Raw genomic sequence first — 71,160 nt, 5'->3', positions numbered from 1 at the left:
AAAAGACTAATTTACTTCTGGGAGAAAAGTAGCATATCAGTAAATCACTGTGAATGATTGTTACAAGGATTTATTTAGGTCTGATGTATGGAAAGATGAGCAATGCACTCACTGAAGCAGAAATCCTCTAGAGATCCTCTATCCTTCTTTCCTTTCAGTTTTCAGCAGAGCTCAAGGTCCATGTTCATTCAACCACAGCTCAGCCTGAGACCCTCTCCCAGCTTCTGCTCACACAAAATACCTTCCCATGAGGCCTCTCTTTTAAAGTCAGCTTGGCAAGAGAACGTTAGGCTTAAATTAGTGTCAACATCAGTTTTGAAAAAGAAAGAGTGGTGGTTGTGTTCCAGGTGGCATCTTGGTTAAGTGAAAAGAGACATGTTCCAGGGGATCGGCCTGGATATCGTGCCAGCTGTCACATCCAGGAATGCAGTGAAACTCCAGAACAATCTTCCAGGGCAGACTGGCTGCTCCATCCTAGGCCACATGGAATCAGAAAGCACACAGCACAACTCCAGCTGCCCCTTTCCTCAGAGGCCCACCAGGACTGACAAATTAGGAATGTTTTCTGTTTGGATCCTTTTTTTAAAGCTACAGAGAAACACTTTCAAAGAGCAGTAACAATATAACATGGTTGGCATTTTCCAAAAGTCAATTAAAGATTTTCTTGAATAAGAATGCTTAGATAACAGTTTTGAATATTATCTTTATGCAGGAATATAATTAACCCTGTTTTGTAATTCAAGCTATGTCACAGTAAAGAGAACTTGTGAAGAACATGGCTCAAAGAATGTCTTATAAGTGAAGAATTTGGCCAAGTTTTTCAATTAGTTGAATTAACTCAATAACAAGTTGGTTTTTTTAGTGTAGTGTTGGAATAAAACTCTTCTTATTGTATTGCAACAGTCCTACAAGACCAAGATTCCTGCTGCAAAGTGATTAAAGGGGAACTACAACGCTAATTTTATACTTCTGGGTTAGAAAGAATCAGCATTGATGAGTGCATTTCAAACTACAATGTAAGCAAAATGTACACAGTAATGTGTAAAACCTAAATAAGAGGAAAACAATTCCAGGTATACATGGTGCCATATTCTTCAATTGAGAAAAGGGCAACAAAACTTCCTGACATGAAGCACCCTTACATGTGTAAACAAATTGTAAATTGTAAACAAGCAAGCTTGTGAATACATCTCTTTTAATCCAACAGAAATGTTGCTCTTGACTTCAAGATACTTTTTCAGACAAATACAACTTACTTGTTAGCTCTGCATGCAGATCACATTGAAACATTTCAACAGTGAAATGTCTGCTGTACAACCTGTATGTATTCGCTCGTACATTGAATTACATTACAGTGACTAGTGACCAGGAAGGGCAGCTTTATTTCACAATTCATGCAAATGCTCACTCTTGCCCGTGGTGAGACCAGGGGTTTTTGACGATGTGATTGCCATACAGTACTTTCACAAATTTCATGATTTTGAGGTTAATTCAGAATTTGTAAAATTTCGCCATAGCGTCAATTAATTTATTTTGTCACCAGAGATTTAGTAACATGTTTGAGAAATTGGGACTGCAGTTGCCTTTAAATATCAGTTTGCTCCAACATCAGAGTGGGATACTAGTTTGCATTTTCTTGTCTAAAGAGAATTGTTGTGCCAGCTACAGGTCTGTCAACCATGTCCATCAACAAGCTGATATACCTCAAACTCAGAACAAACTAAATGAAAAATTAAATGTTAACATTGCCTAAAAACAGCTTTGACTGAGACTTGGTGAGTCTTTTGCCCTTGCTGGAATTATTCTGGACATCCAACAAAAAGGATCTTGGACAAATTCTGACAGCCAACATTAATAAAATACAAAAAAAGATGTATTCCTGTTTTACAGGAAACCAGGTATAAACCAGATTAAATTATCTAATTTATCTGAATAAATGATCTAACTTCAACTCAGTAATGGCACTTTAGTTCTATAACAAAAGTTTAATTCAAAGATCAGTAGTCGTGCAGGTGAAAGGTCACTGTATCCAATCAATATGTAACAATGTTGTTAGGTAAGAATTAGAGCTGAATAGTGTCTCCCAGATTATTGGGCTTTATGGAAATGTGCTCTGTCCTTCAGCCTGCATGATCACACATCAGAGAGAAGTGGCTCTGTCAGGAGTGTCAGCCCAGATGAAAGCGCAGACCCATGGCAGGTCGCTGTCACTTTGCATTTTAGCCAATATCATGCCTGAGGCACTGCAGTTCGTGTGAATTTGGGATGGAACAATAGCCCTATTTCACCACAAGTGAGAAAATGGCCGGAGAAAAGTTAGTAATGTGACTGAACACTCAGAAGACTTTCATAATTATTTTTTCTGAAAAAGCTGGCACCGCCACCTGCTCTCTTTCCTTCTGCCTCCAAGTGCCTTAAAGCTGCCTCTTCTACAGACCTGAGCTTGGAGGCCTAATGTTAGAAATGCTTAGAAGCTCAAACCCAGCAAGAGCGCATCAGACTGGGATGGCGGACTGGCACCTCAAATTTGCCTGTAGGTATATACAGGGGCTTTCTCACATATAAGCATTGCAAAGCTCTGACAGACCAAGGTGTCTGCAGAAGACTTGTGACAGACTGGGACAGGTCATTCTGTCATCCCAAACTTCACCTTAAAATATATAAAAAAGGTTACAAATGTAAAGAGGCCATTCGCTTCATTTTGTGTGTTAGGTGGCTAGTAGGATATTGAATCAGGAACCAAACTCCATCTGCTTTTACTCTGTAAGGTGCTTTTAACAAAGATTCCAGGGGAACTAATCTTCAGCAGAGCAACCCCAGGAAAAGGATGTGAAAGTTATGATTGGTTGTATTTTTTATCTCTTCCATTACTTCCATCTACATGTGAATGAGTTACTTCAGATCTCAGCTTTCCACAATGGTCAAAAATGGAGCAAACAAAATTGATTTTGAAAAACTATTGACAGCTTTCTCTCTCATTTGAATTAAGAAAATGTTTACAATGCCACACACCCTGTTTAGCAACAGGTAGATACAGGAAAATGAAATTAGAAATTAGAAATGAAATTAGAAAGTGCAGCCCTTGTTGGGAATCAGCACAGAAAGTCAAGCCTTTCATCACACCAGTTATTTTGCAATTGCACAATATTTGAATATGCCAAAGTGAAACCAATATTTGTTCAGACAAAGTAATGTTTGACTTACTCTAAAACATGCAAGGTCAGGCCATCTCCATTTTTTCAAACTGCAAACACCAAAGTGACTACAGGAGAGCTTGTATCGGCCGGAGGAGTGATGTTGCTCTCACGACACCGCAAGCTCACAGATGCCAAGCAGGATTGCACAATGAATCAAGGCCACAGTCAGTTAATGACATAACCCAGGCTCAAACCATCATTGACCAAGCTCTTTTAGTACTCAGGCCATTCAAGAAGCCCTTAGTGAACTTTATTTACTGTCCATTGCCACCTCTATTGCCTTCTGTCACATTACAAAGGGGCATAGTAATATAGCAGAAGTAACAAAGAAAGCTAAGTCATGAGGTAAATTAATAATGTACAATAATGTCAGGCCAGAAGGTGTTCTAGACCCAAGAGCAAGAGTGTCACAGTCCAGTGGTCGAGTGGTCGGCGTACGAAGCTAAGGGCAGGAAGGGAAACCAGGGCCAGAGCAGGGCAGGATGGTCTACACCTGGACCCAGCCAGTTCAGGGTGCTAACCTTGGGGTGGTCCACCAGGCAGAGCACCAGGTTCTGGGCTGAGAGGGGGGGCTCTCCTCCAGAGACCAGGCTTACAGCTGTCAGGGTGGACTTTGGCAGGAGTGCCAAGGACCAGGCCAATCGATGTGCCCACTGAGGCCCAGATGTGCCACAGAGTCAATGGGGCCGGAATGTGCTGCAATGGGGCTGGTGTTCAGGAAGGAGGGGACCACCAGAGTTGGCGAATGTGCAGAGCTCATGGGTGCGGAACTGAGCTGCCTCGACCCTCGCCGGCCACAGCGCCCCCATGAGGAATGTGAGCCCAGCATAGCAGTTGCTATGTTTTGTTGTTTTGCTGTTTTATTATCTTGATTCTCCTGAACCACAGAGCAAGCATACCGTGATGGAACTGCACATGGAGCATACTGGAGACAGCACTACCACAGGATTTTATTTTTCACTGACATTTAAATTAACTTCCTTGACTCTCCACCAACACCAAAAGGAATGTTAAAAATGTAATGTGTTGGAACTAGATACTCTGAACCACCAAATCTGCACCTTTTTCAGCATATTTGCATTTATGTTGCATTGTACAGTATATCACTGTGATGTCTATGTATTGTTTTATTTACTGTAGATTTAGCTTATTGGGTAAAGTTGAAACTTCAAAAGATGAGCTCCAATCAACGTCGATTCACAACCTTTCGGTCACTGAGGGACTGATCACTTACTCTTCCAATCTGCTGTAACACTCGAAAACAAGAGCTCAGCAGCTTTAAGTGCATCAGATGATAAATATTTCTGACTGGAGAGCATTTGGAAGGAATCTTCGGGTCTTCATTAGTCATGTTTAGTAGCTTATAGTCATAAACCCCAGCCATGAACAGCTGATTAATTTAATTTGATTAGGTAACAAATAAGAAATTGTCAAATCCAAATTAAACATAAAACCTGTTCTGCCCCAGATATTGTGGAATGAAGGTAGGGGTGCTGACTTCAGCCTCTGTTATGTAAGCCTAGCCCAGATTATTATGAATTCATGCACAATGTTACAGATGAGTTAATAGATTCAAACTTTCTGAACTATCTGCTGAACAATGTATTTTTTTTCCAAAAAATAAATACAAAATAGGAATTAACATGTGCACTACTGCCAGATCCAGGAGAATCAAGAGAACTGTTGTTCACAACACCAAATAAATACTGCAAATGATTTCTTTTCAGACTTCAAGGAGTCATCCGTGTAGGCATTGCAAGTCAGCATATTTCGCTAAGAAATGCTCCCACACCTCGGATCAGTAATGGGGTAGGGGGAGGTTAGAGGGTCAATAAATGCCCCTGGAAGTAGGCTGGAGCCTTTATTGCAGCACTGTTTCCAGCCTACATGAATGATAGCAAAGTTTTCTTTAAATAGTGGACTAAGCTGAATGATGTCTAATGAGGGTGTGCTGTCCTTAGGGGTTGCAATAGCTATGTGTGGGGGAGGCTGTCAGGAGTGATTGAAGGTCTTCCCACAATCCTTCAGTGCAGGCTGTATTAACTGCGACAAAGTACCTTTTCTCTATCTGATCAACTATTTTTTTCCTGCCGAAATGTGCTGAAGAGAGTTTTGCTCCAAGGTTAACCCACTCCAATAATGATATGTCATCCTGATCTGCAAATACTGGTCCGAGACACAACATGGATATATAAACTCTTCGCTCTTCTTATAAATTAGGTAGAGTTTCTTGCTATTGCATTCTGTTCTTTAGATTGCTAAGACTTAAGGATATATTTTTCCTAAATGGTCCAGGTCTTGATTAATACTGTAGGTCTTGTAACTCCATACACTCTGCCATTTGGATGTGATGTCAAAGTCTCAGCCTCCTTCAATTGTCTAGTGGTAGTTTACACCACAAAGAGCTTATGGGGTTTCCAAAGGGGTTTGGATAGGAAAGGCACATTAGAACAGAAGCATAGTATTTCACCAATACATTTACATCTGTGTGACAGAATGCATTAAAATAAAGGTTGCAAACAATGCTTAGCAGGTGTGGCCCAGGTGAGATGCAGCATTTATCAAAAATTCTTTGCCTTCCTCCTTTTTTCATTGATGGTTCCACCTGCCTCAGGGGTTGTAATCAAAATGTGTCAAAGAAGAAGACAGCAACACCAATTTCTTTTTTCACCTGCTGTACCACTGACACAATTGACCTCAAAAGACATCGTGCTTATCTTCTTTATCTCTCGTCTGAGCACAGAAGTGCAGTAAAGCAAGGCATTGTAATTCTACTCTGGGAGATTCAATTTAAAAACTAAGAATGCTGAATCTTTCCATGACTTCGGCTTTCAAAAGAGTAAAAGGTGAGTAGTTAGGAAGTGCTGAGGAGAAGGGCTTTATAGGAGGACTCAGATCGCTTCCACCTCACTAAAGACTTTTTGAACCTCCCCTCTTTTTCTCTCTTTCCTTTCTAGCCAATTGCTGATTAATTTTCTGACATGGACAGTAAAGGCAGAGCAAGCTGGATGAAATGATTACCCTTTGCACCAGCATTGCTTCATAATTATAGCTTCCATTTATATTGTACTTTTCAGCCCAAAAGCGAACACTAAACTTCACGGATGGGAGGGTATTCACCTGAAGAACAGCACCACTCTGGATGACACTCGGCGGCCTTTTCACACCAGCCGTTCAACTGTACAGTAGATTGAAGTCGAGAGATTAAAATCAGAAACAGAAAGAAGTCAAGGCTTCAGTTATCAACTCATAAGCATAACAGCAGCAGCAGCACCAGCACCACACTGGTTTAAAACATCTGGTCCAGAGTCCATCACTGAAATTCCTTGAATGTTTTCCACCTGAGTTCGATCCATGTTACTTTCTAAAATCCAATAAGAGCAGGACAGTTGTATGCTTAAGACTGACCTAAACTCATTCTCTTTCCAGTAGTGTAAGAAACACAGCAGTGAGCTACCCCAGAGGATATAGGGACCCTGAATTGTTTGGTACTTAGTTACACAAGTACGTAACTAAGTACCACGTGGGCATGTACAAATCCAGTTTATTGTGTTAAATTGTGCAATTTCATTCTTTTTCTGTGGTTATAACCTGTTTGTTTATTTTGCTTTTCTACAGCATTGCCATTCACACATTGTGCAGAACTGTACCAATACCAAGTACTGCATAGTCTTTACAAGAATTTACTATTGTAAATTATGGTGTTGCTGTGGTTCAGTGAAACATAGTATAAAAATGGCGAAACCTTGAGAATGTACAGGCAGAGTATGTGTAGAAAAATATAGGAAAATGTAAAAAGAGCATAGGTTATGGAGCCTTAAGCCTGCCTTTATTTAAGGTTACACTTTTTAGCTAATTGATTTAATGAATTGTTCATTAAAAATAATATTATCTGAGATGTATCTTTTGACAGCAAAGTCAGAGATTCCCACATGCCCTCCATATGTGGTGAAATGTTTGATGTAGCACTATAACAATGTTTTAAAGAGGCACTAGGTAATTAATAACCACTTCACAGCTTTACAAAATCAGCAAAACTATAACAATAAAGGCAAAGTTTTTTTTCTGATGAGATTCCTGTGTATAAATTGTTTATAGTTAAAGAATATGGAACAAGGTAGTAAAGAGCATTAAAGTAAAGAGGTAAGGAGAGTTTGGTCACTAACATTGTGTAGTTATTGTCATTAGAGAAAATGATGGCCAGCTGAATACTTCCCCGGGTTCATCAAATTCAGGTGTTTTCAATTATAAATTGTTTTCAGGGTATATAAGGTTTTGGAAATGGGGGCTTTAGGGCTTTTTTTTTTTTAATCCTGAAGGCATAGTTGTGAAATATTGGCCTAAATAGTACAGATGCAAATAAAGTTAGTAATGTATCTGCATCTGACTGACTAGGAAAATTCTCCATTAGAAAGCCTAAAAGGTATAGATAACCTAATAGCACTATCATTTGTTACAACAAAGGTTCTTTTTTAACACGAGATTTTCTTCTGGCACCAGAATGTCATAGTTAACAGGATATTTTCTGCCTAAACGGGATATGATGGAGTCTCTGGTGAAATTAAATAAAATCAACAGACAAAGCATAAGGTTACTGAGGTTTAGAGTTTTTTAATTGGCACTGATAGTAAGATCAAGGAGGAGAAATCAGCATATCAGCAATTGAAGTGGTTGTCTTGTATCTGTGCCTTATAATCTTCAGAAAAGAGCTCTTAAGCAGTTTTCTCTTGTGACTCATTAAAAAACAGTGTCAGCTCAAAATGAATGAGGCAGATAGAATAATCAACGCTAAGAAAACACTCCGGGAATAGGCTGCCAATTAATATTCCTGTGGTGCTTTCGTTGCAGCACAACATCAAAACGTTTCACATTTCCTGTGCTGATCCCAAAGTTACACAGTATCTTCTTCTGAATGGTTTCTTTATTATGTCAATTTGATATTTTATACAGCACCCTATTAAACTAATACTCCCTAATCACAAATTAGAAATATGTTTGTCATTAACTAAAGATATGTTATGCATTCAAACATGCAAAAATATATATAAGAACTTTGTGCAAGTTGCATATTGTCTTTAACAATGATAAGTGGCCAACAACTTTGTCCAGATTTCACCTGTCGGTGATAAATGCAGTATGTGTTCTATAGAGTTTCATTTGCAGAATGTGGTGCCCAAGAAAAATGTTGGATGTTTTCAAGAAAGTGATGTTGGTATTTTGCATGTCAGGTATCACCATTCTAATACCCCATGTTACTTCTGCCACATGTAAAAGCATGCTCATTGTGGAGTGCATACCATATTCCTTCCTTTTACGCAAATACTTCTCTAACAACTGCACAAAGTTTTAGGGCCTATATTATCTGATGTCACTAAGCATTCAGTGTTGCGATAAATTAATTTTTTTGCTTGCCTTTTCTTAACCGGTGTGGTATGCAATTTTGCTTCAACCAATAAACAATAATTAACAATAATTGGTCTAAAGTTCTCACATTGTATGCCAGATGATTGTTCCTTCATGCCCAGACCCATGCCATGAGCATAAAGCAGTCAGCTGCAAAGCACGATATAACTGCAACTTCAGAGAAGTGGATAGATGAATTGTTTCTCCATCTCTCATGAGTTCTAACAAGAGCCAAAGCAGGGTCTTCTTGTGTGGTTTGTGTTTTTCAATTGCAAATATGGAGCTATGCACATATCATAAACTAAGCTCCCTACAAACTTAGAAACCTAGAAACTTCAAAGGGGACCTTTTCTGTAAATTTTCAACTAGTGTGTGAGGCTGACAACTGCATCATAAACGTGTCTGTGAATTATCCCAGCTCTGCCAGTGATGTGTTTTTTCTTTCCTTTCAGTTTTGAAATTTCTTCCATTTTCTTTATCAAATGTATCACTTTGTTAATTTGTGATTGATTAAGCTCCTGAATATCCTTCAGGATATTTAAAATACTGCAAATAAAACTCACACTGATTCCCCCACAATCTTTATTACTATACAGCATGAAAATTTTGTCACTGCAGCAAGAGACTTGTCTTCTCAGGTCTTCAATTGAAATCAAGCTTGTCTTAGCTTTCAGGCCTGGTCCTGAGCTCTTCTTTTGCTAATCAAGACTATGAAAGTACTGGTCTTTGTACCAAATTCCTGTAGGATCATGAATTATTCTAATCTCTCTTCTGGGATCACTCATCTTGGTAATAATATCATTCTTGTAACATTTTGACAAAAACTGAGCACAAGATACCAAATCAAGTCTTTTTTTTCTGATGTAGGCACACAGACCCAAAACGCTGCAAATGTACTGTATAAAAAGTACAGACCCCAGGGGTACCTTTTGCAAAGCTGTGTTAACTGTGTTCTGCAGAACTTGTGCTGACTGGAGAGCAGGTGGCGCTGAGCGTAACAATGTACCAAGGCTAAGCAGGCCTGAGGGTCTACACACACTGATCCAACTGCCTTAAGAGATTCAGGCTCTTGCTGCCTTCAAACAACAGGAAGGGCACAATTCTCCAAGACTGAGATGCTGTCATCTGGTGCTGACAAGAGAAACAATGCTTAACGCTGACACACGCTCGAGGCTTTTCTGAACAAGAGATGTGAATTCAGTACAGACATCCATTGTTTCCGATTTGCAGTGTTTGACCTGATTTGGTCATATGAGCTCTGTAAAAAAATTAAACTTGAAATGAATATAAAAAGCGGTGGATTGCCAGTGAAGGGAAAGCACTTAAAAGGCAAATATGTTTCTGTTTAAAAAAATGAAAAAAATGCAATGTTATTAAAAAGCAGATAGCAGGGTTCTGGAAACTGTGCTGTAGTACTGTATTTCACATGTGTATCCCGCATGTTTCTATAGTTATTTCAATAATCTTCCTAGATTATTTGAAGTTTGAAATCCTTCTTATTCTGTTTCCCAGATTCACTCTCGGAGGCTCATTTCAGTAGGGAGATGTACAGTATCCTACACTTCTTCAGTGTCTTCCAGAAAAAAGGGTAGAAAACACACAGTTGTAGGTGAGAAGTTGAGAACAAGTTCTCATTTGGCTCTGCAAAGCCATTTCTACAGCAGGTCATTTAGTGGAGTGATTGGATTCCTTCCTTGAGGGGGCTGCAACTGAATCCCAAATTGAGCCCAAACCCCTTCTCCAGCTGCAGCCTTAAAATGTAATGACTTAATGACTGTGTCAAATGGAGAAACTTCCCCCCATCCCAAACAAAGTCATCCAGGATCATGGTATCAAAGAGCACAGAAGCAGAGGAGTGAAAACAAGGGTACAGTATATCTGTCAGTAAAATGAGTATTTGAATCAGGCAGCTGTACATTTTAAGAGTAATACTGTATATCAAAAGTAATTATATTTAAAAAAGACAACGCAAATATGCTTGTATATTTACTATACATACACTGTACTGTACTTACTGTACTTACTATTTTTCTGTTTAGCTCTTGATTAGTCCTAGTGTGCATTAGTGCACATGCACAGCCTGGGCTAATTTGAGTTGACATGGTCTTTATAAGGAGCAATAATTATGCTAGGTGTGTGACAATGCAGTTATGTTAGAGTTTAAATGAATGTGTGTGCTTACTTCTGAAATGCATATTTATATGTACCCAGTGATATACTATAAATCACTCCTCTTTAATCATACTTTGAAATTAAACAAAAAATTGAATAAGACAGAAAATGACCACGCTATTCCTAATGGGCACATAAAGATTAATAATGAAACTAATGCAAAGACACACCTGGCTCTGGAAAATTGCAGTCCTGCAGGGCTTACATGTAACTAAAAATCATCAAGACCTCAAAACAGTGCTAGATTACAGTGAAATGCATTAAACTCCATTGTGATAAAACCAGAACATTTTTTGGAACAGTACTAGTTGTTACTGTTTTAGAAGGACTATGGGCCTGACATACTAGCAGTAACTAGAATTAATGGTTTCACTTATTACTGAACATTAATTTAAGCCTGATTACTGTAATTGAAATTTTAATTGTAATTCGTTTTAACAAAAACAAAGGAATAAGAGATCCTGAAGATCAGGACTGAGTTACCTTGAAACTAGGACCCAGTCTTAAAACCTCAACCCACCTGTCAATCCCAACCCCAGGATTGGATGACAATATTCCACAGGGAACATGCAAAAAGCAAACTGGACCTTGGTGCAGGACTAGTGTGGGTGCATTCACAAACTGGCCTTCAGAAATGGTGGACAAAGAATACCAGAACAAAAAATAAACACTGCACAGGTGGTCAAGAGAGCTCCAGAACTTGATATTTCTGAGGGTGAGTTCATAATTTCCTTCAACAAGGTGGTCATGTCTGCTGTAACAGCCAGTGAGAAAGCAGTAAACAGAAATAATACACTACAGTTGCATAAAGTCACATGACAGTGATGACAGTGGATATTAATGCATATAGAGGTTTAGGTCAGTCTAATTGACTCAGCAATCATCACTTCTCCACTTTCTGTGCTCCGTAGTTGAAGTGTATCTACTGCCACGTCACCACAAGTCATTGGAATCCTTCAGAATGAGGGGTGCATAAAAGCTCAATGTTTAAATATTTCTTAAACTACATTGTAAGAGTGTCCTGGGACAGAGATGCTTGGGGCTAACAGCTCAGCAGTTTTCATTGTACTTCACCTTGTAATAAGGAGAGCACCTCTATTGTTCTGATAAGAGGCAATAGATACAAATGATCTGCTGGCTGCAATGCCCTCTTTTCTATAGGGGTGAGTGCAGGTGCATTCGAAACCCATTGATCGTGGGAGGCGCAGGTATTTGTCTTAATTCTCACTAATTAAGGAACCTGCTTAGAAGACAAAAGAGGAAGAACTGAGGACCCGTAAGCGAAGTGAACGGCCATGCTCTGTCTGAATAAATAAGTAAAGATCTGTTGAAGGAAATCACATTAAAAATAAATATATTTATATTTAAGTTGAAAAAATCAAACAATAAAATGTTTTTTCTGTACAAATAATGCTGAAGGCCACATTGGCAGGCTTCATGGTTTGGTGACTCCCTAAATGATTTTTTATATATTTAAAGAAGTGCAGAAATCACAATATAGAGGGCCTAGAAAGATTTTGTGTGCCCAAAATTATTTCCTTTTTAACAATGGAAAAATTATTTTTTAGAATAAAGGTAAAGAGCTAAGCGTGCGCGGTAAGCCTGCATCATCAGATACAAAAACCACCTGAACATGAACTCAGAAAGACTGAGGTACCACTTCCTTCTGTAGATCAAGGGGTAGAATGTTTTCTACACATTTGTTTTTACCAAAATATGAAGACAAATACATTCATGCCATGTAAAGAGTTAAAAGGGAGAGCAGCCTGGATTTTTCTACATATGGAAGTTATTAACTGGAGGGATAAGAACAACAAGTTAATCTCACACAGCTGCTCCTAATCACCATCATTACAAAAATTAGCTCTATATATATTGAACACAAACAGTTCCCTTTCCATTCATCTCAAGCATCCCTCCTCCACTCCATCTCAACCTCGGAGCTACGGTACATCCTGGTTCACTCCACTGTGAATGGAGTTCAAGCCCCGTCCTATAGCCAGGGGGCTGCCCATTAACCCAGTGAGTTAAGCCAAACCTACTCTACCTACAAAATGAAACATTCACACAGCATCTCCCACATGAGATGTATTGTAGTCCCTCATGAACTAAAAGGTATATCATAAACAGTCAGGCCAAAGGAAATAAATCTCTTCAGAGGAGTTAATGAGTGGAGTTAATGCAAGTATTCATCCCAGTGAATTACTTCAGGAACTTTTTCATATAGCTAGTGATAGAGCAAAACTGCACAGCCAGATTGTTGAAACCCTTTCATTAATCTCCGGCGAGAGCTGACTTGATGAGATGCTGGGATAAATTATCACGCAATTGACCCCTCTCATTGCTAAACCTTATTTTTTATTAATAGAAAAATATTACTTTCTCAGGGCTTTCTGGATTTCTGAGTCTGATTTCAACAATGACTTGATGTTCAAGTCCTCTGACACAAGGAAGTAGCTGGCAATTTTCTAACACAGTGGCTCCTTCAAACATCTGCAAACATTATGACACTGGAGTCAGTAAGATTCCTACTACTGTATAACACCACTGTCCCTAGAGTGGTCTCACACCCTTATTTTACGCTGGACTGTCAAAGGAATTAGTGTAAATTAAGTGGCACCCACAAATAACAGTGCTACACCACAAAAAGCAAATGTACCACAAAAAGCAAATGTACAGAAGTAAAAGAAATTAACTTTTAAATTTTACAGCATTACAGAACTTCAGAGCTAGAATATAATTGGTTTAGTATAGTTCTAGTTTCAGGGCTGGTCACAAAAATACCTCTGTTGAAACACTAGCTTCTTTACATGAACAATTAGACACATGTAGTTTTCGTATACTTTTAGAAAAATGAATGTCTTTACTATGTTTTTTACCTTACTGTTGTATGGTTAGTGTAAACATTCTGTGGCACACTGTCGTTGCTTATTAAAGAATATTTTATGGTGATGTTTTCCCTTAAAAAATAACTTCAGCTGAGAATAGGCTTGTTTCTTCAAGAGGGTGCGTGCTGAGAGCTGAGTGTCGATCCCTATCTCTTACTCTCTCTCGACATCTCCAGTATGGTAAGAAGGCTGGGGTTAGTACAGAATAGAGAATGATACCCTGTACTGGAGATAACATTCACTTGCAGATTTGTATCACACACCTCTGCACTGTAAAGAGAATTTTGTTCTGAGCACAAAATAAAAGAAAAACATTAGAATAAAATGAAAATAATGAATGCTCTGTCAATGGCCCATTGTTCCATTGTAAACAAACACAGACAATGAAGCTGGAGGCCTTTGAAAATGTTCTCTCCAACAACAAGAACAAAGCCACCTGTCACAGTAGATAAGGGAAGGGGCTGTTAAATGATACATCCATTATTTAATTGTAACCTTTTCATTTTGCATGAGAGAAAATCACTGGATACATTGTTAGACCTCCTACTTAATATAGGATAAAATCAGGGGTTCACAACTCTGGGTTTTGGGGTCCTGTTATTTACATTCCAGATACCTGAGTGAGTCCCAGAAACTAATTTAACTAATACTAATTACCAGCCTTAACCAACTTCTTCGAGGTCAATCAGTCTTAGTGATTAAAAGCTGGAAATGAAGAGTTAGAGCAAACAGCAGGTCATAGTTCTGCATGTCAAAAACATGCATGTCCCAAAACCTTTACTTCTAGCTGTCCAGAGATTTTCAAGTAGATTTAAATAGCAAGATTGGGTAGGACACTGAAGGATAACCTGGTTTCTTAACAACTATAGCTTGGTAGCTATGACACATACCTGTAGCACTTTCTTGTCAGAACTGAACTTCAGAATGTATTTAATTAAAAAAAAGATTAATACCTGGCTTCAGGATATTGTTATTTGATCCTCTCACCAGAAAGGTTTGCCAGGGACCACTGTGAGAGGGAAATCACAATGAAACTGGGATGATTTTGCTCCCAAGCACTTCTCCTTAGAAACAGCATCATAAGCTCCTAAAAATGTTCAAAAGAAACAGGTTTAACAATGGAAAGGCCTGTGATGCAACAGCCTTTTAAAGCATTTGTGGGATTAATGCCATTACTTTTCTTATGTAGATTATGTTTACCAGGTCCATGATTGATTTAATCTGATCAAGCATTTATGCAGTCCTGTTTTATTTCTCTTTGTAAAAAATAATTTGCCTCTAATTCACCATTATTTTATCATTGACTCTCATGGTTCACAGAGAAGGATTCTGTTCTGTTAATCAACCCTGACCATAAAGAACACAGAAACATGCAACATTATTGCTGGAAAATGCTAACTAGACTATCTTTTCCTCTGCAAATCACCAGTAGATTACAGAGAGTAGGTGACTTTTAATGCGTCCCTTCTTAAACATTTGGAAAGGGATAGAAACTACACATGCACCAAGTGTTTGACTTCTTCCCTGTTACCAGTACGCAGGTGATAGGAATCTGGTAATGCTTATTGTTGTAGTTAATTGTACAGTGAAATCCAGTATTTGTAGATCATTAATGTATAATCTTCGAGAGCCTTTATGGGAGCTACAGGGGAGCAACATGTTAAGATCAGAAAATTGTTTTTTAAGTGCAATATATGTTTCTGAAATTAAGAACAAACTTTAAAGAAACATCCTAAACAGGAAAATTGTTTGTTTCTGATTTCAGTAACTTTAGTAACTAAAGTAACTTTTAAAACTTCAGCAGGAATGAAAACTACACAATCATGCACCAGGGTACAGAAACTCTTTACTGGTATGTTGAAGGCTTCAATACACAAATCTGCATATGACTTTAATATATATAGTTAATGTATATGTGTTATATGTCCTTGTTCTCAGCTCTAATAGTTTTTATGGAGCTACAGTATTCGTAGTAGGACTGAATATTAGCTTGGGGAAAATTCAGAACATGGAAAATAAATGATCATGTGTACAAGTGCGTTTATCAAGCAAGCAATGAATAATGGGTAAATGATGCTAATAAGTTAATTGAAATTTATTTTACTACTCTCAGGGATAAAAATCAGACTTGGTGGCCATCGATATTTGTGTAAAACATACCAAAAGTCCTCTGGGAGTGACATAATGAGTTTTCACTGAAATGCCAGCAATCAATGCATGCTCTGAGAGAGTTTGAAAAGAGCTCTTGGTTGATTTAATGACTTTAACAGACACTCGGCAATTAGCATGCTCCCTGGCACGCTACACAGTTTACAGGCGAGGAAAAAAAATAGGTCGATAAATCTGATTGCCTTTTGTAATTTGTTCGTTAACACAGCTAATGACCGGGGTGTTAGAGGAATTAGCATCAGCCTTCAACAGAAGCATTTCATCTGTTGGCTCTGTCACAGGCTGGGAGTGGGAGAGTGTCCAGAAAAAAGAAACTTTCCCAGCTTTGCACAGGGGTTATTCTGAATTGGCTGCCATGCTTCCTGGGCTATATTGTCTATCTATCCATCCATTTCCTGGCTGCGTGTTGGAGCTGTCCTGGGCATGAGGAGAATTACATCCTCAATAGAACGCCAGTCCATCACAGAGCACAAACACACACACTCACACCAGGGCCAATTTTCCCAGTAGCCAATTAATTTGCCAGTATGTGTTTGGTTTGTGGGTGGAATCTGAAGCACACAGCACAAAAAGAACGTACAAACTCCATGCAGATAGCAGCCCAGGTCCAGAATTGACCAGAACCCAAGCACTGCAAGATAGCACTGGTCATCACGGAGTCACTGTGCCGCCTGCTAGGTTGCCTGAGAATACTAAAGCTGAGGAATTCCTGCTCAGAGAGAGCTCTGCTGCTTTTGAAGCAGTGACAGTGGTGATGCTAATCTGCCTTGGCAAGGCATGACTGCTGGGTCCATGAATCTCTCATCTCCCCCTTTCAGACTTCTCCGATGGAGATCATAATGTGGAGTTGGTCTAGGGCAGCTCTCCCTGTTCACTTCAGCGCCCGACGGGCAATCAGAGATGGCATGTGCTCGCCACCGCTGCTGCATCAGTCTGACAGGTCATCTGCGTCGCCATCGGGGAGCATTAGAGTCAGGCGACAAGTTTCTTTTCTCATCTTTCTTATTAGCAGGCAAAGCCTATTATCTTGTGTGAATGGGGCAAGGCAAGGTTGTGCAATTTGGATGTTTTACAACAGAATCAGAACGAGAACAGTTGGGGACCTAGATAAAGGAAAACATTGTGCTTCATCTTTTTGTTTTCCTGCTTATTTTTCCCTGACATTGAAGAAAATAAAGCAAACCCTGTTTTGTTTGCAATTATGGGAGGCTGTATTGTGCCACATTGGATATTTGGCTCTACAGTAAAGGAATGTCATGCACAGGCTCAGTTTAAAGAAACATGGTCTCTTTACTCTTGAAAAGGCTCTGATTGTGTGAGATTTGCTTGAGGTATTCAAAAGCTTCTATACTTTGACAGTTAAGCCAGGCAACTACTTCAGGTTCAATAATAAAACAAAAGCCAGGATTGCCAGAGGAAGTGAAGTCCAATCAATAACAAGCATCAAACGAGCAATTAAAAACAAGTACTGGTTGGTTTTGATCAAGGTATAAAGATGAGGTTTTAATTTAGTTCCTTAATGCAATGATACAGCACACTCTTTGGAGGACAGAAAACTGTCACTCATGGTACACTGTCCTGCCTGTCTTGGAACACATTTAGCCACCATCAGCCAAGCACAACTTGTATCCAGGAATATAAAGAGACTGAGAGTAGATCTTTATTGTGCAACACAGAAAAACTGTGGTGCCTTAAATGTAAGTATTTGAACCATCAAAGTGATTCTAAAAAAAACAGGTCAACGTAAAGTGGAGTCTAGACTGAAGGTATTTGCGTGAGACCTACTCGCCTTTTGAGTTTGAGTTGAGGCTATAACAGAAGCCAAAAGCAAAAAACCTCAACATGCCTTTCCATACAGAGAGCAGCAGAGAATGTTTTTTTTCAAACAATATGAAATAATGAAGGGCAAAGAAACAAAACTATTTTGCAATTTGAAATTCAAGTTACAGATTAAATCAAAGCCTTAAACCACCCCATACACAAATTCCAAACCCACTGATGAGCTTTTTCCTTTAAGAGAAGTCAAAAGGCACAGTATGCAAAGGCCTAGTTAGCTAGCCTTATATGCCTTTATGAATATTGGAAGCACAGAGAAGGTCTGTTAAAGTCAAAGGCACCAGAAGCATAGCTATGGTAAATCCATGGCAAGTGTGCAGTTAGACTATGCAGCCCACTGAAGCTCAGCAAGTGTGAGCCTGGTCAGTACCTGGATAGGAGACCTCCTATAAGAGGTATAAGAGGGAGCAGTAGGGGGCACTCACCCTGCGGTCTGTGTGGACCCTAATGCCTCAGTATAGTGATGGGGACATCATACTGCAAAAAAGGTGCCATTCCTTGGATAAGTTTAAAATGGCAGTCCTGAAAATCTGTGGTCATTATAAATCCCTGGGCATTTCTTGAACAAAGTGTGAAGGTATGCAAACTCCACAACTGAAAAGCTTTTTTTCTTTTCCTTTCAGCATTGAAGTAACCTTTACCTGCATATTATTTATTTATTGTACAAGAGCACATCACCGTGTGTCGCTACAATCTTTGCAAAATTGCAGGGGTATTATGTTGGATGGCTCTCTTGTCTGGTGTGTGCATGCAATTCTGGTTCTGGGAGATTCAAACAACCTATTGCAGAGGAAAAGGGTCCTAGCATCCTTATAATTGCAAAATGGCACATTTTTTAAAAGCTTTTCCAGGATTTGTGGTTCACCTCCATGATACACACTGCCTTTTTGTTTGCATTCTGCACTAGGACACCTTTTTATGTTCACCAGGTTCTTCATTTCATAATTGTTGTCACAGGCTAAACTATATAAAAACACCCCATTTTCAGCTTCTTCATGGAAAAGCCAGCAGTTCTCAGACTTTTCTGGCAATTTCTTTAGCAGTGAAAGCAGTGTGTCAGGGAGACGTACCTTTGCCCCAAATGTCAATTAACATCTGGAAAGTGGGAACCATTGGCTTAGAGTCATGGACATAAGTTTTACAAAAAAACATGTCAGAACGCGAACCCCTCACAAGAGAAGGCTTGTTAGTGCTGGATACCAGAATGTCACTGCTTACTCATAAAGGCAACCATGTGGGGAACTCTGGCAACTCCTAAAGTTTGAAACTGTCAATACCAAGCTAATGACAGGCCCTGAACTTTGCAGCTGCCAGTGCTGAAAAGTTGGCAAATATTTGGAGCCCCCCCATGTAAACACCTTGGGTCTAAGCCTAGTTTCTTGCCTGCCACTGTTGCTTGCACAGAAGGCAGTGTGACTGAATAGAGCTGTTATTTCAGGCCCTGTCATCTTCAGTGTTTTATCTGCTGCCTGCTTACCTTCCCTTAAAGCTTTAATTGGCCATTCCTAAGCTAGCAACTTTTCTTTTCTAATGCAGTAATGTGTTTTAAAGCGATCGTGCTTCACTTGTCATCACTAACACGACAGTTACTTTTTTGTTATTGAAGATTCCGTTTTTCGGTCTGCCCACACATTTTGAGGATTTATAAATGTACCATAGCTATAACAGTCCCTAGGTGTAACTCAAGTAATGCTGGCTACTACTAAAAAAAACTCTCCCTCAATAGTAATGCTATAATGCTTGTATATCGACAGGTTGGTTAGTGTTACACTGCAGAATTCCATTTAGAGATGAAGCGACTTCACACTTTAAAGTTTCTGGCAGCAAGCATGTCAGAGCACATTCTCACCTTCACTCATTCAATGTCTCATTGAATTGTTGCTGTGGTGAACCTGTGTGCAGACATCACCTCTGCAGATGAAGGCTCAGTCATCCACATTTCTTGTCACACATGTATGGTCACACATTTTGTCATTTCTATCTCAGGATACATGACTGAAATGCTCTTTGTTTTATAATACAGTATACACAAGAAGCTATCTGAAAATGTTTCTTGGATAAGTAGTAACAATTCCTCCAACAGCAAAGTGTTTCAGTGACATACAGTGCCCTTCATGAGTACTGGGACACAGAATTTAAAATTGCTTGTTATGTAATGAATGTCTAAGAAACATGCAGTATATGATCATTAACTCTAAAGACCAGTAATCTATTACTATATCTATTGTTATAATGAATTTGGTCATATGTTTACACATATTATTATTAATAAACTTTATTTACAGAATGACAACAAAAACAAAAAATATACACAAGATATACATGTTGAGAATACATAGTGAGAGGTGACAGTAGATGGGGGTACTGAATACAGTAGGAGCAGAGAGGTTAAGAACAGAACCAGTTAAGTAAAGGCTCTTCTAAAGAAGAAGGTTTTGAGTCTAGATTTGAAGTTTAGAGATATCCTTAGGCATAGAGTTCCAGAGCTTTGGGGCATAACAGGAGAAGGCCCTGTCACCCATAGTGTAGATGAGCTTGGAATACAGATAGGAGACCAGAATTAGAAGATACAGTACATAGTCTCTGTGAGGCAGCACTAGTGGTTAGCACCGGGTTCTGTCTCATGAAGTTTGCATGTTCTCCCTGCTTTTGAGCGGGTTTTCTTTTGGTGCTCCGGTTTCTTCTCACAGTCCACAAACATGCTGGACTTGTTAATTGGCTTCCAGAAAAACTGGCCCTAGATGTGAGCATGTGTGTGTTAGCGTCTGTGTGCTCCCTGCGATGGACTAGTGTCCGATCCAATGTGGATTCTGGCCTGCGTCCGATCCTTAACCTTAATCCTGGCTCCCTGGTATTTGGAATTGACAAAGCAGTTAGAAAATGGAATGGATAGTCTCAGTGTACCTGCAAAGGCATACAATACACCATGTGTTTATTTCCTTTATAGTTCTTAGTGAATCCCTATTGTAGACATGCAATGATATCTTGGGTGTTACCGTTTGCACCGTTTGCTTCACAGCTGTAGGGATTCCAGATCAGAGTAACTTCTATGTTGAGTCTGCATGGTCTCTTGTGTTTCCATGCATTTCTGCTGGTGGCTCCAGTTTCTTCCCACCTTCCAAAGACATGCTGTATAATCTAATGGATACTTTCAAACTATGTACTTGCGTGTGTGTATGATCTGTGTTGGTGTAGCATCTTATCCAGAGTACTCCTGCCTTGCAGTCAGTGCATCAGACATGGGCTCCTAGTTGCTATGACCCTTGCCAACAATAAATAGCTTTCTGATAATGGATGGATGAATCTCAATTGCTTGGAAATCCATTGAGAGCACAGTACATATTGATACCTGTGTGACACTAATATTTTTCCACTTGCCTACTTCACATAACAACCTCAAGGAATTTTTTAGCAACCGGTTTTGATGGGACTCATCACTTAGCTGGTCACACAGGGCCTTGATGCATCCACATTGAGTGTGATTATTCACAGTTCATCTCACATTAGACTTTAATGCTCCCACTAGATCACGGCCGTTAGCTGGCGCAAGCAATTTATCAACTGGGCAGCCCAAGAAAGGAGAGGAAAGACATCGCAGAGATACTATTCTCATAGAGGGAGGGAAATGAAGGTACACCATATGTTCTAGATTTATGTCAGAAAATGAAATTCAACATTTTTTCCATTTGACCTTTTAAAGCTGAGGCTGAGGTAAGGAAGGGGTAAATGATTAATGCATGGGGCAACATTTCATTCCTCTCTGGTTTGTCAAAATTCATCAGCCACCACCACCTCCCTTTTAGTCCCTGCCTCCCCCCCCCCCCCCCCCCCCCCGCTAACCTGGCCTGTGTTTTAATCTCCCCTCTCAGGCCTGCTTGAAATATTATCCCTGAAATGAGATTCGTGACCCTGAATACAAAGTGCAAGAAATCAGTTGCTGAAGGGCCAGCAATGGAGGTGATTCACTCTTGGAAGGCACGTCTGTGGGTGGGAAACAGAGCCACATGAATCTTTCCCTCAGTGACAAGGCTAAATATTTGCCCTGCCTGCCCGAATGTCTAGACTGCTGGAGGCGGTGCAGGTAGCATTGAGCCGAGGTGGTCACAGGTTAGACGGTGGGATGATTCTGATGCCAGAAAAGTTTTGCTTTGGTGTGCAGAGGGCAGGCTGTGATGGTGCAACAGATAAGATAGAGCAAGACGTTGCAGGATGACAAGCAAGGAGTTCCCTTAACCAAAATGAGGAATACAAGGAGCATCACAATCACACACCATCCTGCAAAAAAGAAAAAACATTAAAATTTACGGCTCTTTTAAGTCTTGTACTGTCCTTGTATTGTTACCCATTGTTTTGCATTTGTCTTGTAAAGCATGATGAGGTGCATGCTTAAAGGAATCTTGCTGTATAACAAATAATGATTTAACTGAAAAAAACAGAGAACTGATCTCTATATTGCAGATAAAGAGATGCCCCCTCCACCACCTCTAAAGACCCTTGAAGGACTGTGGCACTCCAGGAGTCTTATTGCCAAACAGCTGTTTAACACAAGAAGATAATGTTACAGATGCACCCCAGGAGTGTGTGTCTGTCAGTGAGACAAACATTGTCAAAGCAATACCTGAAGTGCTTTGAAAGGCCAAAGAGGCTTATCTCTGGTATTAGAGAGCTGTCATCTTGGAGGTTTTACAGAATTGAAAAGCCTTCCAATTAAGTCAATAACAGATTTAATATACTATAAATCATGACGGGTTTTTTCACTCCAGTAGAAAAGATGCTATGGATCTCCAAGACCAGGAGTGAGGATTACTGCCTCTCCTGGGGTAGTGTTTTCCAGCTGAAGAGCGACTTATCAGGTTTAACCTTTCTGACAAGGACCGTTTCAGAAGGAAAACTCCTCTAAATAAGGGGACCTTTCCCTTTAACAACTCAAATTGACTGCTGTTAAAGCTTTCCTATGGCTCGCTCAAGCTCCTGTCACTTTGAAGGAGCTACTGAGGGACTGGCGGCAAAGAGGATGCTGCAGATATGAGCCCAAGGCTTTCTGTGTCGAGATGAGGAGGGGTGGTGGTGAGTGTACCGGGGGGGATGGGGGGCCAACAGACTCAGCTAGTCAATGCCCACCCCCTCACAGCCTCCTGGCCTCAGTCACTTCTCATCAATCTGCAGCCTTTGATAAAAATAGGATTTTAAACTCACAGCTATGGCACTTTAAGGGGATTGGATCTGAGGGGCTGGTCCAAGCCCCTTGTCCCTGAGAGAACAAGGAGACGGTACTAGTGTGCCCCTCTCTCACACACACACACACAATTCAAATGGACTAAAGTAATTCCAAGACATTAAAGAATAACAAGATGAACTCAAAATCTTACAAACTTTATCTTGTTCTCATAGCTGAAAACCTAATATAAGAAAGATCCCCAAATCAAGGCTTCTTTTGCAACTGTCAAAATAATATGAACGTCTTGAAGTTCTAGACCCCAGACTGTCAATGTTGTATTTTCCATTCTCCTAGAATTAAGGTGTGGTCCTTTTTTTACTGAAGTCATTTGTGGAATTGATGTACAGTAGTTTACCAAGCAAAATGAAGCCCCTCACTTAAAAAGTAATTCTTATCTACGGTTAGTTACCCTGCCCCTGGTCAGTGAGATAGGACATAGTTGTCATATTAACCTTAACCACATGACAGGCCATAAAGCTAATAATTCCACAGACCACATGGCTCTTAAAATGCCATTGAATGTTACACTGAGTCTCTAAATAACCATCTTAAATGTGTCCCAAGAAAGGGGAGAAAAGAAGATGATTCTTCTAGCAATATAGCACTCTGCGTATTTTATTGCTATCACTAGCACACTTATGACTAAAAGGATAGAACTAAAGCCTAAATTTCAGCAGATGATTGCTGGTATTTTTGTGTTAAATTGCGAGACCTGGTTATCAATTTCGCCCTGTTCATTGTGCAACTGGGATGTGTACAGTACTGCCATTGATCACTTTATACTTAATTGTTGAGAGTGAATGACCTTGAAACCAGATGCTTCTTTCGTTGCTTTAAGCCTTTGTGAATATCCAGCACAAATTAAAATAAACATACCCTATAAAAAAGCAAGGAGGTGAGATTACATTTATTACCAAAATCATTAAGGCACATTTACAGAATTTAATATTCCTTTGTTAAAACAAATGCATTGGAAGTTTTGTTTCATTAAATTTTTAATAAAATATTATTGTTAAAAATGTATAAACCCCCCCGTTCACACTAATTCCATGTGCTCCTAATATAAAGTTGTGTGCTGAGAATCTCGAGGTGAGCTTTATTTTTTCCATTTTCTCAATGATGGTACTATGTATTCTATTTACCTGTCACTGTGACAGATAGAGGTTAGAAACATTACATTGCCATACATTAGAAGTTAGTCCTGTAAAACCTACAACACCTGCTGTGTACATAAATAGTTTTTAAGCCTTGCTGGAGCTGATTGTGTGGAAGTGACAAAGGTTATTGCAAAAGAAAATGGAAATGTTACAAAGGGCTTACAATGTAATTCTGAAAAATTGCATCATTGTCACACATGGAGATCATTCAGCCCAATAAAACCTAACAGCATTTTGTTGCTTTAGTTATCTTGTACAGCTGAAGTCTCTTGTAAATAAATGATGCACCATCTTTGAAGCCCCATACCTTATCCCACCCTCTGGAAGTCTGACAAATCGCACATTTTGTACAGGTATCACAATCAGTATATAACATGTACTTCTCCAGGGATAAGAACACAAATTAACAGCTAAATAACTCAACACAAAAATAACCATTCTCCTCTCTGGATGTGACAGCCAATTTGAATAATTGCATTTGGTGCAGAATTTGGAGAAGAAATGGTGAGACAGTTTTTCTTTTTAAAAAAGGGAAAAAATCCTGTATTGCTTTGTCCTGATTTCAGAACATTTTAAAACCACTTCTTCCAATCCCGGCAAGTAATGGATGAGACTGACCCTATCAATCCATCACAATGCACACACAAATACAGGTAAACACCACTCACACTATGTTCAATTTTCCTTCCAGTTTGTCTTTGCACTGTGGTAAGAAAGCACCCCGAAGAAACCCAAACAAACTTCATACAGATAGTCCAGCAGGTCCAGAATCGAACCCAGGGCCTCAGCACTGTGCGGCAACAATGCTAAATACTGGATGTCCTGTGCTGCCCATAAAGCATACATCTCTGAGCTTCATATTTATATTTTATGAATCACCTGGTTTGTTTCCTTTTAAAAAGTTTACAAGAAGGATAATCAATTACATATTTATTCTGAAGAGCTGATGTTTCCTATCTCACAAGGAACAGCAATGACATTTTGAATTCTGGACCTCAACTCAGACTGCTGTACCAGAAGGCAGCTATACCTCCCAGAGATAACTCTGACTGGAGCTCTGCACCATGTCCTGCAGCTAAAGCACAACTTCACACTTCATTACTGTGCTAACTCTATCTCTAACACGCCTACACAAGTGTGAAACAGTATTCCACCAGAATGAAGGAGCTCCTTTACAAATTAGTCAAGTAAGGCACTCAGCACAACTATTCAAGTAAGAGCTGACCAATGTGCATATTTCCTAATGTGTACTGGCAGCTCCTGACTCCAGGAAAAAGGACACACTTCTGACACCAAAGACTTAAAGCAAAGATACTGCATAAGTAGTGTTTTATTTAATTCATTGGTTCCTTGTATATAAGGGTTGGTTCTTATAGCTCTTAGGTTTGCTTCTGGACAGGGGTGCTCTGGTTTTCTCCCACTTTCCAAAGACTTGGTATCTAGGTTAATTGGCCTGGTTTCTAAATCATCCATGTGTGCTTCAGTGCGTGTGTACAGTGCAATGAACTACTGTCCTGCCCAAGGTGAAGTCTGTATTTTTCTCTGTGTGCTTCTGGGGTAGGCTGCAGGTTACCATGACCCTTTACAAGAATAAGCGGCTTTTTATAACGGATGGAAGGATGGTCTTCTGGGTGCAGGATCCAGGCTGTTGGCTTTTTAGCTACTCAGCGGCCACAGAGGTCATGAGGGGGTCATGCAGGGATCGTGTTCAATGTTGAGCTTCACCTCTGGCCCTCTGGGAATCCATTTCATGTACTGTGCATGTCTGCGCTCAAGGACACCTGGAGATGAAAAATACTGTTTGCCAGCATTTTTTCTTGTTTTTTTGCAAGTTCATCATTAGTGTCTGTTTTGACACTTTTGTTTGCTTGTCATTATTCCAAATGCCCCCTCAGAAGCACAAATGCCAGATTCTATCATGTTTCATCCAGTTTAATGTGCAGAAAGGGGATTTCTCATTGTATAATTGCTCATCTGGAACTTCAGACACGCAATTTGATAACAAAACATGCTTGTCTTCCTCCAGGAGACAGGAGAACTCACTTATAAAAGCAATATACCACGGTATGCAAACTTTGATTGGGGAAAAACAAAACGTGTAAGCTTTCATCAGGCATTTCCAATTGATTACTTGTTAATTAGCAGAAAAAATATCACATAAATCATAAATATGCTGTACATACTGTATATTTTTACACCTCTTATTAACCCTATTGACTCTATTTGATTTCCTGGACATTGAGGAGTTAAATGGACAAAGCATGATTAAGACAACAGTTCAAATACATTAAATAAATTACCAAACGTTTTCCTGAACTTAAATGAAAATCTTTAGGATCATACGTGATCCGACCAGTGATGGCCACTGGAAGGCAGGTTGTTAATGCTGTTTGCTGTTAATTCTGCTCTAAGGCATGCAGATATTTTATTTACATATCAAACGACAAGTTACAAACAGGTAGGCATGTCACAGAAGTGCACACACACTTCCCTTACAGTGCACGGCTTGTAGCAATTTAATAAAAATAATGTGGGGATTCCAAGTAAGGTTATAAAACAAAAAAACATCCAGATAATATTTACAATTAATTACATTAATATGATTCAGATTAAGACACTGACAGATCTGGGTACAAGTGACCTAACAATACAACTTAATCAAATACTTTTTTTCACATTTGTACAAAGATAATGGTGTTTTTTTACCTTCTTAACATTGAAAACAAGTCAGTTCAAGGCTGAAATGTTGGCACTAGGTAATTATTTGTCTATTGCTAGTAAAGGACAATATATGTTTGCAATGTTGGAGGGCTGATCCTTGGATTTTGTCTACAATACAGTTCTGTCTCAGTGTCTCCACCTGAGTGCATTATTGCAACTCCTGAACTTGTTTGAGGGTAACTACATAATTACTCTTCCCCACACTGAGACTTCTGATGCCTTAGTCATAAGTACAATTTTTAGTACATTCATTTTAATTGGAAAATATCTTATAACACATCTTCTAAGATACTGTTAACTGTGTTATCAAGAATGACAGGAAACTATTTCATATAAATCAATTTAAATATCATATGTATTACATTATGTGGTAAAGGTTTAAATTTCAGAATTCTTGAATACTTCTGATAAATAATTCAGTCATTTCTCTGATTGCTTGCCTTGTGAGAAAATGACTTTAACCCAGAGATGAGATATTGCCAAAACAAGGTGTGCTGGACTGGTATCCTAGTGTTGAAAAATGGATTATTGTTTTCAGATTTTTATTCTAACCCTACAAGAAAGTACCAGCGATGGACAATGATCCGTGCCGATGGTAATCCCCGTTTTCTTAACCTTGCTTGCTGGTGAAAGAAACAGACCACATTAGAGGCTCCAGCCTAGTGCGCACTCACTGTCGGGCACTAGAGCGCTTAGATGTGAAAACAAGTAGAATTCAGTAGCTCCAAATAATTACACAATTCTTGTCTTTCTCTAATTCCATAACGTTCAATTGCTTTGTGCTCTGCTCTTGTCTGTGTAAAATATGCTTTCAGACTTTTACATTTTTATGCCTCCAATGACAGCATCCAGCTTGAAACACTCTGGTATAAGGGGTCCTCATGCAGTACAAAGTCCCTGATTCCTTTCCCTGCTTTGCAAACATAGCACTCACTCAGTTGCACCTGCCCATTTTATAGTGAATGCTACCCATTGAACAGGAAGAAATACACAAGGGTCGGAGATTATAAAGGGCACTAAACACGTCAAACTCAAGTATCCACTCGCACACTGTACACCTCGTCTGTCCTGGTGCCTGATAAGGTTTTTCATCTTCTTACGCCTTTCTCATGTGTTGGTGGTGAATGTGTTAGGCTATAAAGTGGTTCTGTACAACAGTGTGTGAAAGACTTTTATCTACATCGGTCATAGTCCCAAAAGTTAGGAATGACCCACTCTGGATTGCACAAACGAAATAACAAAGCAGCTCAAATTAAAAACAGCCAGCTGCGACAAGGACAGCTCAGCACAAGTTTTTAATGTTGTCTTTAAGTGGAATTAAAAGTCTGTTTCTAAGAAGAAAAATAATCCTTTTCTTTATTCTGCTTTTTGTTGATTTCTCTCGAAGCTGAATTAAAATACAAGTCTCGCACATCATTATACAGCTCTATACAATATATGATATATAGTTTAAAGTATACAGCTGAGACCAAATGAAGTTATAATTCTTCACTGTAAGTAATTAGTAAGACCTTATTCAAGAATAGAAACGCTCAAAGGCAGGACAAAGCCAACTGTGTACAATAAAACACAGGATAGTAGAGGCAAGTGGAAACTCAAAACAGAATTTAACTTAAGATTGTGAACAAGTAGTGTGTCTTTATACAATACAAAAGATTAGTGGGTCTGGAAAGTTATCCAGTTGACTGTATTCTGAGATGATTAAAAAATATTTTAAGTGTTTATAATTACCAGTGTTTTAAAATCACTTTCATTTCCTGATTGGTACTAACATTCTCCCAGAAATAAGATAACCTTTCATATATTTGCAGAGCTTAATTGAGAGAAGGAAACCTAACAGCCTTTGACTCTCATTAACTGAACAAACCAAATTGGTTAATGCAGTCTGGGACAGTAATGAACATATTTATGAGTTCTCTTGTAAAAATATAGGTTTAAAACAGATATTTTTAAGTCTATTTAAGCTGCGCTTTAAATAATCCAGCTGCTATTTGATCTTCACTTCCAAAAACCAGGCTTTGAGGTGAATTCACTGTGCTATCCAACTAACAGACACAAAAAGCCTCTCCGTTTTTCCTTGTTTTTTTACAGATATGGAATATGTACAGCCAGTATCAAGTATGATATGTTTTAAGAAAATTACATCACATCAAACAAACGGTATTAGTTTAGAAAAAATAAATAAGCCTCCTTTGAGGCAATGTTTCCAAACATGTCCTGTCTCGAAGTGTCCGGTTTGTAGTCCCTTTCCCAGACTGAAAGGTATTGTGGTGCTTTGAGAAACCACCAAACTGGCGCTTTGGAATATCATGATACTGCTTAGAAATATACTGCCAACACTGACCAGACAGAGACATTAAAAAAGAAATTGAGAATTCCAAAATATTTATTCATATAAAGAAGGAAAGTGTTAAAAATAGAATAGTCCAATTTCCAAAACATTTGTGACAGTAAAGAGCAACATAAAACATCAACCCAAATGGCAATGCTGACCTCTAATGGAGATTTTAAATCACTACAGATAAAACAACATGTAGGATAAAACACAATGTCCAACTGAACCACTTTACCACAGGTGTACCACTTCAGTACAGGAGGGCTGGAATCCAGCAGGTATTTATCTTCTAAAGAAAAGATCTTAAATTGAACACGTTAAGCCAATAATTAAATAACTGGACTGAGACTGGTTTGTAAAGATACCAACCAGATCAGTCTGTGCAACATCCTTTGACATCATTTTCTGCTGCGTATCTTTTTAGCTAGAACCTGACAGTGCATTTAAAAAGTGCCCCTGTGCATTAAAGAAAAACTTCAGCTTTTTTAGAGTATTAGTCTAACTTTTCTCATAGCATGCAAAAACCTAAAATCCCTTTTCCCCATGGCTGAAGTTGGAAATGATTCACAGTTTAATCAAATTCAGACCGGTCCCACAAAACTTCTGCATTGCTTTGAAGCTCTGACAGACATAAAAGACATCAACTGAATTATATGGAGGTTTTTCCAATACGTTGGCCAGTCCTTTCATCCTGGTGTCCTTAAAAGAGTATCTACTGTATACTTCACAGAAACGTTTGAAATTTAGCCTTTGTAGAATTCTATACAAAACTGTCCAGTACAGATTAAAAAAAGCAGATCAAGAACTGAAATCTGCAAACTGTCATTAAAATATTAAAACTATAATAAGAGATTAAAAAAATGACAGTACTGTAGGTGCAATTAAATTTGCAGTGTTTCTTTCCCACTACAGTTCATAACCCGTGTTGACACAGAACTGTGATGAAAAGCCTTTTACCCACAATCCCATCCAGCTCCTTTGTTAAGAGAGGAGCTGCTTCAGGCTGAACAAGAGGAGGCCTCCAATACCGGTCGCTGTGGCAATCGCAAGGGCCCTGACCAACAAGAAGTCCATGGAGTCCTCCAGCTGAGCGTGAAGCCGCAGAACCTGCCTGTGGGTATCCTCCCGGCTACCTGAGTTATCCACCACGTGACTGGCCAGTCCCCGCTTCTCGTTCAGAGGCATCTGGGAGGCGATGCGCATCTGGGCCTGCTCCTGCGTGAGCCTGTCCCTCTGCATCAGGCGAGACAACTGGGTGGCCGGGTCACTGTGGAAGGAAAGATGTCATAGATGGACTATTAACTGTGTGTCAGCTCATACGTGCCTGAAAAGGTCAAGCCTGAGAAGCTGCAAGATTACGAAATATGGGACTCGTCACTTTAACTACCTGAAAAAATACAGCATTCACAGTATTATGGTTAAAAAGTAATTCATGTAAGCAGCAGAAAACGTCTATTAAATTATATAGTATTGATATTAATAATATGTGTAGTAGTATTATTCTACTACTACTAATAATAATAATAATACTATTCTACTATAGCTTTATGTAGCTATTGTGCTGCAGTAGCTCTAAGACATTCTAAAAACTTCAGGTTTGGAGGAGTTTGCTGGGTAGCCATCACTCCAAGTGAAGCTTAAAAGGGTGAAAGTTGCAGTGAATAAAACTGAAGACCTTCTCTACTCCTGTGTCCTGTCCTGTGTCATCGCATCAGTATGTCACCATAACATAATGATAATGCTTTTACTAAATAAATATTGGGAAAGATATCCAACCATTCCTAAATCTCAGTATCCACATTCGTACATGGAAGCCAGGCAGAAGGACAGATCAGCAGACCGGGGGTTTGTGAAGAAACACATGAGGATCACAACTCAAATGCAGACAGACTTGCTGCTACACCAGCTCTGCCCAGTGCCTGGCGAGAGCTGCGGGCTACCCACCAGTACACCACCACCGTGTGCTTCAGGAAGCGGGTGAGCCGGCGCATCTCGAAGAGCAGGGGCACATCCAGGATGACATAGCGGTACCCTGGCGGAGAGGAAGAGGAGTCAGGCGGTGGGATACACTGCCACGCTCTGCATGCCTTTGGGAACGTGCAAGGCTGGTGCCTACTCAAGAACCGACAGCTCCCTTATTGTGGCCAATTAAACTCTGGCAATACGTATATAATTACTGTAAGAGAATCAGGGGTATTCTCTGTTTGGTACAGCATTCATTACATGTCAAAACATTCAACTCAAACACCAATATACACCAAATAAAAGAACACTTAAAACACAAAAGGCGACCTCGTAAAGAAGCAAGGGGGCAACTACAACTTGAATTCTACAGATCAGCTTTTTTTTCCATAATGCAGGCTCCTCATCTCAAGTTGCTTCTTTGTTCTTCAGTTAAAAAGGAGCACAAAAAATCTCATTTTGTGCCAAGGATGAAAATACTCAATGTTGTGTAGCAGACTCTTCGGTGGCACCAGATATTCGTATTTATCAGGTATAAAAGGTGGCCATTAGCCCATATAGATTGTTTGGTAGTTATTAAGTGATTATTTTGATAACATCATCCACCTGTTTCTTGAAAGTTATTGGCTTCAACAACATGACTTTCCCTTGGAGGAAAGACGTACCTCCTGTTCTTGGTTTTAAGTGAACGTCCATGCATAAGCTCACATTATGGCAAAAAAGCCAACAGCTGAATGACAGTTGTCGACACCATGTTAAATAAAACGAAAAATAAATCACAAAATAAAAACTTATTTTTCAGTACCTTTACAAACTAAAAGCACATTTAGAACAGATTAGGTTTCATCCCTACCTCACATCGAGCATTGTGATCTGCATATGCTCAATGCTAAATTGTTTTTTCATGACTGCAATCCCTGAGTACATGTGTGTTCTAAATACTGATTTTCTGTCTACAAACACTGTTTCCTGCACCGTGAAAGGAAATACACCATACATGACACACCATGCTGCTAAATTTGTGAAACTTTCATTTTATTCTTGTATATGCAATGAACAACATTGAGCAACAAGCAACTGCTACCTTTCACGTTGTATAACGGTGACTGCAAAGACAATCAATAATGAACAGTACAGTCGTAAACTATGCACACAAAAAAAGCTGTGCGTGTGGGTGCAAAGTAACTGAATTGATGTCTCAGGGGCATCTCCAACAAGTACTGAGCTTGAAGTATAAGAATTGACAATGTGGATCAAATTCGGATTTAATTCTGGTCATTGTAATTTTAAGCATTTGGGCAAATTCCAGACTCGATGTCCCTGCATTTGATGCTTTAACATAAACACACAAAAAAAGTTTTAAATGAGAGAAGACAATTCCTCAAATCTTGGTTGCTTGGTTACAAGAAATGAATGGACCAAAGTAGCTCATTCAGTCATTTTTTGAAAGATCCAATGAATTGATCTACCACAGCATCACTGGGCAGACTCCCACCATTCTTCATGTAAGGACATGTTTCCTACTTTCAGGAACTGGAGCCGAGTTGTGTTTGCTAAAAGCACTTTCACTTTTCTGAAATTATGGACTGAATGCAGAAAACATTTTAAAATAAACAAGAAAATATCCTATTACATCTTAAGAAAAAGTCTTAATAGACTAGTAGATTTTATTATTAGACTAATAAAGTTTCAAGAAAATAGTGAAGTGCTCCTCTGGACAGAGTCCAGCCAGAGGAGTGTGAATCCTCTCGCTGAGCTCAGAGGGATGGGGAGTGCGCACAGGGCTGGTAAAGCTAGTGCAATCCAATATCATAGTTAGGAATGCGTAAACCCAGTAATTCACCAAACAACAGTGCTGAAGGAAGTCCTAAAGAGCAGCTTGTCCAAGCTGTGTTCAGAGCACATAAGGCAACAATCGGGTCAAAAGCACCAGGAGAAAAATATCCGAAAACAGAACATTCAGAGCTGGGAGATCCAACACTCTGGAATACAAACCCTGAGACTCGAGAGGAATGAACTCGATGAGTGAGCGTCTAATAGGGCCGAGGTAGCATGATGATTAAATTGGTAGCGGGTGGTTTTGATAATCTACCACTTTTTGTCCATATGGCTTCAGTTTCAGACCATGTTCTGACGTGGCCAGTGACCGCAGAGATGAGGGCTGGAGAGCAGGCATTCTCAAAGGGTATTACACCAGGAATGTGAGGACTTGATTTCAAGCCAGGTGGAGGCAGTAATGTTTTCAGATGTTAAAACAGCAGGAAGAGCTCTCACCTCTCAAGAAATACCCCACAATCTGTTTCAGCATGACCTTCTGGATCTCAGGGTGGGTGAGGGAGTTGAGCAGCCTGCGTTTCTCTGGGTGGGAGAAGATTATGTGGCCCAGTTTTTCACGGTCGATCTCCCCATTCTCCAGCAGGATCTCAGAGCCAAAGTGCTGCACTATCCTCCGGTAGGCTGGGCTGTGGAGCTGCACCACTAGTGCCGACAGGACACCAGTAAGACGATGGCACAACATCTCACAAGACACACTGCACATTACACACTGCCCCTTATCCAAGAGAGTACAGTAGGGTCCTGACAGCTGAACATTCAACATTGACTTGGGTCAGACTTGGTTATATGAGAATTTGTCTCTTTGTAACGGATCTCTGTTTCGAACCCTCAAAAATGTCGAGACCCTGCTGTAATTCACATTATCAGGAAAAAACTGATGGTGCATGCTGATTTAGTGGCACTAAAAGAATGCCTGCTGTGTTCCACTCTAGAAAATAGTGAACTTCAGCATTCAGTGTTTAGTAGGGACAGGATATTACCCTGAAACTTTTTAGGAGCCTTGGTAAAATAAGCAATAAAAATTGGACAGCATGAAAAGTCTGGAGTTAAAATATCTGCACATTATGAGCAATTAGTTCCCACTAGTGTCTTCTATTATTTATAACAACTTTGAGACTTATTTAATGTTATACCTCAGTTAACAATACAGCTGTTTTCAGTACACTGTTAATAACACTAAAAATACTGCAAGAGTAAGCCTTAGTGACTTATTTGAGAAGTAAAGCAACAGACTGTGAAACAGGTCCGCTGGCACTGACAGTCCACTGACCTCAGCCTTGTGAACTGCTGTGTCATAAAATTGTCAGGAGAGAAAAACATTGAAAATTACCACAGTGGGTCTTTGGTGTGGGGTAGAACTTGTTAACATGTGCTCACTGGTCCACTTGACTAACCTCTGTGGCTTGATTTAAGAAGACAGTGGAAAGCTAAACTAAATAAAATTGTATCTGTGATTTGATAGAATGTACTAAAGCAATAAGATGATCTGTGGTTTAAGACTATGCTTTTTATGCTAATGTAAGTATGAAATAGGTTGGTTTGCTTGAAAACCAACTAAGTGTAAATGAGACACACCTGGCTTAATTAGATAGTTGGCATTCAGCATGAGTGAGATTCCACATGAGGAAAAGAGCAAATCGGATGGGCTCTGTGTGTAACTGGCCACGCCCACGGATTAGATTAGCTGATGTACAACAGCAGGCAGGAGTGAAAGTGGAACTAGTCTGTCTAAACTCCTGTAGGAAAGAAAGAGAGTGAGTGCTCAGAAGTGAATACAGAGTCTAGCGAGCACAGGGGAGGTCCTATGGGCTCCAGTGCTTTAATACCAACAGACAGGCCTGCAGTCTCTGTGGTAGAGAGGGGTTGGATACGTAAGGGAGCAAAGGAGTTGAAAAGAATCCAATTAGGGAAAGATGATTAGTGAAAGAAAGATACACGGTGATTTGTAGCTCAAATAGCATCACCAAATATGAAGTTTTTGTGAGTAAGCATGTCCTGTGACTCAGATCACTGAAACCAAAGTTACATCCCCAGTGAGGGCTGTGTTTCCAGAGTACCTTGTCTGGCCACCACATCAGCGTCAATGACTGGGCAGCCGAGCTCCTTTAGGGCAGAGGACACAGTGCTCTTCCCCGAGGCGATCCCTCCGGTCAGCCCCACCAGGAACATCCTGCACAGACAGACGGGGTACAGACACAAGCCAGACAACGGCAGGAAACACATCCACTTTAGGCACTTGATTCGGGTGTGTAATATCCTGAAAGGCACCGAGCAAGCATTCTCGGCAGACTCCTTCAAGCTCAGCCACGACACAAGACCCAAGGTCACACGTAGGAAATACATTTAGGGCCATTGAAGCCTGAAAACCTTTTGATTAATTTATTGCGATTTCACTTTGAGCTGCATGAGTACCAAGAACACACAGAAGTGGAAGGAAATTAAATTTTGAGTACATTTTTAATGAATGCACTGGAAAAAAAATACCTATTTTATAAAAACAATTAACAAATGAGCTCCTGCAGGATCTTTGATGAGCCAGAAATGCAGCATTTCAAGCTGTTGTATAGATAGTCTTTTAGACATAAGAATATAAAACAGGAAATCTTCTATTACACAGGATCAGAACTGGGAATTTTGGTATTAAAAACATACTTGTGTGCAGCCTTACAAAACCAGATAAAAGGAAACATATGCAGAGTCCATGAGTCCATAAAATATTAAATACACACTAAAATGTAAGACTTTTTCCGCTGTTTATTTTTTCTAATTAACACTCAATGAGCTGAAGGTCTTGGGATCACTTCACAGTTCCATAGTGTTCACAGTTACATCTGTATGTTCATATTTACATCCCATTTTAAGATTCATTTCAGAATAAAGGCAAATGGGCAACTGCAATACTACCACAAAGCAATATATATACTTATCTATGAAGATAATATCTATATTAAAATATTATTTCATTGAATCGAGATGTAAATAACTGTCTCAGAGACAGGAAGTCCACACTTGTATCTGTAACTCTATGTACCCTATTTTCTCAAATACGTATTTTCTCAAAGCTCATTTCCAGGCTGAATCAGTTGGCTCTGGCTGATATATTTGTGAAATACGAAATTTTAAAGGACAATAAAGATACAAAGAGATGTCAGATATAATTACTTTAAGGGTCCCTCAGACGCTTTTGGTAAAATACTGTACGTATGTTACAGTATATGAAAAAAGTTTTCTTGAAGTGCTTCAGAAGCAGTATTGTCTCCAAATGTTCACGTTACTGTCCCGCATCTTTTATTTTTACGTTAATATCTGTTATTTTATTTTAATTTCAATTTAATTTTATTTTGAAATACACACATATATGTTCTGTATTTTTAATGCAGTGACGTAGTATTTCCTCTAGGAGGCGCGCATACAGACCAACTCTAAACTCCTGCGCAGTGCAGGATAAAGAGGGTTTATTGAAAGTGCTTTCATTTAAAACTGCATTGTTGTTTTAGTGGGGCAAAATACTTTTTTTTATTTAGTTCTGTTGTTAATACATCTGAACGGCGCTACCTTCCTACCAAAGCATTTTGCTCACAGCCGTGATCCGATTATGTAAAGGCGAAAGTCTCGAACCACGTCGCTAATCCACACGACATGTGATAGTATCCCTGATACACAACACACTTTTCGGCACATATATGCAATTAAGGTACTAATGTGTGGATATCGATTATGCGACTGTGGACAGAGAGAAGATTTCTGTTTGCAGCAATCAAATAAACAGTACCGGTTTTTCACCTGTGAGAACGGCAAGGTGAACTACTGTACCCCTTGTTCATTTTAACACAACAGCTCCGAGCCACAAGAGTGTTGTGTAACTTGTAGCTTCGCTGTCACGTACTCCACCAGATGACAGGACACGAGGACGAAAATAAACAAGTATTTTAGAAGGGACACTTCAACGAGTTCGTTACAAATCACAACGATACAGAAGAAACTTTCGGGAAAGTCTGTACCAGTACTGTACTCGGAACCCACAGGATTTCTAGTACTTTCAACAAATCCCATGTAAATCTGCAAGGGAAAGATGTTAATATTTGTCCTTGGTAATGCATTACTCCTCCCCACATAGGATGCAACATGAAACAGAAGTGATTCATGTCCAAAAGAATGTATTTGGAAAATCTGTAAATCAGAACACATTTTAATGAAAGCCCAGCAAGGTTAGCTCAGTCTGGAGAGCTGCAAATGAGTTGACGACGGAAGCTTTAACAAACAGTTCGCTGTTTTTTTTCCCCCTATTTCCATGGCAGCGGATGGGGAGCAATAAGACGGGTCTGCACGTAAAACGTGTATGGTACTTACTTTCGGGCTTGGGGAAGGTTTCTTCTAGAGCGGTCCTCTGGTTGTGCTCTTCCCCGGAAATTATTCAGGCAATGCGTAAGGGCTGCCCGAGCAGTGTCCCAGGACCCCGCAGAGCCAAGATGGCTGCGCCCCAAAGAGCTGCCGGGGAGTTCGAGAGCTGGCTGGGGAGTCGGTTGGACACGTTAGAAGTGGATCGCGATGTTTATGGCGTGTACATCCTCGGGGTGCTGCAGGAAGAAGAGAGCGAAGAGGAGAAGATGGATGCTCTCCGGGGCATTCTCTCCGCGTTTCTGGTGAGCTCTTGCCCGGGTGTCTCGACTTGGTCGCGGCATGGGTCGCATTCCTTAGCTCCTCTGCTGCCAGACACTCTCGGTGAGGGTTAGGGTTTTATCTTTTATGTGGCAAGTAGTTCATCTTTTTTTTTAATTTAAATAAGATCTTGCCCAAGATAAATGAGGTCATTTGTACTAAATCTAGGGTTTGATTTTTTTTTCAACCATACTATCGCAACTTCTGCTCCGAGAGCCGCTGAAGAAATTGCCATGCTTCTTTTATTGCTTCGTGGTTGCGCACGTTAAACGGAATTCACATTTGGCATAATCAAATTTGCCTTCAGTTGAGCTGTGCAGAGCTGATATCGCACGAACGCACGCTTCAGTTTATGCTGACTGCATTCCCTGTTGAGTGAAATAGAACTACAATAGAATATCATCTCTTGTTTTCACAAACGGAACTGTATGCTCCACCTGTGGTAGCAGCAACCCGTTGACGTGGTGAACAAGATGGTTTATGAATATTCCAGAGTATATTTGTTATTGTCGTGTCATCAGACAAGTTTTGGACGAGACGTGTTTGTTTTCACGGCCTGAAACAGTCCAGTGTTGGTGTTAAACAGTTCAGGTCATTAAAGGTCTTGGCTCAGTCACATTTCGTTCGATGCTATCATTGATTTATGTGTTAGGCCTTGCTATCTATATTTAGATAAAAACAAGCTGCCTTCCTCCTCTGCCTATTACCCTCGCCTTTCCGGCGCTGGTGAGTCAGTTCTGCGATCTGTGCTATAGTTAGACTATCTGAACACCCATACCTATGGAGTGATGTTAGTGTACAAACTAGCAGCGTCCGTTATGTAGGATCTTTCTGATACAAAACTAGTCTTTGGGGGTCACGTTTTTATTTTGCTTTGGGTATGTCCACAAACTAGGTGTGAGTCTATGTTGCTAATGAACTAGAAAAGGTTAATTACAAGTTGAAAGGTAAAAAAAAAGAACTAGTTGTTTGTTCTTATCCACTCTATAAAGAATTATAGCACAGATCATGTTAGAGCATTGAGAAGAAGGGAGTTATTTGTGCTCTTCAAATTGGATCTAAAATCTTTATTTCTGTTAAGTGAATCACATGCAATTCTTGAATTTCTTTCCCGAAATGGGAATATGTTGTATAATGCATTTCTTTATTAATGTCCAGTTCTTCCTTTTCTGTAGGAAGAAGATGCGTTAGAAAATGTGTGCCGAGAAATCGTTAAACACTGGACAGAGAGCAGCGCGCTGTCAGCAGCCGAGAACAAATCTTCAGATGGTATTGGTCGTTCCAGTGTACTGTGCCAGAGTCATTGAATACCTTTTTTCTCTCAACAAGATCTGAAATGTTTATGAATCGGTTCATTCAGGCAGTGTCCCTCTTTTTCTCTGTTGTTCCTGGACAATTCCACCTTGTTCTGTTTGTAAAACAGTACTAATGTGCCTTCAGCCGAAACCTGTCATATGACGGCTTTGAAGACGTTTGGGTAGGGAGCTGCCTCAGCATGCATAGGCTGCAAAGGAACAGGTAGAGGGTATTTCCATGCTGAACGGTAAAGAAAAGAAACGCAATGTTTTGGCTGTGGAGCCTTCTTCAGGTGTCATATGACAGCTCTGCATTCTAAAAAGTTAAATTCTTTGCATGTGCACGTCTTTAAATATTTACCGAATCTGTCTCTACAGTTCTGGCTTCAGGAGCCAACAAAAAGAAACAAAATAACACCTCTCACCCCCAGAAATGAGAAATTAAAGATTACTTGGTTAGGCAAGGTAATAGTAATTGCTTAGCACTCCTAGTGTGAAGTTCTGTCCGCTGATAGGGCACCTATTCCACTGCTCATCAGCATAATGTCCTTCAAATTCTGTCTCCGTACCCTTTTATTAAATTCTCATTTTTAATTGTGAATAGTAGCATAAGCAAAAACCAAATTGAAAAATGCAAAGGGTTGCAGACTTGTCTTTTTTTTCCATCAAGCTATCTAGTACTTAATACTGTTTTTTGCTCCATAAAATATTAAGTTGGTGTTACTGTACTTGTGATTTGCAGGTGCATTGCCTGCAAGATATATATGAACCACATGGAAGGAATGTCTAAATAATTAGTTTAATTATGTAACCCAGAGCAAGATCCATAAAATGCTGCTCTAATTCATTAAAACTAAATAATTGTTTACATTTATATTGGGGACTGTAATAACTAAGAAAATAGAAGGGAAATGCAGAATACATTCAGCTTTACGGACTTTTGCATTTCATGCTAGTGGAGCTGTCAATCACCCGATGGAGCCAGGCACTGCTTAAGCCATCGGGCACAACTGCAGTCCCAGGCTGCCACTGGAGGGTATGTGTTACAGGTCAGTTTTAATCATCCATGCCTTTTCTGCAGAGCTGCAAGCGATTGCCGACATGATTGAGAAACAGGCACAGATCGTGGTCAAGCAGAGAGAAGTGTCAGAAGAGGAGAAGAAAAGGAAGCAGGCTCTTCTCGCCCAGTACAGCAACATCACAGACGATGAGGAATATCCTTTAGCCCCACATGATAGCATTTTTCTATGCTGGCCTGTGAATCCAGAGCTTCTCAGCTTTGTCTTCGTGTGTTTCCCGACTTGCATTCCAACAGGAACTGAAAACAAAGGTGCAAAGACAGGAGCCTCTGCAGTAGCTGTGTGTTCAGATTGGGCTCTTGCTCAGAGCTCTTACAGTGGAGCAAAATGATACAGACTTGCAGCTTAGAACTGAAAAGTGAAGTGTTCAGTTTTGGCCCTTTTGGAAAGTATCTATATAAGAGCACGAGAAGTTACAAACGCGATGAGGCCATTCAGCCCATCGAGTTAATAGTTAATTGATCCCAAGATCTCATCCAGCTGATATTTTAGGGGAAACAAGGTACCGGCTTCAACATCATGAGTTTCTTTCATACATTCACAACGCTTTCGATAAAGAAAGTGCCTCTTGTTCTCTGTGCTAAGTGCTCATCCTTGTGTCCTCTGGTTGGTGTTTCACCCCTCCCATCTGACAGCTGTGTACAGTCCAAGTGTGTCTATCAACACATCAAGACTGCCATTTGTTAGATGATTTTCTTTTATTTCGTCAGAATAAATCTGATGATCATTATATTGTAATTTCCAGTATTTGTGTTGTGAAGTCTACTCAGGTCAATCATTTCAAATCCAGCAATGTTATACCTGAAGAATGAAACCACAGTTCATTTAAAACTCTGCTTTATGGTTCTAGGTCTGTCTCACGCTTTGAGTTAACGAAGTACATTCTTCCATTTCATGTCTTAGGCTGTGAATTGTTCATTTTCACCATTTAAAAAAAATTCAGAGGTTGGATCTGTACTTTAAAATGTAAAATGCATCAGAATGTATGAAATCCTTCCATTAGTTTCTTTAACACTACCACTGAAGCTGCAGAAGAGGAGGAGACTGGAGCAGCTTCCACTTTTGACAGCAACAAGTGTATCCTTTTCAGCTTTCATGTCTGAAAGTCTTCACGCGGATTTACCACAGTATTGATTTCAGGAGCAGTGCCTCTGAAGGGAATGATTAGGATGTACGTAGGAAAATGAGGTTAGGAAACTCTGTGCCTCGAGTGTCAAAAGGCTTTCATTTGAAAGACAACCCAGAGAGACTTTCATGTCTCTTGCATAGATGTACAAGAAGCTAAATGCAGAAGATACTGCAGGCCACTAGTTTCAATGACTAGTCCAGTAAGTTGACGATGTCTTTATTAGGCACAGACTGGTGTGATAATACTGCAGTTAAAGACAAATGACCTGGCAGAGGAAGAGTAAGCATTCCTTAACAAAAGATTCAGCCCTGTTTAAGAACACCAACCTGGCAGACGTAATGAATGCAAAGAAGCAGGAGAGGGAAAAAGCCAGGGAAGACTCCCAGAAGAAGAGAGAGCAGGACAAGGTGCAGAGGGAGAAGGATAAACTTGCCAAGCAGGAGAGGAAGGAGAAGGAAAAGAAGCGGACACAGAAAGGAGAACGGAAGAGATAAGAATCTGGCTTTTGGATTTGATCCTGAATACAACGGCACATTTTCTTTCAGGACGCAGCTGAGCTTTTAACTCCTTGGATTTGTGTTTCATTCAACCAAAAAAAACAATCCTGACCAATTGCATTTGCCTTCAGAGCTTAGGCTTTTTCGCCTGTTTTCATTTTCCCATTGGAGTTAGTAGTAAGCAAAAAAAACTTTGATTGTTTGAAATCTTTTAGGAAAAAAAGCAGAAATACACAAAAGCCTTAAAACATGCCAACAGATATTTATTTAGGACAGCCAGTGACCCCATAAAAGAAATTAGTTGGAAATCTGAAAAGGCTCTCTGTGCATTTGGTTAAAGTGGTTTTGCAATAAAAACATTGTGGTTTGTATGTTGAATATTTAGATAATGGAAAGTTGTTTTTCCTCACCACTTTGAAAACTCAAATGATTGGAAGTGAAATGGAAAAGAGTTTTTTCCCAGAAAGTTAGTTTTTAAAAACTCAGGTGAACTGGGGAGAACTGAACAGGTCAAAGACAACACAGGGGAGTTAATACAGGTGATAAAGTGGAATAAGTTTAATTAATGCTGCTTTATTTTGCTTACATTTCAGTCAGTCTATGGGTAAGGAATAATGCACGTCTGAATTAGTACTTTTACAGTAGGTCTCGAAAGTGATCAATATTTATGTCATCAAGTCATGCTAAGTTTTCAGTTGATTTCTTTAAATTGTTAAAAAGGATAGGTTTTAGAATACCCTCAGATCAAATACTGTTACATTTTCCATGGTTTCTCTCAGTAGATTGCCATATAAAGTTGGGATGTTTGATATCCAGGCTCAAATAAATGATTGGCTGAAATATTCAAATTACAGATATCACCTGCATATCTTCTGGCTACTGAATATCTGCAAGGTCTCCAAATCAGCTGCTGTAATTACAACACATTTGTGTTGTACTGTAAATACTTTAGATAATTTCTGCAAGCTTTTTTTATTCACTATGCCAAAATTTGACTGAAAAGGAATTTCATACACCCAAAGAAAGATTTATCCCACCTGGAAGAGAAGAGTTTTTTGTTCAGAAATCTTGCATTTTTACAGAAGCGAAGTGTACATTTACTGCTGTAATTGATAGGAAACACCTTATGATTTTGCAACAATATATTAAATTGGGACACATAAGGTTTTGGTTTAAACTTTTTTAAAATAAAGATGTAAGTACTGGGAAGCTTTTGGTCTGTTCATATAATAGCTTAAGTATTATTATAGTCATCATTTAAGCACTAACCAAGGACAAAATCAATTTAAAGGTTCACGAATGAAGAAATAGCTGCACATCAGACATTAATTTATTGTAAAACATCCATTATAATGCCATTTTATATTTTTAGTAAAAAATGTATAAAGTATTTTACTTAGCATATTATCTAAATCTAACATTTTTGTAATGAAAATAGAGGGAGAGGTGTCAAGTTTTTTACTATCAGTAGCTAGTAACAAGGGTCGTAGGTTTGACTAGAAGTTAGTTTCAGCATTTTTTGATTTAAGCAATTCTAGAACAATTAAAGTCTCTGTAAACCTCAGTTATACATATAGAAAATCACTGAATTGCAGACATCCCTAGTGAATGCTAACAATTTAAATAGACAAGACTATTGACCTTGAGGGGCATTTTTGCTTTTAAATGTTTATATGGCTTTTGAATTTAAGAAGTCTGTTCTGCACTTCCATCAAAATATACACAATTCCTCAACTCTACTACCTCTGTTGCAAAGGTTTCCACATGTAAGACACCACAAATAATTTGCAAATGTCCAGATTTACCAGGTTTCATGAATTATAAGTTATGAAGCAGAAGAGATATAAAATAGCCAGTCCTCAACAGCAAATTAGAATGTTCTTTTACGTAATGAATTTAACAGACTGATTTTCAAGGGTTTAATTCCAATGCAAACATATTTGCTTCCTGTGTTGTGACAGTTTTATGTTCAATAAAGGCAGCAAGAAACAATGTAGATGTGCAATAGAAGTTTTCTTTGAAAACTACTCTGTTTATTTGGAAATGGTAGTATCCTGTTAATAAAACAGCACATGATCAAATCAGAAACATGTTATTTACATTGTTTTACCTAAGGTTTAACTTACTGTGGCATCATTATCACCTTATATTTTGTCTCCAGAAGTAATCATACCTTTGATGATCTGTAAAATTGATGAATGAATGTAGCAGTTCTGGGCCAAAATTACACCGCAAGCACAAGTAACCCTATTCATATGGAAGTCAATTTAGTTTCAAATTAATGTTATTTTCTTTTTATGTTGAAGTCAGATTGATATGAAATTGCTCTTTACTAAGAGAGTTATGCTATTAATTTATTCAGTGCACATTTTAATGGACTTTTTCAACACATTTTCAAATAGGTATTACACTACAGTTGAGAATGTTCTGTCTGCTACTGTATTTAGGGACCTAATCCAAGTACCATGTAACTTTTTTTTTTTAATTTACTGATTTCATTTGTTTCTGGATAGTCATTAAATAAGACCAGGACACAAAATCCAACATAATCAACAACCTAATTTATTGACATATTTAACAAAGACTATGGCTACTGATCACATCAAAATTTTAACCTAAAAAAATATAAAATTTCCATACTGGGGTAAATTTCTTGCAATCTGAGAGCTCTAAAGTGATAAAATACCAAATGTTTTTTTTTTTCAATCTTGGTTTGCATCAGAAGAATTCTTATGTTTCAGATTTAGGTTTACACTTCTTATCATGTTGTTTGGTTGACACAAAACATATACCAAAATGCATATACAAAACCATACCAAAATTTGTATTTTTATAGAAAATCACTCAACAATGCTACATATCACTTTTAACATTTTAAAAATGAATCTTTTCATATTTTAATATATTATCTTTGCAACTTAAATAGAACACAACACTTTCTGTCTTGAATTATTCCAAAGTAAATTATGGATTTTTAAATAGTAATGCCCTACTGGCACTGCAAATAGAACTCAACTTTTGAGTCATGTAAAGATGAAAGCACAATGTCATGTTCCAAAACTGCAAGGACTGAAACATGAGAACTCACACATTTTTTTATTTGAAAACGTGATCTAATTAAGAGTTTGTGATCTAAATATGCATGATTATGTTCCAAGGTTTTCAGAATTAGACAATAAGACAGTGCTGGTATGGTCGTCCTCTCTGGGGTTTGCGAGTCCCTGCAGGACACCTTCATTCTGTACCTCTCCTTTACTGGTGCTTCAAATCTTCATCAGCGTCATTTGCAGTGCAGACCAAAGAGCTGTACGGGACTTTCTTGTAGCCAAACCCATGTTCTTCACTGCTGCAGCCAGAAGCAATATATCTAAAAGAGGAAAAACAAAACACATACATTTTTATATAAGAATAATAAAACAGAAAAGTCAAAGATTTTCTCAGGCTTGTTTCATTTATAGCTGACACTGGATCTTGTCCAGGTGATTCTTGAAAGAGCAAATAGTATCATATTTGATAACACGGCTAGGCTGCTTCCTCTCACCCAGCTCTTTCAATGCACATGGCCTAAGTTTCCATTTTTGTCATCTGGTTCATATTTCTCTATGGATTCTGTGTTCTTGGGACTTACTTGGATATGTTTGAAAGGATTTTAGATGGTTCATACAGGACCTTTCTCTATTCAAGACTAAAAACATTTAAGTTATTTTACCGTTAGAATAGAACATTCGTTTTAGCCAGGAAATATACTTGTCAACTAATCCCAACTGATTACAAAAAAGCAATATATTTCTTGCTTTTGATAAAAATTAATATTCAAGAAATAATGTAACAATGAGCATATATAACCAATTCTACATCAGATGTGCACAGCGAACAATGAAAATGTCTTGTATCAAGGTAGACCATAATTGCACACAAAATTCTAGGTTAGGTTTACAAGTGCACTGTTCATGCTAACATTCATTGTATTTATGTAACACTTTTCAGCTGAAAGTTAAAATGAGTTTTTTTTTCCCCATGTTGTATTTGCAGAAGGTATTTAATAAATGACAATAATTGTATGGAGAAGACTGTTCTTCTTCATTTATATTAATGATCTAGATTTTAGTATAGTTAGTAAACCTGAAAAGTTTCCAGATGACATCAAAGTAACAGGATTAACAAACATGTATAAACTGCAGTTTAAAAAAAATAAACTTAGTAAACTGAAAGGTCAATTTTAATCAAATGTAAAGCAAAATATCTAAACTATCCCATTTAAATTTCCAATTCATATAACTGTAATGACAGATTTATATTACACAAATTAGATCTTAGACTATCTTCCCACATTAAATGTCAACTGGAGTCTTTAATACCGTTATCTTCTCTGAATCTTAGAGGTCCCTTCAGCTGCTGATTTGATGAGTGAATTAATTCCATCCTTTGCTGTGCCTCATCAATAACTTCAAGATGTTCTTCAAGTGCAGCATTGATATTAGCATGCAAAGGGACGCCAATAAGATGCTCCATTTTTCTTAAAAGGCCTATAACCTTATGAAAAACAAACAACAAACTCAATTATTGGTTGAATCAATGTTGTAAATTAAGTGATTAAAGGTTAAAGTCTCATTTTTATAACTTATATTCCATTGCAATCTTCTCTTTGGTGAAAGACAAGGTTAAAAGAAAAATACTCGATCAACATTCCCAAAGTATCTGTTTCTTGGAAGTTGTTATTCCTCATGAGATAAAAAACACTTAAGAGGGTTACACAGAACAAACCTCTGTTATCTCATTCAACAGGTCCACAATAAGATTATGGATGTGTAAAGTATTAGGGAGATGATTTGGAAAGGAGCTGCTGTTAACAGCTGAGATTCTCATCCCTGGATAGCTCCCAGCAAGAACGTTTTCAGTCTGTTAAAAAAAGGAAGAAGAAGCACAAAGAACAATTTTATCATAACTTTTGAGTATTTTTTAATTGACAAATATATATTCCATAGTGACATTTTATGAATCAGCATGCTTAAAAAAAACAAATAACCAATTTACCAAGTAATCTACTGCTCATGGACATCAAGGAGAGAATGTAAGGTGGCTAGATTCGTAAATTCTAAAAGCTCCACAGTGAGTGAAACTTTATCACTAAAGCTCACGAGGGTGAAGCAGAACAAACATACAACTAAACCTTAATTCCTGTCAATAAATCATTTGTGTTATGTCTTTTGAAGGAGACTCAATGATCTAGAGTCCATCTTTTCTACAAAAAAAGATGTACTAACCAGTTAGAACAAATAATTCAGTATTCTGCTAAAAAAGGAGAATATCAATGGCACTTTAAAGTTCATTCTTTAATGTATTTGATTTATGTTTCCCACCAATTTAGTTTGGTTATATGGATTTGTTGATATCATACAGGTATATAATAAAAGAAACAATTTATACAATGTTTACCTTTTTTCTCTCTTTTTCTAGCAATCTCTGCTGTTCATAACATTCCACAAAATGAAGATAGAGCTGGCCTAAAGGTCCACACCACTTCTTCTTCAATCCATTGAATGTTAAAGTTGGAGTTGTGCCAGGTAAAGGAATATCCCCATTCTTACCATTAGCAGTGGGGTAAAACTGATTGAACTCATTGTCTGGTAGCGCATTGTGACGATCAAAAAGAGAAGCAGAGCTACCATGAGGAATAGTGGATTGTGAGGAAGACATTTTTGAGTTAGGATTCTGGTAGGACTTATTTTGCCTATTCTCACCCACTGCATACAAATTTGGGAAGAACAATTCTTGGGGTGTTTTTCCTGGATGAATCATACAGGTATGTCTGCTTCCACTGAGTAGCCTTTGGAATCTATACACACCTTCCATAACATCAAGGTTACGATTCAGAATGTTTTGCTTCATTTCTCCCTCATGCTGGCTATTCATATCCTGCTCAGCGTCCCTGCAAGCACCACCGTGCTGAAAGGAAACTCCGTAGCTGGGAAGACTTTTATGTTTTCTGCTCTTAGTGGACTGTAATTCCAATTCCTCGTCTCCTGTTCCCCTTCTCAGCCCTTCTACATTTACACCCATCTGACTCTGGCTTGTAAACTTGTAATAGGGCTGCTCGCTCTGACAGTTTGGCCGTACGTGTATATTCTGGAAAGAGAAGAATGTACGAAGAGAACCAGAAAAAGTATCCCCGTGACTGAAGTACTCAGTGTTCAAATCCAGAAAATCCCTTGAGCCACAACTATGTTGTGTCTGCACCTCAACTGTACTGAGAGCATCACCGTGCTCTCCACATTCCCCATTCAGTTCTTTCCTGTACTGCATTTTTTGATTGTCGGGTGCTAGAATTTTGTAATATTTATAACTCTGGCTGTTTGATACTTTGTCTTTATACCATCTCTGTCCAGTTTTTTGAAGCTGGAACTCATTTCTATAAAAATCATGTTCACCATCAGGCACCGTCTGCACATTAACAGCTATTTTATTCGCTTTTTGCATGTCAATCCTCTTGCTTTTGTTGGTTACTGAGCTACAGTAGCTTGAATATTCAGAATAAGGATCCATGTTCAACTTGTCTGGGTCAGAGTCCCTCCGCACAATTGGAGCTTCGTTTTTTGAGAAAAGGGTTTTTACCAAAACTGGTGACTGCATTTTATGAGAAGTCACCTGAGAAGAAAGTGTAGTTTCTCCACTGCTTGAGGGAGGAAGCCACTGATCTGTAAAACCACAGACATTTATTTGCTGATGCAGCTCTGTTTTTGGTTGTAATTCTTCATATCCTGGACTTTGTATATAGGATGAATTCAAGTGCATTTTAGAATCAGCATGTATGTCTTGCTGGAAAATGTCCTTCTTTGAATTTGAAGACCAAATCTGTCTTACACTGGTGGCTGGTGACCTACGGAGATACAGAAGAAATAAAAAGAAGGTTAAAAACCTGATATTCAATCATCAGATTAATTAATCAATCTCCAGCACCACAAGTACTTACTCCTCTCCAAAACATGCTTCCATCTTATCTGACTCTTGTAAAATGTTTGACACCAATCCATAAAGATCTGCATCAGTCCCACAACAGTTTTCATCTGCAAAATATCTGTGAAAGAGATGATAATTCAGAAACACTTTACATTTAAAAATAAACTTCAAGAAAAACAGCAACAATCCTGTGTAGTAGGATACTATTATTCTTTGGACATTATTGGATCTTTTGTTTTTATTTAGTAAGCCATAATAGATGGATTTTGTAACCATGAATATTTTTAATCCACATAAAAAGTAATGTCAAAATGTCATTTAAAAATAATGTCAAGATTATTCAAATGAAATAATCCGGATCACAAAATTACAGATTCTGAATCATTTTATCCATATTAACTGAACAGTATACATGAATGGGGGATGTTCTAAAACACACAACACATGCAAGAGTTTTAAAATGTCCGAATGAATTGAAAGAATACAGCTTTCAGTAACATTTGTCATTTGATTATTATATGACTGTCATACGAGATTCCCAAGGTATATTATCGTATATATTTTAAATTAATTTGTATTGATCCAGTTTTAATTAAACTGAATATATTCCAAATTTTAATAAAAAACAAATCTGTACAGAAAGCCTGTGGCACAATTCTCCCCATTATGGTGATCAGAAATGAATTTGGTTCCACAACAAAAAATCTTATTCATGAAAAAATCTAAGAATATGAGACATATTCTAAGACCTTGACATTTTAGTTAACTTCAGTAAAGCAGGATTATAACTGTTTCCATACAGATCATTTAGACAAATTGTATACCTGTTGCCAGCATAGCCCTGGCAGTATTCAAGTGGTTTGTATGTATCCTTAGGTGCTGTCCACGGTGTAGTTTGTCCAGTATAGCCCTCAGACAGCAAAACATCAGCTACAGCCTGTGGAAGAACAGTGTTACCCCCTGTCCGGATCAATTGCTGTTATGTATGACTTAGTGTTAAGTATGACTCGGTTTTCTTAAATTCAGTTACATAAACAACTCCCATGGGTCACAGAATAAAATTTTCAAGCGAAGGAGAGTTTACACTAAAAGCATAAAGAGCAAGTAGTGTGGCACTTCTTTCCACAGGTGAATAAGCGGGGAGCAAAATTAATGAGGTTACTGCCAGCATTTAGCAGGGCTCCATTTTACACTTCAATCTTGTTTTTTTCAAGCGGATGTACCAATCCCTGCATACTACCCTGGGCTTTTTCACTGAAAAAGACCTGTACAGCATCATGTCGGGGAAGCACCCATGTGACTGTATTATTTTATTATTTTCTGTACACTCTATTTTGTGTTAATCCCAACACCACATTTAAGTGGGAAACTAAAAAGATTTCAATGGCATTTACAGGTCAAGCGCTCATGGATGCTCCTAACATAACTGGGACCACTTCTGAATTAGAAATCCCAACGATAAAAAAAAGAAGTCCAATACAGTTTTGCAGGGGAGCCAGAGCCTATCCCAGCATGCAAAGTGCACAAAGCAGGGCACGAACACACACACGCTCACACCACGGACAGTTTTCCCAGAAGTCAATTAATCTACCAGTACAGTATGTCGTGGACAGTGGGAGAAAACCGGAGCACACAGCAGAAATCAATGGATAGAGGATATACAAACACCACACACATATCACCCCAGGAATTCAACCCAGGACCCCAGTGCTGGAAGGCATTAATGCTAACCACTGTGCCACCATGCCACCCAGCAACGGCACAATGCCTATAGGAAGTTGACACACCCTTTCCAAAATAACACACTTTGTGGCCTGGCAGTCTGAAATCAAAACACAATAAATCAGAATTTATTTGACCTTACCTTTATTTACACTTTATAGTACATAACCTGCAAGTGAAAAACTTTGGCACAAACATTCTGAAAAGTAATTTCAAATCAAAGCCTAGAAAAACGAGCTGGATACAGGAGCTGCTGCAAGAACCCCCTAGTAACACCAATTGCATATTAGCTCTGGTGTAACCAATTGCATTTCACATCACACAACAAGCTAATCACCCTCCACCTGTGCTCAATCGTAGTGATTCTGGTGATTTCAGAATAAAAGGAGCTGCTCCAAGCAGCTCATTTTGAGATGCGCCTCTGCTGGATGGTGCATCTCAAAGTAAAAAGTCAACTGCTGCAGCTTTGAACTGTCATTTCTTTTTTTGAAGTGACTCCTTTTCAAGCAGTGCTGACCTGTTGCCGTCATTCATTTAACTTTAGCCGGACATGTGAACTGTTCTTGAGCAGTTTAATAATGCAAGCCGCTCCTTGCACGTTAAAAAGACGCATAAACCGGTACGAGTAACGGCCGGGCGGCAGATCCCGCGGCTTTTGACAGCGAAACTGAAGACTATACACGACGTTAGGACGCAACTTTACAAAGTAACATTTTAAAAGTTTCCTTTTAAAAAAACGCACATCTAAAACTAACGGGATGACACCAAACGGAAATCAGAAACAAATAACAAGACATACATTGTATCACTGCAGTTATTTGTTTATAGTAAACACCTCAAGTACTTCGCCACTAAACCACAATAAGATAGTTATTGTTTACACCGTCCACCGTACAACTCTACGATTTGTTTTTCCGCTGGAAACGTTAAATAACCGATTAATGGGAATCAAAAAATACGGCGAACGTAAAACTTGCCGCAGACGTCATAATTAACGTTATTTCAAAAGAGTCCATCTACTCACCTCCATTGTTAACTTTCACCAAATTCAGCTCCCTCTTGTGTGTGTGTGTATATATATATATTTGGAAATCGCGATCACAGCGCAGAAGGTGACGCCTCAGGCCGCGAAATACCGACTGCGCAACGCCAGGTCACGGCAGAGAGGCAGCCGAGGGCGGTCAATACACTTTAGGCAACTCTAAAATATAGTCGGAGAACGAATTAAATCGTATTGGAGTGTCTTTAACTGTTTAAGGGTCGGAAAGGACTGTAATTCCGTTTTATAGCCACCCAACTGACACGAAACCGAACAACTGCCCCGACCAATGGTGTCGCGAGTCGAGTTGCGCAACGGCAGTTGGCGCCTTGAGGCTGCTCGAACTAGCACGGTTCACGTTGAAGCAACAGTAAAAAGATTAAAGACTTTTTTAAAAAAAGAACATTTATGGTAAAATTATGTCGAGATATATATATACAATTTCCCCGAGGAAAAGAGGCACTGAAGACTTTTAAAGACTGAACCTCCAATCCCCGCTGAGTGGAAATAAACTCGGAGGACAATCGGAAAACTGTCATCTTGAGCCAAAACTACGCTTCGCTCTCCAACAAGGACAAATTAAGTCTATGTTATGGATAAAACTGTATCTGGAGTACTCTGAGAGGCTCAGATCTTAAAGGTTGTTACAAACTAGAGTACATCTCTTGGAGCGTCAAGTTATTTTACTATGCATTACCATCGAAAGCCTACGTGTTGCAATTTCAGTATCTTTTACGTGGGACCTGATCTAAAGCCTTCTGAAAATCTAGTAGACGTGTTCTATTATGCTTGTATTCACGACTATTACATCTTTATACCTACAGTATATAGCGCTTTCCGGGCTGTCCATGGTTTTACTGGTACGGGGACTCCCCTCCACCCCCACCACTGTGTAGCCCCACCTGGATGATGCGATAGTTCTACTGCAATAGAAGTAATGCTCTAGTCCTGATTTATAGTTTAATAACCTAGTATATAATATTTGTAGCACTTACTGTTTTGTAATTACTTTGTTCAGTTTTGCCACCCCTTTTTTCATAGGGTTGCTACATAATTTTCCAGCGGATGCTACTCCTGTTTTATTATTGTGCTATGAGTATGAATAAGATCTATTGTTTCCTTAAGGATGGGGGGCACATGCTGGAAGTATAGGGCACAAGGTAGGACTATTCCCTGGATGAGATGCCAGTCTATCCCAGAGTTCACACACAAGTACATGGGGATAATTTAGACAAAATTAACAAACGCCAGCAGGACGCAGGCAGAACACGTAAACTCAAAATGTAATGTTTCTTGGGCTAGAAACAAATCCAGAACCCCAAGACCTGAAGGCCAAAGACCATGACTGTCAATGAAAATACTGGCCTGTTTGTTTGATGTAAACGTCTGACAGCAGTAGCAGTTGTGCACTAACAATTTTGCTGGCTGCCTTCACAATCCTGCTCAGCCTGTTTTCGTTGTGTGTATATTAAGGTTACCAAACCAGGTGCATATCCAGTGAATATTAGGACAGACTCAATGAAAGTTCTACAGAACAAAGTAATTGAAAGAGCAGTTTTCTTAGGAAGAACAATCACTGCTGGCTTCTCCATGAATGCTGGTTCTGTAGCTGGTAGTTGCTTTCTATAAATCAATGATTATGTCTTTGGTTTTTGATACATTAAGTTGGGTAATTGGCTTCAAGAAAAACAGGCCCTGTTGTGAGTGTGTGTGTGTGTCTGCGTGTGCCATGTGATGGACTGGTGTCCGCCCTCCCTACCCCCGTGGTCCTGACAAGCAACCTCTGGCTCCCCCAAGACCCTGTATTGGAAAAAGCTGTTAGAATATGGATGGATACTATGAAAACAAATTAGATGTCCCTCGTTTTACACCAATTTATTTTGAAAGTCCATTTCACTTTTCCTGCCTGTTGAAATCAAAAATTCCTTTCAGATTCTACAATTTATTTTTAAAATGGAGTGGTATCCTCATCATTACCATAATGAGATGGGTTCCTTGCTCCATCTGTGACTCAACGGGGCCTTATAACAGATGCATCTCTTAGCTTTAAAAAGAAATCCAGTCATTAAAAAAAAAGAAAATTAAAACAAAGTCATCTCTGAGTTCATTTTCTGTGTCCCTTCATTTCCATTATTCTTCTGCAGGAATGGAGAGATGATTCAGTTGGACTGCTCCAGGCTGTGCTGATGTTTGGGTCTCTTGCCTCTCTGCAGCACTTCCTCTCCATTCTGACATTCCCCTCGCTCCAGGCGGCCTCTCTTCACAAAATGCTCTATCCTGGACTCCAGACTCTCACAGCGAGGCCTGTCCAGCAGGGGGCAGTAGTTCCGTTGTCGGGAGCCTTCCAGGAGCCAACAAGATTGAAAGGAAGACTCTCCTAAAAAAGAGAGACGCACCACAAAAAAAACAGGTCACATTCCCACAGGCTTCAGCAGCTGCAACACTCAAAAGAAATGTCCAAGGTGGATATCGGAATTCAGTATTTCAGGAATCCACAAAAGGAACTTTAACTACAGCCACACAACAGTCCTCAAGGGTCACTGAGCTTTCAGCTTTTCATTTCAACCATGATTTCAACTTAATCTCACCAAACAATTTAGACATTGACCAGAGAAGTTAAACAACTCCTATAACGACAGATGCGGGTTTGACCTATGACAGTGATTAAAACAGATGGACGCACTGACCTCTCTCTTGCAGGCCCTGGATCATGTCATGGAGAAGCTGTGTCCTGACGGCCATCTGCGTCCAGTGCTGCTGCAGGGTGGAGAGCACCGAGTGGGCGAGATCATCGCTCTCACCCTGCCAGCTCAGCCCCTCAAAGTGACAGTCATACAGGACCAGGGGGTAGTCTATCGCCATGCTGAAACACACAACATCAATCTGAGGCTGCATTCAAACAGGACCTCCTTTCATCCTTTCACATGCTCTGTGCTGAACACTTAATACCCAAAATAGGAGGGTATTCAACATACAGCCCTACCAGTGTTCACCCTCTCAATACCTCTCAATTACAGAAATGAACCGAATGTGGCAAAATAATGCAGCGCAATGGACTGAAAAGGTTTGAGCTTCAGTGGGTCGTATACAGTTCGAACTAGACAAGACTGTGGTGCAACTATGTTTTTTTATTAATAAATTCTTCTGGGTTCCCTGCAAAAGAGTTCGCCGCATCCAATCTTCCCTCACCTGTACTGGGGTTTTCTGGGATTGTTCTGAACATCTAATAACTGGTCAATGACATCTGGGGTTTCCAGTTTCTGTCCAATGAGGAAAAGGATGGCCATCATACAACGGACCTGTAGAATACAGAGTAAACATACCAAAGGAAAAAAAATGTAATCATATCATCACTGAAAATCCTCAACAGCACTGACATACTGTTGTCAAAAAGCATTTATCTACACAAAGGCTTGTGGGAATCTTGGAAAAGCTACCGAGGCATGTTGTTGAAGACAGAGCGTTAATTTCTTTCAAGAAACAGCCGAGAACCTGGGATCTAATATACATCAGCATTCAAACATGCTCGATATATTAAAAAGGATAGGAGGCTGTTTGGCCTTTCTTATGTTCTTGGGAACCTGATGTCAACTGTATCAAAGTTTTAAAAGCAAGGTTTAGACAGGGGCCATGGAGCTATAATGATTTTCTGCAGGAAATTGATTTCTCTGGCATTGCAAGAATATTCCCCATTTCACATTGCAACAGGTAAAATTCTAGAAGACAGGTCAAACATTTCCTGCTGCACTCACCTGATGATAGAGGAAGGCCAGTCCTTTAACCTCGAACACGTAGAGGCCATACAGGTCAGAGGACATGTGGTGGTGTGGCTGGGCAGGTCGGACGGTGGCCGACAGGATAGTTCTCTGGAATTGAAGAACCCCATTTCCCACATCCATTTTACACAGGTTCCTGAAGTCATGCGTGCCTTCATAGCTGCAGAACAAGGATGTGAATCAAACAGCCGTTATCACATAGCCTCACCCTGTCAGACCTCAGAAGCTAAACAGGGCTGGGATTAGTAGCGGGTTAGGAGACCTCAAAGCAAAGTCATGTTTGTGGACCAGCAGGTGGAGTTCCAAACTCATGCCAGACTATGGAGACACGGGACGCTAAGAGGCAGGACGTGCTGAACCTCAGATAAGACATTAAACCTTAACTCCATGGGAAAAAGAGGCCACAGCACACTTTGTAAGGATCAGGCTAACCCCGTTGTCCCAGCTAATCTGGAAGGAAGACTTGCTCAGCCACATCTACCTAAATTTTCCCATCAGCTCAATCAGTGCAGTGGCCTCTCACTTCCTCCGGTCGCCAGTGTTGGCTGGAGACCTGCTGGCGAAAGATTGCCCACATCACCCCCTCATCGGCTCTGCAGAAGAAAGCCCAGTCAGCTCTGCGCACCGTTTGGCCGCTGCCGCCATCAGCTCGACATCCAGGTCTCCGCGGGGAAAATAGTAGCGGTACGTCCTGGACTGGCAGTCGAAGCGAGCGCTGAAACCCGTCTCCACCGGCGCCCAGTCTAGCACCCGGATGTCCTGGGGCAGCACCCGGTTCAGGATCTTGACGTAGGGCAACTCTGCTGAGCTCGAAGTGTCCTTAGTGTTCGGGACAGCGCCCTGGACTGGAGGGATCACCCCCAACCCCCCACAGAACTGTGTAGAGCGCAGATCGATGGAGATCACCTGGAATGCACACAGAAACAACCTGGAATGCTGGAGGCACTGAGGACTTTCAAATCCTGGACTGACGCTGTGTTGGAATCTCTTACTGCAGTGGTTCTCAATACTTGTCCTGGAAGACCCTGATGTTGTGTATTTTTTCATTCCAAATAGACCATCCATCCATATCTCACTTCATCCAATTCAGGGGCGCGGGGGAGCAGCAGCCTATCCCGACAAGCAACGGGAGCAAGGCTGGACCAAGACACCCGGTCATCGCAGGCCAGACAGACAGAGAGACAATCACACCTGGGCCAGTTCTCACCAGTGCTAATTGCTCATTGAAGATGCTTTTCTACACAGGACTTAAGTAGGTTTAAGACTGAAATTGGTTTTCCCGTTTGTATGATTTATGTAATCCTAAATCCCGTGGCCGCAGTTTAAGCTCCAGATGGTGCTCTATGAAATGGTGGCTATTTCAATTTTCTGGGGGCAGAGGTGTGCTCAGTGATCTATGAAACCCAAAGATGCCTTGTGAAGTTTGAATTGGGCCACATGGAAGAAGTGTGGAATCTGATAAAGCCCTGAAAAGAAGACACAGCTGTTCTCAATGAAGCATAACTGAGCAAAGCTGAAACCTGGCAGGTTTTGCCATACAGTTTTAGTATGATCCAACACTCTTTGCCAAACTGTCCGTACACCTTACTAATCACCTAGTCTGTCATCCAAACAGAGGTATTACTGAGGGAAAGCCTTTGTATAGTTTCTGGATAACAGATTTTGTTTGAAACATTTACTAGGTGTTATAGTATGTTTCAAAAACAGTCAAAGACCTCAATAAAAAGCGTAGCCTTTTCAATCTGTAGTTAGTTTCAACTCGGCTATGCATCCCCAAGGACACACGACAGAGCTTACAGTTCCTATTAAAGGTCAAGAAAACAAATCCTGATATTCTTAATACCAAACACAAGGAATGCTTGTTTACACCGATGACTGAATACGCTTTAAAAATGGAAAGACACAAAAGATCAGCTTTCTTTGTGCCACATTGAAACAAATTGCAGACGACCCTGTTTACATTTCTGTATTGCACCGATTAAATGGAGAAGAAGGCCACAGGTCGTTCTAATATGAGAATAATTCAAAAACTATCTCCATGTATTTCAGCAGTGCAGCTCGTCCTCAGATTAGTCACAGGGCATACAGCAGTACCTGAGAGAAAGCGCTCACGCCTTTGTCCGTTCGCCCACAGCGGTGGTAGCTGGAGCTCTGCCGGTCCTTGATCAGGCGGGTCTTCACCAGGGCCTCAAACAGCCGGGCCTCCACAGTGTTGTCTGTGTTCTCCTGGCACGCGTAGCCGTGGTAACCCCAGCCCAGGTAGGCAAGCCGCAGAGCCACGTGCCGCCGGGGGTGAGCTTCGAAATCGAAGGCCCTCCCCTGGCCCCCCTTCTTCCTCGTCTTCCCGGCGCCGTCTCCCGCCTGCCCCGGGGCCTCCTCGGCTCGCCCGTCGCCTTGCGGGGGGCCCGCCCCCTTCGCCCCGTCGCCCTCTGGCCCCCTCTCCGCCAGCTGGGCTCTCAGCCTGCCCAGCTCCTCCTCCAGCTCCTTCAGTCTGTGCGACAAGGCCTCGCCGGAGAGGGCCGGGGGAGGGCTGCCCTCGGACATGTCTGTGGCTTGGAGGAGCGAGCAATGTCCTGAAAGACCAGCATTTGAGACGAGACTAAATACAGTTCATGGCAACTCCTCACCGGCAGAGCAGAATACCTGCCATGCGTCAGCCAGGTGAGGGCAACACTTGAGTGCCGAAGTACGATAGGTCCCCTGCTATTTGTAAAGCATTGCATATGTGTAAGGAATAATGATTACTAGTACGAAAGGAAAGGAACCCTTGTTTGTCAGCACTGCTTACTGTGAAACAATGCAATAACCATTAAAATACGTTACCCTCACTGCAATGCACTATACTGTAAGTCACTTCATGTTTCATGGGCTGCATGCCCCTGTATAGTTGATAATTCAATATCAGAGTCTTCTTGTGTATTGTGATGGTGAATGTAGGGGATTTGTTTAAAGACATCTACGGGGGTGAAAATTAGAGACACCTGGCTTGATTGATTAATTGGCATCCAGAGTGAATAAAATGCCAAAGGTGAAAAAAAGCACATCTGATTGGCTCTGTGGGAAACTGGCCACACCTGTGGACTAATAATCTGGTGTATATTAGTAGCCAGGAGGAGACAGTTGTGTGTAGGCTTCTGCAAGAGTTGATGAGCTTGGAAATGAACAGAGTGTAGAGAGCACAGGTACAGGCTTCTGGCTCCTGTGCTTTTCCACCAGCAGCCAGGCTTGAGGTCTTGGTGTCAGAGAGGGTCTAATAGAGTGTAAATGAAGACCACTGAGATGCAGGAATTATGATCAGAGAAAGAAAGGCCAAGAACATTCCACTACTTAGTTTAGAAGGCTCCAATGTCTTCTTAAGGAAGGTGATTAGCAGTTTTAAAGCTAGAAGACTGGGTGTATAGGGTTAAGTGCGCCAGAGCGTCTGAGTAGAAAAGACAGACGTTTGTGTCTATTTGAGAGGAATTTGCCCGTTAAGCTCTTCCAAAGTTTAATTCCTCTTCAGCTCTTCCTTATTTGGTCAATGTGACCGTGCCGGACTGCAGGCGTCTGTGAGTGGGGTTCTGTCGAGACTCAGTCGCTGACCGCACTCAGACACGCAAGTGTTAAGATGATTAAAGCCGACTGGGAGCTACATTTTGTAGTTTGTGGGACGGTCAACACCAAGCCCTATATGAAAATGTGATGCAATCTCATGTGTGTCTATTTAGCAACAGCAAGCACAACTTTATAAACATTTCGGTTGTGCTGATAAAAATCTTGAGTTTTATGAAATCTTAAATACAATGCACTAATTGCGCACAGCTCCTGTACCCTAGAACTTTAGGTACTTTAAAACTGTCTTTACCTTCTATTCTATGAAATAGTTCATTTTGTTTCTTACCTCAGGCTGATTGTGTAGTGCCCAGATTTTAATGCGGCACGGTTTATTTCCCAAGCACTCTCAATCTTCCCTTTTCCAATCCAGATCTACAGCGAACGCCTCGTGTCTATCAATTTATACATTTGCAACCCGCTCTGTAAACACGGCTTCCTGATGACGCACAAAATCAGCGCCGTCGCAGAGCTTTCCTGGGAGATGTAGTTTTTGTCTATAAGTATATGCCGTTTACTTACTGTGCAGGTTTCGGTAGATTAATGAACTAGGTAGAAAGTGTATCTGTGTACATTTCACTATTTCATAACAGTTTTCTGCATATGTTTTATTAAACTGTAAAGTAAAAATATCAATATAAAAGGCCTGTCTTTGTCAAGCGTGATATAAAATGTTATTTGAAAAAGGATAATACAACATACTATACAAGTGCATATACTTTTAAAAATATAGACTATAGAACACAGTACAAACAATTCATTTCAGGAAATCCCTTATTTCATCAGGAAATCAACTTCTTACATTCTCTAAACTAATGCTATCTGGACATGTTTTGTTGGTTTGTCTTTCCTGCCCTTCAATGCATAATGCATCTCATTTCGTTGATTTCTAATGAGAATCTGTAGCTCCTAACTGAAGCCATCATTTATTGGTACATCATTATTAGCATTTTTCTATATTTAACAATGGGATTACGTTTATTATCGTATCAACAACTAATGAAGCCATTTAGCGCCAATAAAAATGACCAGTACCGCTATACTTCTTCACAGTGGAATTTCTTCGACTATTTTATGGACATGGATATAATTCTAAGGCAATTTAAGTAAATTGTGTTAGGAAGAATATCAAATAGCACGCATCGTCCAATTTCTATACCACGGCTGCCCACTAGGTGGAACTGTTTCCTCATAATGCTATATCGATGGAAGAAGGTTTAAGGTCCGAACCGCAGCGTCTTCTCTTCTTGTCGGCCTGAAGTACACTATTTTTTTGCAGCCAACGCGCGCTCTTCAAGGTCTTTTAACATCACAGTTTTGAGCTTATTACAGCCAAGTCAGACATTAATTTACTAAGTTATTTTTAAAATACATTAGCACTAATTAGCACTTTAAAACTACATTTTAATGACAATAATATCAATTTTTAACCAGAACGAACGTCTTCTCCACCGTCCTACCCAAATTCTTTAAATAGAAATGATAAATTATGAAATTAAGATATTGAGCTAACAGTTTCCTAATGTTTTCCTAGTTTAGTTACATCGGTCAATGTTAGGAGTCAGTTGGGACAGTTACTGGAATTATAGGCACGCTGTAGCTAATAGGAGTTTGATTTTTCAAAATACACTCCGAAATTTTTTTAGCTGGATTTTTTAGGGTTCGAGACTATAGAAAATAATAATTGCATTTTAAGTTTGGATTTTGTTTCCACGTCAGTATTTTTTTTTTGAGTTAAACATTTTAGGAGCTGTACAGAACCCCACTTGTGTTGTTTTGCTTTTGAAGTAATGTTTGTGTGGATAAGCTGTGAAAAAAAAACATGTTATACATTTTCTTCTTCGGTGACTCATTTAAGATCGCTTGGAGGGCATTTCTATATGGTGCCAAGCATTTACGTTATTTCTGGACTCGGTTAGCTTCTTCATTGCAACATGTCCAGGCTGGGGTCCAGTCTCCTTTCAGTGGGTTAAAACAGTGACCCTCCATCACTGTTGGTGAGTTAGTTTGCAGCTAAACAGTGTCTGTGAGCTTCCTATCCAAGTCAGTGGACCACAACTTCACATTTTCCCCAGAGGCAAGTTACCCTACCAGTTACCCTACCAGTATGTCTTTGGACTGTAAGAGGAAACCAGAGCACCCAAAGGAGACCCATGTGAATGTGGGGAGAACATGCAAACTCCCCACAGATAGAACAGGAATTTAACCCAGGCCACCACTGTGCCACCATGTTGCTCCTTGAGTTTATTCCATTGTCTAAATGTACATGATAGAGCACTGACTGTTGTTTATATGTCTACTGTACATAGTCCCGTTTTACCCCTGTAATGCTGCACACTATAGAGAGTAACAATATAGAGTAATTCTAGAGATGAGCCAGAGGTAGTCTGAGTTTCTTTTTGCGATCTGTACAACTAACTTGATGGAAGTTACTGGAGAGTCCAGAGTTCTATTAAAAATGGATCTTAAAATATTCCGATACAGGCGTTTAACAAAAAACAGGACTATCCTTTAAGTGAGTTAGGCTCTCCAAAGTGCAAAAAGATTTTTTTTTTTTGGCCAGAACTTCACAGATGTGGCTCGTATTAAAAAAACAACAACTTTTTTTTAACAAACTAATTCAAGCCCCTTTCATATCAAGAAATGCTTTGAACTCTCTGAAACTCCTTGCCAAGACATTGCAGATCTTTGAAACCCCCCGATACAATCTGTGGATTTGGGATTTGCGCTCTGAGACAAGAATGCGGCCTCGTCTGTCTCAGCCAGCTGGTGGCGTTTCTGTGCTGCACTCTGTTTTTGTTCTTTCTAACGCAGGATGGTGATTTATCGCTGGTCTGCTCGAGAGATTCGTATCATGAAAGTGCACTTCTGCCTCCCACCCCAGACGGTCTTGATCTTGAGTGGGACTGGGGACTGAGCACAACCTTTGCTTGGATAATAAATATCCCCAAAGCCCAGAAGATTTGCCAGGGAACCAGTGTGGTCCACAGCTTAACAGGCACACACACAGTCGAAGGATTCTGGCCTGAGTCCCTGGCTCTCACTTTAGCTCACACCACATGTATGATCTATGATCTTCTGCTGCAGTGATAGGAGACATCAGGCTCCAATAAGCCTGTTATAAGAGTATTATCCTTACACTTATACAGCACTGCTTTTCTGGACACTCCACTCAAAGAGCTTGACAGGTAATGGGGACTCCTCTCCACCACCACCAATGTGTAGCCCACATCCAGATGATGTGATGACAGCCAGAATGTGCCAGTATGCTCATCACACATCACACACAGACATGCACACTGACAAACCAGGGCAAAGTTTCCCAATAGCAAATTAATCTACGACTATGTTATTAGACTTTGGGAGAATACCAGAGCAGCCGGTAGAACCCATGTAAACACAGGGAGAACATACAAACTCTACACAGACAGAATCCCAGGTCTAGAACTGAAAGCAGGGCCCCAGATCTGAGAGGCAGCAGTGCAGTGGACTGTCAAGCCCTATCTCTTGTGTCTCTACCACCTACAGCATCTGCCCCCAGCCCCTGGTTGTAACAGCTGTCATTTGCTTACTTCATTCTCAGGTGTGGTGAACAGGTACAGGTAGTGGACCTGGGTAAAGGTGGGTAAACACCTGTCTGAAACCTCAAGCAAGACTTGACTTGACGGTTCCTAACCCTGTACAGCACGAGTAGGCTGACCTGTAGACCATCTGACATACCCACCCAGGAAAGCCTCCTGACACCCGGTGAGGTCCACAGTGCCATACAGGAGAGTTAGTGCCAACAGGAGGAGCAGTGTGTCTCTCACTGGCATCACTACAACCCTGCTGGCACCCACCATGCCACAGGAATTGCTGCTATACTGAAGCCAAGAGGACATGGCCAATTAAAATCCGCCTAACCCCAGCTGCATGCAATCAGTGTTGCGACACTGCTTGGGAATTCCTGAAAGCAGTTAGCTAATGGCCAAAGTTTCAGCCACAGATGTCTGGACCACAGGTTTAACCTGAACTCCAAGTAGGAGTCATGTGGGAGTCGCATACATTCATTATTAAATTTGTTAGCATATATAAAGTTATTATATATCACAGCTATTTACTCTGATGAAATAGAGATTTTAACTAATTACCTGCCCATAAAGCAGAACCTTGCATTGGCATATTAATGGACTAGATTTTATAAAAAGGTATTTATGCCTTAGACCCCCATGACCTATAGAAAACTCCATTATGTTTTAGCTTTCTAATACTGTGTCAGAGGCATATTGTACACCTCTTCTTGGCCTCTGTATCAGGACCTGTCACACTGACAGGAAGTGTCTTCCAGATATTGGTGGTTACAGTGCATCACTGGCAGCAAACTCAAAGAGCTCGAGCCCTGGGTTCGTTTCTGACCTGGATTGCCTTCTGTGTGGACTGTGCTCCTCTTTCTGTGCTATTCCGTTGTTTCTGTTTCCTCCCACCTCCCGCAGTTAAGCTCCTTTGGCTTGATTGGCAGTTCAAGACTGTCCCTTGCTCTGTGACCCTGTAATGGACTTCAGGGTAAAAACAATCATATGCTCTGAATTCCTGCTTTGAATGCTACGTTCATGAATGTGGCTTTCTGGTAATGGAATTCAAGAAGCATTCCAATACCTTCTTGAGATTGTGCCTAGTCAAGTCAAGGTTTTGGTGAGGGAAATTCCCACGTTAGGTTTAAGTCCCAGTGAAGAGATCATACATTTATGTTCAGTTTGTTCCGTTGTAAAAGATCTCTTGTATTCATATGCAATGTCATTTATTTGTTTAAGGAAAAGACAATAGCCTACATTCTCTGTCTGTGTGCCATAAGAGCAGCACTGCCCCGAGGCCTGTCATAAAATAGCACAACAAAACAGCATGCACAGCTTGAAAAGAAAGCTCTCAGTCTGCTCTTGAATTTGACCCAACTGGTTATAGTATCGATGAAAGGCACACTGTTCTGTTTTCGTCAAGTTCCAAGAAGTCAAGAGAATCAATCTGTTGTGACAAGAGAAAGATTTTCCTAATCATTTCTCAAACCATTATGCCACATGTAGAAAATCTAAGTTTATCAAAGCCAATGGTAACATATTTAATTCAAGGATTTATGAAAAATAAAACAAAGGGATTTATTTGATCTCTGTTCCTTCTTCTCCTCCATTCATCTTCCTGTCCTATTATATACACATTTTCACATGGTGGTTTGGCTTCCAGTTTTAAAATCTTTGATTTCAGAACACACACGCACAAGTCACTCCTTCACTGATGATTATATAGTATGTATCTTTGTTATAGTCTGGTATTGATCACATCCTACTGGGCCCCAAAGAGCAGGTATCTCCTATTCCTCTCCACCCACTACACTGCTCTGAAGCCCAGCTTAAGAAGATCAGATGGAGTTTGAGTCTGGTCAGTGCTGTGAGGGGAGATGTCAACACAATATGAATACTATATGCTGCTGCTTCAAATGGTACTTATAGGCCACATTGGATGACACTGTTCTCTTGAGATCAATCCATCCATTTTCTAACTGCTTCTTCCAATTGAGGGCAGTGGGGAAGCTGGAGCCTATCCTGGCAAGACACAGGCATGTGGCAAGCTACACCCTGGATGAAACACCATTGCATGGCACACATACTAAGACACAGACACACCAGGGCCAATTTTCCCAGAAGCCAATTGACCTGTTTTTGGACTGTGGGAGGAAACCAGAGCACCTGGGGGAAATCCAGGAGCTCTGAAGAACACACAGACTCCACACAGATAGTGCCCCAGGTCTGGAATTGAAGCCAAGGGCCCCAGGCAACAATGCTAACCTCTGTGTCAACGTTCCACCTTTTTCAATGCCCAGGTCAGTAATGGGGGATCACACAAAAACGTTACACGCAAGAGGAGGCCATTCTGCCCATGTAGCTCATTTGGTTGCTCATGGCTAATTGATCTGAGAATCTCATCCAGCTGTTTCTTCTAAGAAGCCTTGAATAGCATAGCTGGTTACTAACTCCCAAATCACTTAGTCTCTAATCAACACAATATGATTTGTGGGCTGTACAATACTCGCAACTGTGGAATTTGAATTTGTTATGATTAATAATGCTAGAGAAATTCTGTACTTAGAGAGCAAAGAACAGGCTTGGCCATCTTAGGATCTAGTGAAGACACAATGTTTGGTAATTGTATTTTAAAGAGAATTATGTAGTAAAATAAACAGCAAAAACACAGAACCTAATTACATATAAAAGTAAGACAGGTTTTCAGAACAGTACTGGGAACTATTTACTAAATATACATACATTCATGTAAATATTAATGAACATTAGTAGTCTGCATTATTGTTTGACAGTTTTTGACATTTTTGACTGTTCTGCGCTTCTCAGTTTTTTCTTCTGCATGCAGTAATACAATCTGGGACAATCTTCAACTGAAATTTTAGTGGTTTTGTTTGAAGTTAACAGTTAATCCAGGCAGATTTGTATTTTGCTAACACCAGTGGATGCTGTCTGAAAATTAGCATTGTAATTCATTTGTAACAGCTGTTAACACTTGTTTAAAAAAGGCCACTGTTCATTCCTCTGCTTTCTCGATTAGCTGAAATTTTAAATGAACTAATCTGATGTGCGTCTGTTGTTTGCTGCGATAGGCTCTGGCTCTCCCATGAACAAGTACTGAATAAAGTGGTAAGAAAATGGATTTAATAAAACGAATACTTGCTTCGTAGACTTGATTTAAGGTAAATTAAAAAAGATTAATAATAATAACATATCCTTACACTTCTATAGCGCTTTACTGGACACTCCACTCAAAGTGCTTAACAGGTAATGGAGATCCCCTCCACCACCACCAGTGTGCAGCCCCACCTGGATGATGTGATGGCAGCCATAGTGCGCCAGAACGCTCCCCACACACCAGCTCTCAGTGGGGAGGAAGCCAAGTCAGAGATGGGGATTACTAGACCATGATTGGTAAAGGCCAATGGCAAATTTGGCCAGGACACTGGGGTAACACCCCCACTCTTCTCAAGAAACGCCCTAGGATTTTTAATGACCACAGAGAGTTTTCTGTATTTTTATTTTAAATATTTTTATTTTTTTTCCTTTCATCTGCAGAGCAACACTAAAGAGTTTTCCCCCTTTTCTATAGTTACTTACAGAATATTTTACCTTTTAATTAAACAACACATTTGCGTTCCCAGCACCATACAGATAATCATCAGCCCCGTCGTCAACTTTCGAAAGTTTAGACTAAGAAAAGTTTTCGTGCGCGACCCTTTCCCAGACTCGCGACAATTCTCCGCTGCCTCTTTAAAAGCGAGGAAAGTTGGAGCTTTGAGTAACTGATCTCATTATGTTGCGGTTGACCGAGTCTGTCCCGGGTTGGTAGTGTTCCTGCGATTCGATTGGCTGTGAGGAAATTTTGGGAAGGGGCTTCGGGGAGGAAAGGCGGTTTCAAGACCCCCACACATTTGTTATCTTTGCCATGTCCCGTTGTGGGCTAGGGAGACTTGAAACGGACTAATTTGGTCGCACAAAGGGAAAAAAAAGTCATACGGTCTCCGTCGGTAAGCTAACAGTTCTACAAGGAGTACAGTTTTACAGATGTGACTGGGATTCTTTATAACCAAACTCCTGTTCATGCCTCAAGACTTTTTAATTTAATTCTACCGAACATTACTCTCTTCTTCTGTAAGAGCTGAAAGGAATCAAAGAAGCCATCGTCTAAACAGACATGACTGTATACAGGACGCCCGCTTTGCTTGCCCTGCTGTTGCCGTCCTGTCTCCTGGTTTCTGCGCAGTATCAGGGGGATAGTGGAATTGCAATCCCGGATCACGGCTTCTGTCAGCCGATCTCTATCCCGCTGTGCACGGACATCGCCTACAACCAGACTATAATGCCCAATTTGGTAGGACACTACAATCAGGAGGACGCGGGACTCGAGGTGCATCAGTTTTACCCGTTGGTCAAAGTGCAGTGTTCGCCGGAGCTCAAGTTTTTCCTCTGCTCCATGTACGCCCCGGTGTGCACGGTGCTGGACAAAGCTATTCCTCCGTGCCGGTCCATCTGCGAGAGAGCCAAGCAAGGATGCGAAGCCCTCATGAACAAATTCGGCTTTCAGTGGCCAGAGAGGCTGCGGTGCGAGAACTTTCCCGTCCTGGGAGACGGGCAGATCTGCGTGGGGCAGAATGAATCGGACAGCGGGGTGCCCACCGTCACCAACCCGCCGATGCACATCCCCGCCCCGGGAACCCCTGGGACACGCGTGTACTCCACCCCTGACAGACCCTTCCGCTGCCCCAAGGTGCTGACAGTGCCCTCTTACTTGAACTACAGGTTTCTTGGGGAGGTGGACTGCGCTGCGCCCTGCGAACCCTCCAGAAACATCGGGTACATGTTTTTCAGTGAGGAGGAGATCAAGTTCGCTCGAGTGTGGATACTGATCTGGTCCTCTCTGTGCTGTGCGTCCACCCTGTTCACCGTGACCACCTATCTGGTGGACATGCAGCGTTTCAAATACCCCGAGCGCCCCATTATATTTTTATCGGGGTGCTACACTATGGTTTCCATCGCCTTCATAGCGGGGTTTTTCTTGGGGGACAAGGTGGTCTGCAACGAGCCCTTTACACCCGACAACTATAAGACCGTGGTGCAGGGGACGAAAAAGGAAGGGTGCACTATTTTATTCATGATGCTGTACTTCTTCAGCATGGCCAGCTCCATCTGGTGGGTTATTCTTTCCCTGACGTGGTTCCTAGCGGCAGGGATGAAGTGGGGCCACGAAGCCATCGAGTCCAATTCGCAGTATTTCCACCTGGCAGCTTGGTCAGTGCCGGCCATTAAAACCATCAGCATTCTGGCTATGGGGCAGATTGACGGCGACATGCTGAGCGGCGTCTGTTTCGTGGGGCTCAACAGCCTTGACCCCTTGCGGGGGTTTGTGCTGGCGCCGCTTTTTGTGTACTTGTTCATCGGCACTTCCTTCCTGCTGGCCGGCTTCGTGTCCCTCTTCCGAATCCGCACCATCATGAAGCACGACGGGACCAAGACGGAGAAGCTGGAGAGGCTCATGGTGCGGATCGGGGTTTTCAGCGTGCTGTACACTGTGCCGGCCACAATCGTCATCGCCTGTTTCTTTTACGAGCAGGCGTTCCGAGGGCACTGGGAGCGCAGCTGGATCAGTCACAACTGCAAAGCCCTGGCCATCCCCTGTCCCCTGCAGTACACGCCGAGAATGACGCCGGATTTCACCGTGTACATGATCAAATATCTCATGACTCTGATTGTGGGTATCACCTCTGGCTTTTGGATCTGGTCCGGCAAGACTTTACATTCGTGGCGCAGGTTTTACACCAGACTCACGAACGGTCAGCACGGGGAAACCACGGTTTAACCCAACCGTCCCACAGCCCTCTTTTAGCAGATACTGCAGGGTTTAATATTATATTTCCATTTTTTCGAGGACTCCAGCTTTACGTTTTTTTACCATTTTATCCAATTCGGTAATAAAAAGAAAGCGTGAATCTGCGCTGTCCTGCTCTAGCTCGAACTTTACTGACACTTGAGATTCGGAAGTGAACATTTTGTACGCTGATATCCCCTCCTCCCCACTTTTGTGTTTCCTTTTAAAATTGACCAGCAGTCAAAAGTTTGCCTAAGAGAGAAACCATCTGTTTTTTTTTCAGGGGGGAGGGGATACTTGTAAGGACGGCGATTTTAATACAGATCGTTCGTTTTTATGACAATTAATTTGCCCGGGGCGTAATGAAATGTATTGTAAATAGCATTTGTAAAAAAAATGAAATAAAATATAATTATATATTTGTATTTAAAGAAAGAAAAGAGCAATACCTTGAAACAAGCTTCTTGGCATACGTTCATCCTATAAATGGAGCCATAGACTTTCAATGCTGTTTTTGTTGGCAGGACTGACGAGGCACAGTTGAACTTTATCTGTCAAACCAAGATCTGTAATCATTTTCCCCTGATGTACGAGATTATGGAATCTGTTTTACATTAAAGGCTGCCTTGGCCACAGCCTCTGCCTGGCGTGCCGCTGGTCCCTGAGGAGTAAGATTTAAACCCAAGGCGCAACAAACAAGCACTGATTCTGAGAGGCAGTACTTAGGCATGCTGCGGGGAGTGAAGACTCCCTCCACTCTTTCAAGAATATTTGTGTAAGGAAATAGGACATTAATTTAACACAGGTTTACTCCACGTCTTTGAAAAAGCAAGGCAGACTCTAGTTTTGTGTCGGTACCCTTCACGAAACTGATCCTGCGTTAACAAATGCTGCGATAGAACTTTGACTTGAATGGGCATGGAAGCCAATTTTCTTAAGAAGTAAATATGAGCCACATGGCTCCGAAAAAAGTAAATAAATTGAAGGCACACGATTCCCTAATGTTTGAAAGCATTTTCTTCTGTTTTTTTTTTACATTTTGCAGCTTCAATATAAAAAACGCAGTGTCTGCGAAAGATTTTTGTTAAATTGAATATCACTTGCCGGTGTTTCTAGAATGCCAGTGCAGTTTCTTTTAGCTAAAGTATTTTTTGTTCGTTTTATGGTTGAATTAGGCGGGGTGACTGTTGATTTGTATCTTATACTGGGCCTTTCTATAAAATTGCAGTACAAATTTCCACTTTGGTTTTCTTTCTTTGCTGAAGTGTTTAAAATACCGCACTCTAGTGTAATTCTTGGTTTGGAAAGTCGTTGTCTTTTTCAAATACCCTGGAATAAAATATTGCATAGCGTAATGTTCAAAGCATTGACTCTGATAATTGCTAGAATCCACAGTAAAAGCGTTAACTGTTATCTGTGACAATGAGAGTAACCGAACTTTTCCACGTGGCATATTTGCTGAATTGTGACCCACAAAACATCTTCAACGAATTCTGCTCTTTTTCATTTTGAATATCTTAACTCTTTCAAGGAGAAGGTTATCGTTTTGTTCCATTAAATCTTGTACTAAACACGCACACATAAGATTCATCTCAGTCTGACTCATGTTTATGAAGGTCGCTTAGAAACAACCAAGATGTTTCAGCAGTGTATCTACTTTTTACGAAAGGTTTTGGCAGCTCTATGTAAGAGTCATAAAGAGAACTATTAAAATACCATTGCTACATGTTTATGATCCGTCCCAGCTTTTACTTGTGTCTTTAATTGTTCACGTCGAAACATTTTTTATTTTTTAAAAATACAATACTTTTTTCACATTGTTCAAAACTGAGTATTGTGAAATACAAATGGTGCAATATTAACGAGCAACGGGCAATTAATTTTTGTTTTGTTTTTTATTTTTGACCTAAATCTCAGTGAAAAAAATAAATTAGAATAATACAATTACCCATATCCACACTTCAGCGGAAACTAAAATACTGGGAAACTTATCAGCTGGGGTTTTGATTTAGGAATTATTAATTGAAGAAAGGGGTTTAAATATTTGATTATTTTAAGATTGCCTGGTTATGCTGCGAACGTAATTAAAAACTTTCGGGTTATGGACAAGCAACACGTATTCCCAATGAAAAAATACTCGAAACGTAAATAGAAGATCAGTAGATTTACACTATAAACTTTCCAAACGGTGATAATTGTGTGATTAATTATTTAAATTAATTCTTTCTTTGTGTAGGAGAATGAGTCGGACTATAACAGTCCTGCGTCACAAAATGTTTTGGAACTGTAGTGCTACCAGGTAGGCCTACTGCAGGTATCTTTACAAAATTAGTATAATAAAATACGCTTGTGGTGTTTTACGAGATCTTCTGACAGGAGAAACGGGCAATTTGGGGAGGAGATCTGTCAGGGGCTGTAAATTTTACAGTGGACTCCTTGTGAACTGTATCATATATTCTGTTGTTCGTGCACAAACGCTGATCGTATTTCCTCTACATTGTGTTTCCCTAGGGCATATAATTTCATGGTCTTGCTCAAGCACAATGAGTATCCTTGTTTCCTTGACCTGTTATAATGCGCTGTCTTCAGTAAGCTCTTCGTTTATTATTTTCTTTCATTTGCGCCACAAGTCAAATCCACCGAAAGCATGCAGTCACGCACTATGATGTACAGTAACTACATTAACACAGATATGTGACAAGGTACCATGTTACTTTTTTGTTTAACGTGTCTAAGCATGCAGCTATCACGAAGACTTTTTATTTTTTCAGGCCTTTTTTAGATATCCTTTGACGGCAATTATTGGATTCTCTCAGTTCTCTTCAAAGAGGGAAACTTCTTTTAGTAATAGGCAAAGTTACGGTACAGTTTGCTTTGATAAGAACAGTATTTTATCGCTTCCCAATTACTAAAGCTTTACTGTATCTCCTTGGATCAGTGACAAGGAATTCGTGAGTTCGTCTTTCGTCGGTTTTATCGGTATTTAGAACGAATTTTAGTTGATGCTTCTATTAAAGAAAATACTACATAGTAATATTTGACATTATTACGTAGTAAAGGTGTAAAAAATTCTTAACCGCGAGTTTAAATACTTGAATGAGTCAAACTAAGAGCGTAAGGCCGAGA

The 71,160-nt window shown here is 40.2% G+C and overlaps 5 protein-coding genes across 6 annotated transcripts; 2 read left to right on the top strand and 3 right to left on the bottom strand.

Annotated features, from left to right (window-relative positions):
- Positions 1–29,124: 29,124 nt before the first annotated feature.
- dcakd (dephospho-CoA kinase domain containing) lies at positions 29,125–37,320 on the bottom strand. Of its 2 annotated transcripts, XM_088906138.1 has the most exons (5): positions 37,245–37,320; positions 34,952–35,064; positions 33,333–33,536; positions 31,041–31,128; positions 29,125–30,363 (listed from the first exon to the last, which is right to left on the bottom strand). In XM_088906138.1, exons 2-5 carry the CDS (start codon positions 35,061–35,063, stop codon positions 30,078–30,080), a joined length of 690 nt encoding a protein of 229 aa, XP_088762264.1. In that variant the 5' UTR covers position 35,064; positions 37,245–37,320; the 3' UTR covers positions 29,125–30,077. The 2 variants fall into 2 exon arrangements, with proteins under 2 accessions (XP_088762264.1, XP_088762263.1); XM_088906137.1 differs by lacking the exon at positions 37,245–37,320 and having other exon boundaries at positions 34,952–35,331.
- On the top strand, positions 37,251–43,545 carry ccdc43 (coiled-coil domain containing 43). The gene is made up of 5 exons (XM_088906139.1): positions 37,251–37,537; positions 38,729–38,822; positions 39,930–40,062; positions 40,949–41,004; positions 41,363–43,545. Exons 1-5 carry the CDS (start codon positions 37,316–37,318, stop codon positions 41,548–41,550), a joined length of 693 nt encoding a protein of 230 aa, XP_088762265.1. The 5' UTR covers positions 37,251–37,315; the 3' UTR covers positions 41,551–43,545.
- Positions 43,546–44,699: 1,154 nt separating this feature from the next.
- Positions 44,700–51,262, bottom strand: meioc (meiosis specific with coiled-coil domain). The gene is made up of 7 exons (XM_088905947.1): positions 51,257–51,262; positions 49,335–49,447; positions 48,524–48,628; positions 46,990–48,430; positions 46,318–46,452; positions 45,912–46,086; positions 44,700–44,920 (listed from the first exon to the last, which is right to left on the bottom strand). The coding sequence occupies exons 1-7, from the start codon at positions 51,260–51,262 to the stop codon at positions 44,817–44,819; spliced, it is 2,079 nt and encodes a 692-aa protein (XP_088762073.1). The 3' UTR covers positions 44,700–44,816.
- Positions 51,263–53,133: 1,871 nt separating this feature from the next.
- Positions 53,134–59,063, bottom strand: pus3 (pseudouridylate synthase 3). The gene is made up of 7 exons (XM_088906300.1): positions 58,928–59,063; positions 57,142–57,620; positions 55,673–55,953; positions 55,024–55,207; positions 54,461–54,570; positions 53,959–54,134; positions 53,134–53,648 (listed from the first exon to the last, which is right to left on the bottom strand). Exons 2-7 carry the CDS (start codon positions 57,589–57,591, stop codon positions 53,431–53,433), a joined length of 1,419 nt encoding a protein of 472 aa, XP_088762426.1. The 5' UTR covers positions 57,592–57,620; positions 58,928–59,063; the 3' UTR covers positions 53,134–53,430.
- Positions 59,064–66,137: 7,074 nt separating this feature from the next.
- fzd2 (frizzled class receptor 2) lies at positions 66,138–69,762 on the top strand. Its single transcript, XM_088906437.1, has one exon. It carries the CDS (start codon positions 66,364–66,366, stop codon positions 68,023–68,025), a length of 1,662 nt encoding a protein of 553 aa, XP_088762563.1. The 5' UTR covers positions 66,138–66,363; the 3' UTR covers positions 68,026–69,762.
- Positions 69,763–71,160: the final 1,398 nt, after the last annotated feature.

This window comes from Atractosteus spatula, chromosome 26 (assembly GCF_055471065.1).
Source record: "Atractosteus spatula isolate fAtrSpa1 chromosome 26, fAtrSpa1.hap1, whole genome shotgun sequence".
Taxonomy (NCBI): Eukaryota; Metazoa; Chordata; class Actinopteri; order Semionotiformes; family Lepisosteidae; genus Atractosteus; species Atractosteus spatula.
The sequence above is the reverse complement of the archived record's forward strand: the minus strand, read 5'-3'. Positions and strand labels throughout refer to the sequence as shown.

Excerpts from the sequence above, each read along its gene's own strand:
- meioc (XM_088905947.1), bottom strand. Across the intron at positions 46,087-46,317 it reads TGTTGAATGAGATAACAGAG|GTTATAGGCCTTTTAAGAAA; the intron begins GTTTGTTCTGTG and ends GTTTTTCATAAG. Across the intron at positions 44,921-45,911 it reads AAGATTCAGAGAAGATAACG|ATATATTGCTTCTGGCTGCA; the intron begins GTATTAAAGACT and ends TTCCTCTTTTAG.
- fzd2 (XM_088906437.1), top strand. The coding sequence starts at position 66,364 with ATGACTGTATACAGGACGCCCGCTTTGCTTGCCCTGCTGTTGCCGTCC.
- pus3 (XM_088906300.1), bottom strand. The coding sequence starts at position 57,591 with ATGTCCGAGGGCAGCCCTCCCCCGGCCCTCTCCGGCGAGGCCTTGTCG. Across the intron at positions 54,571-55,023 it reads TGGCCTTCCTCTATCATCAG|GTCCGTTGTATGATGGCCAT; the intron begins GTGAGTGCAGCA and ends TGTATTCTACAG. Across the intron at positions 54,135-54,460 it reads CCCAGAAAACCCCAGTACAG|CATGGCGATAGACTACCCCC; the intron begins GTGAGGGAAGAT and ends TGTGTGTTTCAG.
- dcakd (XM_088906137.1), bottom strand. The coding sequence starts at position 35,237 with ATGTATTTCCTACGTGTGACCTTGGGTCTTGTGTCGTGGCTGAGCTTG. Across the intron at positions 31,129-33,332 it reads TGTGGGGTATTTCTTGAGAG|GGTACCGCTATGTCATCCTG; the intron begins GTGAGAGCTCTT and ends CCTCTCCGCCAG. Across the intron at positions 30,364-31,040 it reads CACACGGTGGTGGTGTACTG|TGACCCGGCCACCCAGTTGT; the intron begins GTGGGTAGCCCG and ends TTCCTTCCACAG.
- ccdc43 (XM_088906139.1), top strand. The coding sequence starts at position 37,316 with ATGCGTAAGGGCTGCCCGAGCAGTGTCCCAGGACCCCGCAGAGCCAAG. Across the intron at positions 37,538-38,728 it reads GCATTCTCTCCGCGTTTCTG|GAAGAAGATGCGTTAGAAAA; the intron begins GTGAGCTCTTGC and ends CCTTTTCTGTAG. Across the intron at positions 40,063-40,948 it reads AACATCACAGACGATGAGGA|TGAAGCTGCAGAAGAGGAGG; the intron begins ATATCCTTTAGC and ends TAACACTACCAC.